This window comes from Idiotropiscis lumnitzeri, chromosome 2, assembly GCF_059441095.1.
Source record: "Idiotropiscis lumnitzeri isolate Australia: NSW breed Sydney's pygmy pipehorse chromosome 2, RoL_Ilum_1.0, whole genome shotgun sequence".
Lineage (NCBI taxonomy): Eukaryota > Metazoa > Chordata > Actinopteri > Syngnathiformes > Syngnathidae > Idiotropiscis > Idiotropiscis lumnitzeri.
The window spans coordinates 8,226,692-8,298,780 of NC_142392.1; the positions used below are offsets into that span (position 1 = coordinate 8,226,692).

A 72,089-nucleotide genomic window follows, 5' to 3' on the forward strand; every position below is an offset into this window, starting at 1 on the left:
TATCTACAGGTGCCACCACCTGCAGAAGGTTTAGAAAGACCCACAGAATCCTAAAATGTCAGATTTGCCTGAGGACAGGATGGAAATGACACCTCCATTCATCTACTGTGGCGTAGACTGTTTCGGCCCTTTCTATGTAAAGGAAGCCAGGAGGGAACTCAAGAAGTATGGACTTGTTTTCACCTGCATGTGCTCCAGAGCGATACACATAGAAATGCTCGATGATCTCACCACAGACGCTTTCATCAACGCCTTGCGTGCATTCATAGCAATCCGTGGCAATGTACGACAGTTAAGATGTGACCAAGGAACGAACTTTGTAGGTGCAAAAAGGGAGTTCCTGAATGCTATGAAAGGCCTCGATCAAGAAGAGATGAAAAAATATGGATGCGAGTTCTTGATGAATACCCCATCTTCAAGCCACATGGGTGGGGTATGGGAGAGACAAATTAGGACGATCCGAAGTGTCCTAACGGCCATACTTGATCAGTCAGCAAAGAGGCTTGACAGTGCTTCTCTCAGAACATTTCTGTATGAAGTGATGGCAATCATAAATAGTAGACCCCTAACAACAGAACTTCTGAACGATCCAAATATAGAGCCTCTTACTCCGAACCATATTCTCATGATGAAGTCCAGCATAATCTATCCTCCACCTGGTGAATACGTGAGTCAAGACCTATACTTGCGCAAGAGATGGCGTCAGGTGCAATACCTAACGAATGAATTCTGGAGAAGCTGGAAGAAAGAGTATTTACTCAGTTTACAGCAAAGACAGGTATGGCAAAGGGATAGGAGAGATACAAAGGTTAATGACATTGTCATCCTATGTGAGGAAAGTTCTCTGAGGAATCAATGGAAGATTGCCAGAGTAGCAGATATTTATCCAAGTTCAGATGGAAGAGTCAGAAAGGTAAAACTTTAACTCAGTGACTCCTCATTAGACAGCCAAGGCAAACGCATTAAGAAGCCAATCTATCTAGATAGGCCTGTACAGAAGACAGTACTTTTGCTTGAGGCAGAATAGTAGTTATTAGTTATTTCATAAAACACTCTGTTAAGTGTTGAAAGAAAAGGAAATCACATAGCAGTTGTGATTTGGTGGGAGTTTAACTGCCAAAATATTTTAATTTATTATAATTTTATTATTCATCAAACAATTTGCAAGTTGACCTTATTGATAACCTGTGCATAGTTGTCATGCAAGTTTTCTTTTCCTATTTGTGAATCGTTTGTACATGGAACAATAGGAAAGTAATTATATTGTTTGTTGCTCCGGGGACGTATTTTAGAGTTGCACTGTTCATACTCATGCGCTCTTTACGTGGCAAGGCAAGTGCCGTCGGACATTATTGACAAGCTGAGTTTTGTTTGTCGGCTGAAAAAGAAGGTAAACTTTCCCCAGTAAGAATTAAAGGTTATTATCTTGCTAATTTTTGTGACTATAGAGTTGTGGCAATAGTTAATATTTTCCGTTCTAATTGTCAGTTTCTGAAGTGACTTTTCTGCCAACATTTGAAGCTCATTCCCCTCAGGATTATTGTGCAGTCATCGAGGTATGTTTTGCTGCTAACAAATATGTTTACACTTGATAGTGTTGTTGTGCTTTTCTTTTCATTATTTTTGTAAATATTGTATATTGCAGTTGTATATTTATATTTTTGTATGTTTTATAGTTTGACGGTGACAAATTAATAATTGTCAGCTGTGTAAGAAGATTCGAGACTGTGATGATTATCTGACGGGAGTGATAATCTTTAATTCTTTTAGGTATCCAGATTATAATGGAAGCAAAAAGTTGACTGGGATTGTAGTCATGGTGTTTACTGATGCATTCATATGCTAAATTGATATGACTTAGTTTAAATGTAAGACCTCAAACTTGCACACATAGTATTTTCATGACCCACACTCTCATTCAGAACAAACAGATTCAGTCGGCTCAGGTCAAACTGATGACAAACCAGATAGCACTTCATGGACAAATACGACGAAACACATTCTCCAAATAGGCCATGGAAGATACAAACATATCTGGGGAGGACGTCACAGGGACGCAATCAAGAACACCCAAAAACATAACAATTTGATCTGTGAAAACTTACACCACACAATCTGTACACTGACAAGATTACAGGGGAATGTGAGCAGGAGAGACGGAGAGACTGCCGCCTGCCTGAGAAGGTCAGCCTTGGACGTGGACCGGGGGAAGGAGCAAGGACGACCGATTCAACCTACATGACCCTTGACATGGGAAACCTCCTATAAAATGTCAGGCTGGGCTGAGATAAGCGCAACATTTTTCGATTGTGCTTGTCCGAGTACAGTTTCTCGTCAGATTAAGAAAAAGCCGCCCAGATACTATTTCCTGAACTCCAGAAATCGAAGAAACTAAAATATCGCAACCCTAATTAGCTGTTGTTGAGTCTTGATTTGACCCTTTTCTTCTTGAGTACAAAAAATGAACACGCATTGGAGTAAGTTTGGCTTTTCAAGTTCATTTACGAAATATTTCTCGTTTTCTCGGTGGCTCAACTCCAACAGTTTTGGTGACCCGACGTGATTTTCTCAAGGAGGGAGTCCTTGCGGCTTGTTGTTCACACTCTACAATATTCCAAGCCTGGACAATCAGAACAAAGGTAGGTGAGAGCCTGTTTATTCAAAGTCTCCTGATTTGTTATATTGTAGAGTGGAAAGACGTGGCCGATTATTAGACCGTTAAATTTTGTCAGTGTTTCTGGATATATTGTTTCTGGACTTCAGGAATGCTTTGTATAGAATGTAGATTGCGCATGGATTACTAGTAATATTGGAAGCGTACACAGGTGAAATAAGTAGGGGGCTGTTATGACTATGCGACACCAGCCCTGACATGACTACTTTTAAGGGACAAAACAGCATTCCATAAATACCAGACTGCTAACATCCGCATCCATGAGCTGTTTGACGTCACAGGTGCAGGTTCGTCAGCTACGTCCAGGAGGAACAGGAGAAACGATTTCACGGGGACTGAATGGGAAAATTCACAAACGCACAATGGTAAACTTTGGCATACGCTGGCTAAATTGAGGCAAAATTAAGGTTCTGCCAGCACAAATCTCAGTGTAATCAAGGCGGACGCGCCGAGGGAGGGGTCTCTGTGTGGAATTGGAAAGTATCTTTTTGGTGAATGAAAGTGTGACAGAAAAAGTGTTTGTATGTATGTGGTATGAGTGAATGTTTAAGGGACGGGCCACAGGAAAGAAACCTGATTGAGGGCACCGGTAAGCCCTAACAGCACGTAGGATGCAATGGGCGGACAGGTCTGATCCACCTGAATCCCTATTGCACTCCCAAGTACTGATTTTCAAATTGTTATTGGAGAAAGATTGGAGTAATCAAATTCAAGCATCAAGTGAATGATTGATTGACGTTATTACACAAAATTAATGCAAAACTGAAAAGTTTCAGAAGTGAGGTAAGTGCCACTCCTCCAGTTCTCTCCACAGGTTTGAGGTGACATGTGACCTGTGTGACCAGAAGGCCGGAGAACGCTTCAAATAGCGCCTCATCACGCCCTCAACAAGGAGGGAGATATAGGATATTCTAAGTTAGGGTCCATGAAAACAGATTAAGATATAGTTGTTGCTTTAGCCTGCTCATGTGCTCCGCAGTTTTAATATTCAGATTGGGTGCACGAATAGATAACACACACCCAGTCCAGGATAGAGCAGAATTTTGTTGTATTGTTAAGACTTTTCCATAATATACGGCACCACAGCGGTGATACTTGAGGTTAATTTCAGTTAAGTTGGCGGTGGCGCTGTTTTTATGAAAATTACTCACTTAACGCAAGGGTAGGTTCTTCGTAGAGGGGATTACAGAGTTACATGCGGGACAAAATTTACTTGTCAGGAACTGTCCTTACTTGAGGCCGAGGCCAGACCTACAGACCAGCATGACGGTCACCGGCTGAATGGGGACACCTCAGGTGAGATTGGCCGTGCCGTGCATCAGAGTATTTCTGGCCCCGTTGAGTCCGATGTTGCTGTGTCTTTCAGGTGGGGAGCGGAGGAGACAGGCCTGGTCTATGTGGCCAGGGCGAGACGTGAATGGATTGAGACTTCCGGCAGTGACCCATCCAATAATGTCGTCATTCCGCAGCTGTTCCAGTTGGCCGTCCTCAAGGGCGTGTCCTTCCGGTTACGGACATCATGGGAAACAGTCCATCAATGATGCAAAAATGCTAATCAGTCTCAGGAGAACTCATTTTTTTTTACATCATTTTGCACGACATCAGAAAAGGAAAATGTGGGATTGGATTAAGGAGCGTTACTAAAAATTGTTGTACTTGCAGGTTCAGGTGGCCAAGAGGGCTAAAAATTATAAAATAAAAAAAAAGAAAAAAAAAAGGGGTGGGGCAGCTAATGCATGCAGCTCCCATTGCACCTGCGCCTTCCGCTTCTGCTGCTCCTAGGCAAGGTTCGGGTGACGCGGCACCACAGCAGACTGGCTGTCCGTACCCGGCCGGTCAACGAGGTCGGGATTGCAGTAACAGAGGTAGGGGTGGTTATAGACGGGGGTTGTGAGTGGAGTGTGCTCTTGCTGCGGGGTCACTGGGTGATGAGCTGTCCATACCGAGCCACTTCCTGGAATATGCCATCCTCTGGTCCGGTGCCATACCTGTCGCCCAGAGCTCCACCAGCGCAGGGGGCACCACCGTTACCCACTCCCAACGCACTCTTGACACCAACCCGCTGGTACCCCATTCCATGACAGGGGGCCGCGGAGCTTTAGCGTTCGAGGACTGGCAGGTCCCTGCATTCAGGGGACGGTGGATGGACAAGTTTTCGATGGTGCTTGATACTGGGGTGAAATATTCCACGCGCTGTGAGCTCTTTCCGCATCTCCCAGTGAGTAACAACACGATCCTCCTTGTGGACTCTCGAGATTGCCTGAGTCACTGCCATTGACTGAACGAACACTGGAATTCGAGTGGCATTTCCGGATGGGACTGAACTTGACTGTGCACATCCGTTGGGGGGCGCATATGTGGTGCTCTCCTCCATTCCACTGGCTGAACTCAAACATCTGAGGGCAGCTCTGAAACCTGGTTCTCCATCCTCCCGCGGTGGGTATGCCCTGTTCCTGATCCAACCTCCACCCATTCACCAATTGACCCAGTACCTTGTACACTGTACATATGATTTGGTTTATCAAAATGCATTCATCCAAATTTAGTCAGGAGTTCATCTTGCATTAGGATTATATATGTGTTATGTCTACCGGCGTTGCCTCGCATGCGTGCCTTGTCCCTGAGCAGCAGAAATGGTATGAATTGTTTACTTTCGCTGAGCCACAAATCACATTGACTATTGATGCGCGTCTTCATACTAAAGATCTAGGCCCCATGGTAAAGCGGTGTGTAGAGGCGGTTGGCTGGGTTCAAACGTCTATTACGAATGTTGAATACGCTGCGTCACTAACAGGGTATCATACTTCAGCACCTACTACAAATTCTTCGGTTTTGGGAACGTGACTAAATTTAAAAATTTCACGAGACGGGTCACTCGGGAGAGGTAGCTCTGTGTGCGTCTCTGCCGGATGGGTTGTGGACACGGGGCCCGACTGATTTTGGGCTCTGCTCCACAGCTCCCCCAATTGTTTTACTGTCTCTACACCCTCCCCCAGTTGACAGAATCAGAGTTGGCACAGCCTGGAGGTGGAGGGAGGCATTCGGGAGACAATAGGAGGTGAAGACTGCAGCGTTCTTGGAGCTGTCTACATCTTGGAGAGCACCTATTCTTCCTGTAAAAATGGTTTAATTTGGTATCTGCGTAATTCTAGTTTGGGGATTTTTATTTATTTATTTTTTATTTTTATCATAAATGGTTACTATTTCATTTGGTTTGCTTTAAAGATTTGCCAAAAAACGGTCAAAATTGGAGCGTTAGCTCAGGGCTTAATTTATAATCTCTAAACAGTTAGATATTTGAACTCAGTGAACTAAATTTTCTTTAATTCAGGAATAATTTGCCCATCTTGCAAAGCCAAATTCTAACATTGTGCCATATTAGTTGGATATAGTTCGGACATTATTGCGAACCAACACTGCTGGATTCTGGTGATTATCGGCAAAACTAAATGTATACGTTGGAAAATTGTTTCTGGGGGCAATGCCTGTGAGGATGCCACTGTCTAGATTATATTCCAAGAAAGCTTTTACGACAGTCTGGGAATTGAAATAGATATAGATATAAAATTTGGTGGGTGTACGTTAATTACAATATCTTATTCAAGTGCCTGATACAAGCTTCACAAACAAGTTTAAAAAGGTGATTGAGTGCAATTAATGGTTACCAGACGAACAAGTGTGTATGCACATAGATGAGAATGCAAGTCAGTAAATAAAGACACACAAGCTTGCAGCATCACATTACCTGCGTGACTTCTTAGAAGACAGAACGTTACATGGTACCAGGTCGCGGGTCAAGAAAAGGACTGACGCGAGATGGACTCCGTAAGGCCACCAGAAGCGCTGAAAATGACCGTAAATGTGGACGCGAGTTCAAGCAACAATTCCTGCTCTACCTTGCCGACGTGGGAGTCGGAAACAGAGCGGACGAAAGAAAAATAGCCCTTTTGCGAACCAATGCCGGAGCCGAGGCCATCGAGGTATTCAACACCTTTGTTTATGATGAACCCGAAGATAAAGACAAGTTTGAAAAGGTCCTGTGAATTTAATTGCAGATACACTTGCAAGGACATTTTCAAGTCGGACATTTCAAGAGAAGCTATATCGTCCAACACTCACTCAGTGGTGCGTAAGTGTGTTTCTGGATATTATTTGTCCAGCCGTGGTGTCATAAATGATGGTATTTTGATGTGGATTCATTCAAGTAGGACAAAGTAGGACTTCACTGAAGGCACCTTAAATTACTTCCATACCCTGGAAGGTCACTGACCTGGCGAGAGAATTGCCCCCACCATAAACAATGCTCAGGCCTATTTTCTCTCAGGGCAGTATCTGGTTACATCGGAACTTCAGAACCAAGACTGGTCACTTCTGTGAGCTCCAGTCCCTTCATAGTTTCATAAAGAGAATTACTCCCCATGTCGATATTAGGCCATTTAAAAATCGACGACTTTTTTTCATTTATTTCAATGTATATTTAAGCTTTCTTATGTAATAATACAACATTTATTCAATTATTTTAGTGTGTAAAATTCTCAACAATTTAAACCTTTTTATTTCACACTTGAATATTTCTTAACATATTTGTTCTTTTGAATATGTGTGCAATTTAAATTATTCCATCCATCCAGCCATTTTCTGCCGCTCATCCAGGGTCGGGTTATTGAATTATTTTTTTAGTATTTTTTATAATTCAATATTTATTTCAAGATCAGGACTCTTCTCAATTAGTTCAATATTTATAAAATGTTTCTATTATTATTAATTGAAGTAAGGCTGTATGTGGTTTCCAATTTTAAATTTTAATATTTTCCTATTTCAATATATAAATAATCCAATGTATAAAAAATACAATATAGCATGAAAAAAATACTTGGTATATTTGACAAAATGATAGTTTTTCCAAAGTGAGATTCTGCTTAGCAACAAACCCCAAACGCTTGATAGAGCTCAACCTAGAAAGTGTATTTAGCCAGTCAGAAATTTATTCATAAAGCGAAATATTAAATGTATGTGAGGGGATATTTGAAGAGTTTGAGTTATGTTCAATGAACCATACATATACAAGCCAGCCAAACACAGCGAGAAAACCAGCGCTGACTCCAGTCGCCATCAAGTTGCCAACTCCTGACATACCAAAACCTTTGAGAGAAACTGAGAGTATTTGCGTTTCTCTTTCTGGTTCTTTTTATAGTTCAACTTCAAGTTCTGTTTTTCACTTTTTCACAGCGTACTGAAGGCCAGTTGAGCAAGTGGAACAAGTGTTTTTATTGATGATTGTGGAAGGCAGCAATTTCATAAGCACAGTTTCTTCACACACCTTTTCCATTAGGTACGATTAAAAAGACGTATAACGTGAACAAATGTTGTTCCAGGCAAAGGCAATTAATTTTATTTACATGTTTGATGTAAACACACAAAAAAAAATCATCACTCAGACACATTGGTTATTCTGGCGCTGATCCCATTGGCTTAATGTCGATAAATGAGCTTTGCAAAAGTAAATTTTTCATATTTTATTCAAAATCACATTTACATCTTACCACAAAGAGTCAGTTCCTTCAGTTTTTTTGTTTTCTTTTTTTTAAGCTTCAAGGATCGCTGCAATTCTCACCAGCACAATCGTGTCTCTCAGCAATACGTTGAGTGAAGAATTTTTTAGCACAAACGCTGCAACTGAATGGCTTTTCTCCATTGTGCGTTCTTGTGTGGCTTCGTAAATGCGACTTTAGAGAGAAACTCCTGGCACAAACTGAGCAGGAAAAAGGTTTTTCTCCACTGTGCGTTCTTGTGTGGAGTGTTAAATCAAACTTTTGAGAGAAGCTTTTGCCACAAACTGAGCAAGAAAAAGGTTTTTCTCCAGTGTGTGTTCTTGTGTGGCAAGTTAAATATGACTTTACAGAGAAGCGTCTACCACAAACAGAGCAGGAAAAAGGTTTTTCTCCAATGTGTGTTCTTGTGTGTTTTGTTAAACTTGACTTTTGAGAGAAGCATTTTCCACAAACTGAGCAAGAAAAATGTTTTTCTCCACTGTGTGTTCTTGTGTGTTCTGTTAAACTTGACTTTTGAGAGAAGCATTTTCCACAAACTGAGCAAGAAAAATGTTTTTCTCCACTGTGTGTTCTTGTGTGTGCTGTTAAATTTCCCTTTTCAGAGAATCCTTTGCCACAAACTGAGCATGAAAAAGGCTTCTCTCCACTGTGTGTTCTTGCGTGCCTTGTTAATTGTGCCTTTTGAGAGAAGCTTTTGCCACAAACTGAGCAAGAAAAAGGTTTTTCTCCACTGTGCATTCTTGCGTGCCTTGTTAATTGTCCCTTTCGAGAGAAGCTTTTGCCACAAAGTGAGCAAGAAAAAGGTTTTTCTCCCCTGTGCATTCTTGTGTGGATTGTTAAATCAAACTTTTGATAGAAGCTTTTGCCACAAACTGAGAAAGAAAAAGGTTTTTCTCCACTGTGCATTCTTGTGTGGATTGTTAAATCAAACTTTTGATAGAAGCTTTTGCCACAAACTGAGCAAGAAAAAGGTTTTTCTCCACTGTGCGTTCTTGTGTGCCTTACTAAATGAGACTTTCGAGAGAGGTTTTTGCCACAAACCGAGCAGGAAAAAGGTTTTTCACCACTGTGTGTTTTTCTGCGACTTTTTAAAGACAGCTTTGAAGTGAATGAGTCAGTGTGACATGCCCTTTCACCTTTGGCTTGCCCATCATCACCATCATCATCGTCATGAGCGTCTGATAATGTGTCCTCATTATGTACTTGTGATGGTCCCCAGTGGTCTTCATCACCTTCTGTTGTCACGTAATGACTTGAGCTGCTGCGTGTAGGCTCCGCCCCTCTGTTGTCCTCACTCTCATCCTTGTTTTCATCTTCAGTCTTTATAGGGAGAACGTTCACTGGTGACTTGTTGATCTCCTCCTCCTCCTCCTCCTTTTTCATGTGAGTCAAGTCTGGCTCCTCTTTTACATAAAGGAGATCGTTTTCACTGACGTCTGGAGGACACAGAAAGACAAATTTGGTTTGGTCAAGTCAAACCTCAGGCGGCGACTTTGTCTTATTTTCTACCGTGCTACCTTGACTTGTGCCTGCCGCATACAGAGCAATGCGTGGACCCCAACTTGGACCTGACCATGGGGGCATTTCACAAAATTCCGTCCTACGATGTAAACCTCCCTTTAGCAGCACAACTGTGATAAACGAGCATTTAAAAAGGAAGCATGTTGCGGCTGATGCCTGATTTAATTCCTGACATAGTCACAGACGTTTTTGGAATATGTATTCAAATTCAACTAAGATACACCATAATATTTTAAGAGTTCACTGAATTATTTTGGAACTGCAATGATGCTTAACAGCTATAGGGTGTCAGTAATGAGTAACAAAGTAACACAAGACCTCCCACTGATACATCATCATTGTCATTTGGATAAATTACCAGGAACTATGAGTTGTGGGGGTGATGCAAACCACCTGGGCCACAGGAACTTTATTACCAGGAACTAAATGTTCCTGGACTTGTAGGTAGAAAAGGGGGTTGTGACGTTCAGCCTTTTTAAGCCCATAGTAAGACAAAGATGCAGATGCATTCCTTGCAGCATGCGCTTGTTCACTGATGAGATCCGTGCAACCCTGGATGGATGCATTCAATGTATTTTAAATGTTTGGATGGGGTGAAACGATGCACACGTGCACAAAACAGTGCAGGGCCACCCGAGGTTCATTGACTCTCACCCGACCAAGCCAGTAAAAAGTTCATAAATCAATAAGACCAATCCGTACTTGATTTAAAAAAAAATATATATATATTTTGTGTTTTATTCACTAAAATTGATCAACCGCCATTGACGTTTTCGCGGCAGTGTGCACATTTTTAGAGTCAGGCGGAATTCCTTCCGTAAGGAATTGCTTGAACACAATATAAAAACCAGAAAATGTTATTTTGTTATTTTAAATGTAAATTTTATACTGGGAAAAACATGGAGTTCACCCCCCACTATTGGTTATTCTTTGGCATATATTTTCTGCACTTATTACATTTGACATAAACAATTGTTCAGCAGACCTGCAAGTAAAAGGCAATATTTAAAAATAAAACGGCAATAACCTTGAACGATTTCCCCAAACAACTTAATGTTGTGATGCATATTTCTAATGAAAGAAAGTCGTTCTCTACAAAGCAAATGAGAGTTAGACGTGTACAAACCTGCTTTGAGTGGCACAACACGAGGCTGGTTGCAAACTTCGTCCAGCAGTTGATGATGTTGCTCGTTCTCTTCTTTTATTCCACAAAGTTCCTCTTTGTACTTGTGTGTCGTTCTTTCACACATATTCAAATGATAATTCCAAAAAATCCGCACTTGATCTCTGCTTGGCGATGAGTCATGTGCCTCTTTTCGTTAGCGGCTAGCTAGCTAGCAAGCTAAGCTAACTACGCCGAAAAGCATCAACGCGCGAAGATGAGGTTATCGGGACACAAAGACTTAATGAATTATGTCGTAGTCCTTTAGAGTAGCACTGGACATCCTTTGAGAAAATTACAGTCAGTACCACACTAAATCAGAAGAATTTAGCGGTGGACTGCTTTTGTTCCGGTGTGGACGGGTCGGTGGATGTGGTCGAGGTCCTTCGGAAGCTGCGCGCTTGCTTATGACGTCATGCTTTAAGCGCGTATTTTCCAAATATATTTATTTGCCTCAGTGTTTTTTTTTTTACACCTGGCTGTTCTATTTGAATATTTATTTTATATAATATTTTAATTCGGTTGATTAAAAAACTTAACAAAATAACTAAATTAACGCCACATTGGCGAGTCATCTCTCGCGTCACTTCCGCCTATGCCCGGAGAAGCCGCTGCTGGAACAGCAGTGGGACGTTTAAGTTTCTCCGACCGAACTTGCAACAATGCTGTGGTTCACTCGGGCTGCAAGATTGTATGAATATAATGTCGGCATATACTCGCAGTGCCTCTCAATTATTTTACGCCCGCCCCTACCAAGAAGAAAAAGATTCGCGCCCCCCCACCACCAATTGTTTTTCTGTCTTTGTAGATTGATATTAGATTGTCAATAAAATATCCCTTAACTAACCTAAATTGATAAGAAATATAATTTTGAGAACTATTATAGTGAGGATCTCGAAACTCAGTACTCTGTTGTGCAAATATTGATGAGATGACAAATATTTGTCATGTCATGTCATTATCCACACGGCTTATCCTGAACAGGGTCGCGGGAGAGTGCTGGAGCCAATTCCAGCTGACTACGAGCGAAATGAGCACTACACCCTGAACTGGTCGCCAGCCAGTCACAGGGCAGACATAGACACCGTCACTGAGAGGGAACTGAACCCACGTTGCCTGCACACAACTCAGGCGAGTGTACCACTCCACCATAATAATAATAATGCCTTTATTAGTCCCACAATGGGGAAATTCGAGATTCGAACCCAGGCCTCCTGGGGAGACTGGGTCCTGAACGCGGCGCCTTAGACCACTCCGCCATCCTGGCAGCCACGAGATTCGAACCCAGGCCTCCTGGGGAGACTGGGTCCGGAACGCGGCGCCTTAGACCACTCGGCCATCCTGGCAGCCTCAGTGACATGATAAATATTTACGAATACGTTTTTTGTCAAAAACTTTATTAACATTAACAAACAGTTATTAATACGTACATAATATCGAAAAGACAAAAAGAAGAGCTAGGGGGATTTTAAACAAAAATTCTAAATTCTATTGGAGTAGAGTCACCGTGGAAATGAGAAGTATTTAGTAAATCAACTTTTAAAAGCCAAACTTACGCCAATGCGTGTTCGTTTTTTGTACTCAAGAAGAAAAGGGTCAAATAAAGACTCAACAACTGATTAGAGTTCCGATATTTAGTTTCTTCCATTTCTGGAGTTCAGGAAATAGTACAAAGACAGATATCTGGGCGGCTTTTTCTTAATCTCACGAGAAACTGCACTCGGGCGAGCACAGTTGAAAAATGTGCGCCATCTTTCAGCCCAGCTTCAGTTTTTATAGGAGTTTTTTTATGTCAAGGGTAATGTAGGTTGAATCGGTTGAATCGGTCGTCCTCGCTCGCTCCCACGGCACGGGTCCACGTCCAAGGGAAGGTCCTCCCCAGGTTAGTCATCGTGTGGATAGTTGATTCCCGTCTGGTCCCCAAGACTGGCACGCCAAGGCTGGCCTTCTCCGGCGGGCAGTCTCTCCGTCTCTCTCCCCGCTGGCATTCCTCTGTAATCTTGGGGGCGGGGGCGGGGGCGGGGGCGAGGGCGGGGGCGGGGGCGGGGGCGGGGGCGAGGGCGAGGGCGAGGGCGAGGGCGAGGGCGAGGGCGAGGGCGAGGGCGAGGGCGAGGGCGAGGGCGAGGGCGAGGGCGAGGGCGAGATCAGAGAGCGATCGTGACAGTCCGTAACGGAGCAATGCACCGCCAATGAGTTGTCGGAGTGAGGTGTTCATATAGTCCAGTAATTAGGGGAGCAGATGGGCATCAGGTGTGTGAGGGTAACGGGGAACAGGTGCGTGGCTGGTGGGGAACGAGTGCTGGAGGGAACGCCCCACTCAGCTGACTAAATAAACAGAATGAGCACATGGCAGGAAGGTGAAGAAAATAATAACAAAAACACTGACATGACCGACACGGGTTATGACAGCAGTATTTTTTTTATCATTGCAGTATTTTATTAATTTTCCCTCTGTACCATAGACAGACAGACATTCAGAGTGTTTCCTTACACTTGTAAATGTTGTGGGATGTAAGTGTGTATATACACATGGGGATTTGTGTGTTTACGTATATACTGTGTATATTCGCATAGGTTTGCTTTTTCTGAATATCTGCTGCTAATGTTATACATTAACGGCCACATTGCACCACCGCCTCTGTGTGATCTATATCTTTGCTGCTGTAACACTGCCAATTTCCCCATTGTGGGACTATTAAAGGACATCTTTATCGTTATCTTTAAAAACCTTGTGTTGGTGCTTGCAAAATAATTTTCCATAAGATTAAGATTGAACAAAATGGTGAAACAAAAATTTAAAAAGTAAATACTGTAACTATTAAACATTGAATACTAAATTATTCCTAAAACAGATCAATGAATCTTGAAATTAATAGTGAATTATTGTAGTTTAATAAATACTGAAACGAATAATGAAATATTACAGTACTTTAAATAAATACCGAAATCATTTTCAAACACAATAACAGTTAAGTAATAAAAGAGTGACATATTTTAATTTAAAATTCGCAAGCACATCACAACCTGGTGAAAAACCCTGTAAAAAGGCAAATATGTTGACATAAAGTATCACTTTATCATGTCAACTGTTAATAATAGGGAAATACATTTGGAATACTATCCAACCAACAACATGGTGTCAGATGTATAAATAAAACCAGCAACAAAAGTAAAATTCAATACATCTCTCAAGTTCATATTTGGGAACTAAAATGTTTCTTCATGTGCATCTTGGGTTTTTCTCTATGTTTAGAAGAAGATAACGATGATTTGCATCGCAAATGGCGACATCTGTCGGTGAGTTGGTGACAGTGCTCCACAAAGCCAGCAGCCAATCAAATCACAGCGGGGTGTGTCCTGTTCTTCCGTTTTCGTGCGGAACAGACTGCCATTTTCTCGGAGGAAATCCTTTCAGTGCGACTCTGAAAAAACGACGCCATCTTTCATTCGTCTCGTCGAACAAAGAGAAGCACACGAGTTATCGCCAAGCAGAGATCAAGTGCGGATTTGTTGAGATTGGCGTTTGAAAATGTGTGAAAGAACGACACCCAAGTACAAAGAGGAACTTTGTGGAATAAAAGAAGAGAACGAGCAACATCTTCAACTGCTGGACGAAGTTTACAACCAGCCTCGTGTTGTGCCACTCAAAGCAGGTTTGTACACGTCTTACTCTCATTTGCTTTGTAAAGAACGACTTTCTATCGTTAAAAATATGCATCACAACATTAAGTTGTTTGGGGAAATCGTTCAAGGTTATTGCCGTTTTATTTTTAAATATTGCCTTTTACTTGCCGGTTTGCTGAACATTTGTTTATGCCAAATGAAATCAGTGCAGAAAATGGATGCCAAAGAATAACCATTAGTGGGGGGTAAACTCCGTGTTTTTTTTCCCAGTTTAAAATTTGAACTGATTATTTAACATTTTACATATTCCGGTTTTTAAATGGTGTGAAACAAATTAAGTTTGTCCACTGTTGGAGTTGAGCCACCGAGAAAATGAGAAACATTTAGTAAATGAATCTTCAAAGCCAAACTTACTCCAATGCGTGTTCGTTTTTTGTACTCAAGAAGAAAAGGGTCAAATAAAGACTCGACAACAACTGATTACAGTTGCGATATTCTAGTTTCTTCGATTTCTGGCGTTCAGGAAATAGTACAAATACAGATATCTGGGTGGCTTTTTCTTAATCTCAGGAGAAACTATAATCAGACGAGCACAATCGAAAAATGGCGCGCTGATCTCAGCCCAGCCTCACATTTTATAGGTTTTCTTTGTCAAGGGTCATGTAGGTTGAATCTGTCGTCCTTGCTCCTTCCCACGTTCCACGTCCAAGGCTGACCTTCTCAGGCAGGCGGCAGTCTCTCGGTCTCTCCTGCTCACATTCCCCTGTAATCTCGTCAGTGTACAGATTGTGTGGTGTATTTTTTCCCAGATCAAATTGTTATGTTTTTGGTGTGACGTCCTTCAACTTGATATGTTTGAATCTTCGATGGCCTATGTGGAGAATGTGTTTTGTCGTATTTGTCCATGAAGTGCTATCTGGTTTGTCATCAGTTTGACCCGAGCAGACTGAATCTGTTTATTCTGAATGAGAGTGTGGGTCATGAAAATACCGTGTGTGCAATTTTGAGGTCTTACATTTAAACTAAGTCATATAAATTTAGCATATGAATGCATCAGTTAACACCATGACTACAATCCCAGTCAATCTTACCGATGCACTGTTCTTCTACTTTCCTTTGATAAATGCTTTTTGTTTAATCAATGTTTAACATATTCAGTAAATATGAACCTGCTAAATTAAATAATTGACCTTCTGTCCCGTAAGTGTTTAAAATAATGCCAGCAATCGTAATACAATGCTTCAATATTCATGTCCGGTGTGGCCATTCCCTATAAGAAGGGAAGGCCGGAGAAAGGGTACACCTTTCCCTTTTTTCTTTTTGGGGAGACTTCTTTTGACATCAGCATGTGACGAGAATAAAATCTCTTTCTCGCCAAAATGGCTGTGTCAGAGAATTTTTTTCCATCACCAATTCTGCCATGCTCGGCAACCTGTCCGGAGGGAAGCTGAGCCAGACCCACACATCAACAAAATATACCACATTTTTGGCATTTTGCTCCATTGAGGGCCTCAGGGTGCTGGGGCGCAGGCGTTCAACAGCCGACCGGCTGAACTTTAGGTGAGATGCTTTTACTCACAATGGGTGTTGTGCGCCTGTGTCCAAGCGGTCGGGGCTTTTGGGGTCGTTAAAGAGAGCTTGTGCGTGTGGGTCTGCTGGCTGGTTGGTCATGGAAAATGTCCCTGTGTTAGTTTCAATTATTGTTTAAACAAGAGGCCTCTATAAATGATTAAAAAAATTATGATGGGAACTAAGTAAATGGGACTAGTGCGGGAGAAATGTGCAGAAGATAAAGAAAAGAAAGGTCTTGTGGTTAAAGAGATGAGAAATAAGAAGTGTAAAACTATAGCTATAGACAACATAGTCGTGAATAAGCTCAGTTTGAGCACAGACCCTGGCCAGGGTGTAAATTTTAGCAGGAAAATTATGAGCTGAAAATAGAAATAATGAAGAGAAGCGTGCTTCCACGTATCGTATTGGGCACTTTGTGGCATGGAACACAGTAAGGATCGAGACGTACCGTTGTGTGGAGAGCCTGGGGCTGAGCCGACGGTTTTGCTGGTACGTAGCAATAGTAATGCATTAAGTCTGGGCCGGTTCGACTCCGCTCTTCAGATACGTACCCTGTGATTAATCGTGTTCTGGTCAAGGCTGCGCAAAATCAAAAACCTGGCTGCGGTCCGCCCTGTATTGGCACAGGATGTACGCAGGGGTTTGTGAAGAGATGAGATGAAAGTACGTGGAAGTTCGGCCTAATTAGGGGGGTTGCTGCTTCGTTTGTTTTTATTGTTATTTGTGTTGACACATGTGGGCCATGTGTCAAAGGGGGGAGATGGATGCAGTATTTTGTTTTCATAATTGTTTTTTGCATGTAAGGATTTTTAATAGGACATGTCAACAATGATCATGCAGAGATGAAAGAGTTGAAGATTGGGCCCAGCAGGAAGAATGCAAGCAGAGCGCTGTGGTCTCACTTCCATCTACTGTGGGACCAGGAAGTCAGGCAGCCCCCACGCAGGAGATAAGGGGTGATAGTTATAAACCAGTGCCAGTCCCTCCTTTGTAGAAAGAATTGCCCCTTCTAAAACCCAAATGTTATTGCATTAATATTCCGTTTTATCAGTTCAACTAACGCGTTTTCGTCCTAGTATGCATTGAAAGATGCAGCATAAAAAATTTTCAAAATTTTGGATAATAACTAAAGCAAAATTAGAATGAGAAAGATAATTGGCTACATAATCATTGGGGTGAAATTAATCTTCACTGCAAGAAGCGGTGATTTAAATAGAGAAATCTAAGATCATAAAAGGATGAATGCATGTTCCATGGAATCTGATTTGTCAACACGGAAAAGCCCTGAGTGATGAAAACGTGAACATATGGTTAAGGAACAGGTCTCTTTGACGGCAAAAGTCTGACTATGGTAAACAATTGATAATTAGACCTCAATGAAGTGATTGTGCAGTTGAAAAAGTTCATATATTGACTGTGAAAAGCTAAAGTGAGAAACGAGGATTAACTATTTGGCAAACACGAGAACGTATTCAGTCTCGAGGAAGACTGAACGCAGTAAAATTGCAATAAGAAGAACAATAAACCAGCCCAGAGTGTTACAATGTCCTGGAAACAAAAGTTTGGGATTGCCCCTGACGGTGAAATTCCTCTCTGAACTCCTCCTTTGTGCCCCCGGCAGCAACTCATGAAACAGGGAAACTGATAAGAGATACAATTTTGTTGAAACAGAACATGAAAGGTTAAAGGTTATGTAAAACGAAAAAAAAATAATAATGTTCCATACTTCAGTTTGGCGACGGATGTACGACGGTAATTCAATTAATGGAACGACATTTTGAGAAGGAAATGACAGGGATATGATGAATTATCATGTTGTGATGGATTAAATTAGATTATGAATTAAATTACAAATTTTTAGTCTGTGGATAATCCACTTCAAATTATACTGACTCATTGGTTGAGGAAAACGGGGTTATATTAGTTCAGTGGTTCTCAATTATTTCCTGTCACGCCCCCTCTACCAAGAAGAAAATAAATTAGCTCCCCCCACCACAATATTTTTACATTTCGTACTCATGTACATGTTCTTTGTATATTAATGTTGGATTGTCAATAAAATATCCCTTAACAAAGATAAATTGATTAAAAAAATATCATTTTGAGAACGACTATTGTGAGGATCTCGAAACTCAGCACTCTGTGGTGCGAATATTGACTGGATGATAAATATTTACTATACGTTTTTGTTTAGTTTTTCTGAACTTTATTAACATGAACAAACCAAACAGTTATTAATACGTACATAATATAGAAAAGACAAAAAGAGCCAGGGGGATTTCAAACAAAAATTCTATATAAATAACATAAAGCACATGTTTGAATATGTTGACTAGACATTTTTTTTTATGTTTACAATCTGACGTCAAACCGCTTCGTTTTGATGACGTCACAGCCATTTCCTCACGTAGCCATCGTCTTATTTTGTTTGGATACGTAATGGTTGCAATACAACATTTCTGTTCATAGCTGCTGGCTCTCCGCCCGAACGCAGTTCAAGTCAGACTTCTTTTAAAAGTCGAGCGTCCATCGAAGCAATTCATTTTAGCGATTAGCGCGCTTAGCGCCTCCTTGCTCGCTCTGCTGCTGCGCAAGATAGCTTGGCGCGGGGCATTTAAGGAGCGGCGAAAGAAATCACTTCCGGGTCAACGAGCGACGGGGCGACGCTTTTTGTTTTTGTTAATCAGTACTGCGTGACAGGGCGACACGTTTTTTTTTTTTTAAAACCAGTACTGCGTGAACTCGGGGCACAAACAGCTTTGACGAGCTCAAACTCGCATTGCCTGAGATCGCCTTTTTCGGTCCCAAAACCATGCAAAAAAGCATGTTCGCCAGGGTCCCACACGCCCCCCTCAGCATCGCACCGCGCGCTACTATTTGAGAATCACTGGTGCAGCACAACACGAGGCTGCTTGCAAATTTCGCCCAGCAGTTGAAGATGTTGCTCGTTCTCTTCTTTTATTCCACAAAGTTCCTCTTTGTCCATCTGCGCCCCCTGGTCAGCTCCTTAATGGACCCACTCCAGTTCGCATACCAGCCTGGCATCAGTGTGGATGATGCCATCATCTACCTGCTCCACACTTCATTCTCCCACCTGGAGAAGGCGGGGGGCACGGTGAGGATCATGTTCTTTGATTTCTCAAGTGCTTTCAACACCATCCAGCCCGCCTTATTGGGAGACAAGCTGGAGGAAGGGTCAGAGCAGACTCTTCCTACTCAGGAGGTTGAGGTCCTTTGGCGTTCGGGGAACACTCCTCAGGAACTTCTATGACTCGGTGGTTTCCTCAGTCATCTTCTATGGAGTGGTCTCCTGGGCAGGAGGCATCTCGGGCCGGGACAAAAAGAGACTGGACAAACTAGTGAGGAGGGCCAGCTCTGTCCTGGGCTGCTCCCTGGACTCTGTGGAGTCAGTGGGGGGCAGAAGGATGACGGCAAAACTGTCATCAATGCTGGATAACCCAGCCCACCCACTCAATGACACTCTGAGAACACTCCACAGCTCCTTCAGTGATAGACTTTTACACCCTCGCTGTACCAAAGAGAGATTTCGCCGCTCCTTCCTGCCGACTGCTGTCAGACTTTTTAACAAGAACATTGGGTCAGGCCTACAAACAGGAGGGCATTAGTGCAATTGTGCAGTCCTAGGATGCAATATAAACCGCTACTGCACTTTCACCCAAGGGGTACTTTAATATTGACCAATGATGTATTTTGTTTACCTTTACAGTATTCTTATTACTGTACTTCTATCTCTGCAGTATTTCTACCATTGCAGGATGTTCACTATTACAGTACTTTTATCATTGCAGTACTTTTATCATTGCAGTATTCCTATCATTGCGGTACTTTTTCTATCACAGTACTTTTATCACTTTTATCATTACAGTATTTTTCTATCATTGCAGTACTTTTACTATTACAGTACTTTTACCATTACAGTATACTTTATCATTGCAGTACTTTTACCATTACAGTATACTTTATCATTGCAGTACTTTTACCATTACAGTATACTTTATCATTGCAGTACTTTTACCATTACAGTACTTTTACTATTACAGTACTTTTACCATTGCAATATTTTTATCATTGCAGTATTTCCAATCATTCAGTAGTTTTTATCATTACAGTGTTTTCCCCCTCTGTATAATGGACAGACATTAGGAGTGTTTCCTTACACTAGATACGTTTATACTGTGTATATTTGCATGCTTATTATGAATGTCTGCTGCTAATGTTATACATTAACGGCTACATTACGCCGCCGACTCTGTGTGATCTATATCTTTACTCCTGTAACACCTCAAATTTCCCCATTGTGGGACTAATAAAGGACAACTTATCTTATCTTATCTTTGTACTTGGGTGTCGTTCTTTCACACATTTTCAAACGCCAATCTCAACAAATCCGCACTTGATCTCTGCTTAGCGATAACTCGTGTGCTTCTTTTTGTTAGACGAGAAGAATGAACGGCGTTGTCGTTTTTTAATGTCGTGCTGAATGGATTTCCTGGGTGAAAACTGCAGTCTGTTCAGCACAAAAGTGGAAAAATAGGACACGCCCCGCTGTGATATGATTAGCTACTGGCTGTGTGGAGCACTGTCATCAATTCATGCGCCCCCCTTCGCATCGCACCACGCCCCACTATTTGAGAATCACTGTCTTAGTTAGTTAAAAAAGAATAGCTAAATTATAGTTGACGTGTTCATGGGTGTTCTGAAGGTTCGCATGTTTATAGAATCATCCCTTTGAGTTGTGATTAAGAAGGGGATATTTTCCGAACTAATGTTAATTGTGATGGCTTTATGATATACACAGTTATATGGTTAATAATTGTGCATCGTTTGCTTATTTTGTCGGTCGCGGGATGTCTCGCGCAATCCCGATTGATGACGTGAGAGAGTGTGCACTTGAAGAAGGGAGATTGCGCACTTGACCAGAAGAGAAGGGGAGTGTGCGAGTCGCGGAAGGAGTCAGTTGGAAGGACAGTAAAAACCCGGTTATCGCGGTTAATGGGGACCGAGACCACCCGCGAAAACTGAAAATCCGCGAAGTAGCGGCACACCTTCAAAAATGCTTAAAAAAATATATATATACAGTGGAACCTCGGTTCTCGAACGACTCTGAGGTCGAACTAATCGGAGTTCGAACAAAAAAATGGAGAAATTCTTGCTTCGCAGTTCGAACAAACCTCGGAGTTCGAACGCCGGTATGACGCATGAGTGCGTATGCGAGGGTGGGATGCTGAGCGGCGTACGGGTGTAGATCGCTCTCTTGCTCTCTTCGTGACCAACTGTTGTCGCGTGCGGACGTGCTGCGTTTTGCTCTCGCGTTTTATAGAGGTGTACGAAGTGTTTTAGCCCCTAATCATGCCTCCGAAGAAAGTCAGTGCAAGCATCAAAGGAATGGTTTCGGTGTTCGAACAATTCGCTTTTCGAACAGGGTTCAGGAACGGATTATGGTCGAGAACCGAGGTTCCACTGTGTATGTATGTATATGTATATGTATATATATGTGTATATATATATATATTTATATATATATCTATATCTATATCTCTTTGGCTTACAATGGGCTTAAAAAGGGAGAACGTCACAACCCCCTTTTCTACCAACAAGCCCAGGAACATTTAGTTCTATCTCTAAATGCAAAAAGAAATACTTGGAAACATATTTCGCTTGAAGGATTTCTATTCTATCAATGACATTATGTTGCGATGGCCCCCAGTGGTCTGCATCAATATGTTGGGGTCCCACAACAGGTGTTCCATCAGACGCACACAATAGCCTGCGTGTGCTAACTTCAGCTCGCTTCCAGAAACGTCTGTGACCATGTCAGGAATGAAATTGGGCATCAAAAGGGAGGTTTACATCGTCGGACGTAATTTTGTGAAATGTCCCCATGGTCCGGTCCAAGTTGGGATCGCACGCATTGCTCCGTATGCGGCAGGCACAAGTCAAGGTAGCACGGTAGAAACAATATAAGACAAAGTTGCCGCCTGAGCTTTGACTTGACCAAACCAAATTTGTCTTTTTGTGTCCTGCAGACGTCAGTGAATACAATCTCCGTTCTGTGAAAGAGGAGCCAGACTGGACTCACATCAAAAAGGAGGAGGAGGAGATTAACAAGTCACCAGTGAACTTTGTCTCTATAAAGACTGAAGATGAAAACAAGGATGAGAGTGAGGACAAGAGAGGGGCGGAGCCTACAAGCATCAGCTCAAGTCATCACGTGACAACAGAAGGTGACGAAGACCACTGGGGGCCATCACAAGTACATAATGAGGACACATTATCAGACGCTCATGACAATGATGATGATACTAATGATGATGATGATGATGATGATGGGCAAGCCAAAGGTGAAAGGGCATGTCACACTGACTCATTAACTTCAAAGTTGTCTTTAAAAGGGCACAGAAAAACACACAGTGGTGAAAAACCTTTTTCTTGCTCGGTTTGTGGCAAAAGCTTCTCTCGAAAGTTTCATTTAACAATCCACACAAGAACACACACTGGAGAAAAACCTTTTTCCTGCTCAGTTTGTGGTAAAAGCTTCTCTCAAAATTCAAGTTTAACAATCCACACAAGAACGCACACTGGAGAAAAACCTTTTTCCTGCTCAGTTTGTGGAAAATGCTTCTCTCATAAGGCAAATTTAACAAGCCACACAAGAACACACACTGGAGAAAAAACATTTTCCTGCTTGGTTTGTGGAAAATGCTTCTCTCATAAGGCAAATTTAACAAGCCACACAAGAACACACACCGGAGAAAAAACATTTTCCTGCTTGGTTTGTGGTAAAAGCTTTTCTCTAAAATCAAGTTTAAAATACCACACAGGAATACACAGTGGAGAAAACCCTTTTTCCTGCTCAGTTTGTGGCAAAAGTTACTCTCGAAAGTCTCATTTAATAATTCACACAAGAACACACACTGGAGAAAAAACATTTTCCTGCTTGGTTTGTGGTAAAAGCTTCTCTCAAAAGTTTTATTTAACAATCCACACAAGAACACACAGTGGAGAAAAACCTTTTTCCTGCTTAGTTTGTGGCAAAAGTTTCTCTGATAAGTCAAATTTCACAAAACACACAAGAACACATAGTGGAGGAAAACCTTTTTCCTGCTCAGTTTGTGCCAAGAGGTTCTCTCAAAAGTCGTATTTACGAAACCACACAAGAACACACAGTGGAGACAAGCCATTCAGTTGCAGCGTTTGTGCTAAAAAATTCTCCACTAAACAGCATGCGGAGATTCACAATTGTGCTGGTGAGAAAAGCAGCGATCCTTGAAGCTTAAAAAAAAGAAAACAAAAAACTGAAGGAACTGACTCTTTGTGGTAAGATGTAAATTTTGATTTTGAATAAAATATGATAAATTCAATTTTGCAAAGCTTTTTTATTGACATTAAGCCAATGTGATCCGTGCCAGAAGAAGCAATGTGTCTGAGTGATGATGATTTTTTTTGTGTTTACATCAAACATGTAAATAAAATTAATTGCCTTTGCCTGGAACAACATTTGTTAACGTTATGCTTTTCAGTTGTCTTTTTAACCGTACTTAATGGAAAAGGTGTGAGAAGAAACGGTGCTTATGAAATCGGTGCCTTCCACAATCATCAATTAAATCACTCGTTCCACTTGCTCAACTGGCTTTCATTACGCTGTGTGAAAAGGTGAAAAACTGAACTAGAAGTTGAACTATAAAAAGAACAAGAAAGAGAAACGCAAATCATCTCAGTTTCTCTCAAAGGTTTTGGAATGTCAGGAGTTGACAACTTGATGGCGACTGGAGTCGGCGCTGGTTTTCTCGCTGTGTTTGGCTGGCTCGGGTATGAATGGTCCATTGAACAAAACTCAAACTCTTCAAATATTCCCTCACATACATTTAATATTTCGCTTTCTGAATAAATTTCTGACTGCCCAAATACACTTTCTAGGTTGAGCTCTATCAAGCGTTTGGGGTTTGTTGCTAAGCAGAATCTCACTTCGGGAAAACTCATTTTGTCAAATATAACCAAATATTTTTTTTCATGCTGTATTATATTTTTTATACATTGGATTATTTATATAGTGAAATGGGAAAATATTAAAATGTAAAATGGGGAATCACATACAGACTTAATTCAATTAATAACAAATATAGAAACATTTTATAAATATTGAACTATTTGAGAAGAGTCCTGATCTTGAAATAAATATTGAATTCTAAAAAATACTTAAAAAATTCATTCAATAACCCGACCCCGGATGAGCGGCAGAAAATGGCTGGATGGATGGAATAATTTAAATTGCACACATATTCAAAAGAACAAATATGTTAAGAAATATTCAAGTGTGAAAAAAAAAGGTTTAAATTAATATTGATATAATTTCACATATTAAAATAATTGAATAAATATTATATTATTACATATGCAAGCTTAAATATACATTGAAATAAAAAAAAGTGATGTATTTTTAAATGGCCTAATATAGATATGGGAAGTAATTCTCTTGATGAAACTATGAAGGGACTGGAGCTCACAGAAGTGACCAGTCTTGGTTCTGAAGTTCCGATGTAACCAGATACTGCCCTGAGAGAAAATAGGCCTGAGCATTGTTTATGGTGGGGGCAATTCTCTCGCCAGGTCAGTGACCTTCCAGGGTATGGAAGTAATTTAAGGTGCCTTCAGTGAAGTCCTACTTTGTCCTACTTGAATGAATCCACATCAAAATACCATCATTTATGACACCACGGCTGGACAAATAATATCCAGAAACACACTTACGCACCACTGAGTGAGTGTTGGACGATATAGCTTCTCTTGAAAGGTCCGACTTGAAAATGTCCTTGCAAGTGGATCTGAAATTAAATCCACACTTTTCCCTCCTTCGGCCATTGTGGTTTAAAAAAAGAAAGAATATGGCCGTGTCCAAATTAACAGGCTGCGACCTCCGAAGGCTGCTTTTTCGGCCGCATGACGTCACTTTCGGCGCGACACGACCGCGCGTGGTGTCCAAATTCACGCTGTCACGTGCGACCTTCGAATCCGGCCTTGGAATTGGTCTTCGTTTCCATGGAGCCAAGGCCGCTTGGCGCAACATTTACGTTACGCCCCCATATACTTTGCTCCTCTGTTCGACACAGGTGATACGTATTTGTGGTGGATTTATGAACGGCTTGGATAATCAATGGATAATCAGCGACGAGCGCCAGACCGAAGGCATCGGCTTAGCAAAACATTTGTATTATTTCATTTTAAACGATGGAACCCGAACTTTTCTTCATTTTATTTCACTTTTTAGTTTATTTCCATTTTGTTCTTGAGGAGAGGAGGATCACGCTTTCCCATCGCAGAGTTGTCCTTTATCGAAGGAATGAAGTAAGTTCTAAATCCGTCTATCAGCATTTTCACACTATTACCAACATTGACAGGTCAATAGGGTTATAACGTGATTGTTACAGATGAACTAAAAACATCAGTGGTGCAACTTCAGTAGTACATGTGTTCACTTCATAATAGAACAAATATCGAATGGAAATGATAGAATTATATACATTCTGAAAGAGTTTTTATGAATTTAGATACTTGTGACGGCTTTATTGTCCCCGTGATTAGTTTGTACATATGGCAAAACACCAGAATACCACTAGAGAGTTTAGGGCCAGAGTTATTAAAATTAAGTTGGTGATACTGTAGGAATGATGCAAGCAAACGAAACAAGTACAATAATAAATGTGTTCATGTTTTTTTTTTTATTCAAAACATTAACAGCCAAGAAGTCCATACTGCAGGATAAACCTGGGTGTGCCAGTGTTGGATCGTTTTTTCAATGGAGAGGATCTCCAAACTGACTTTCGCCTGAGCAAGGACTCATTCAGAGTGTTGCTGAACCTCCTGGACCAAGACCGACGACATGGATGGGGTGTCGAGATAGAGGTCCTTGTCTTTCTCTTCTGGCTGGCGAGTGGGGCATCATATCGGGTGGTGGCACGAGCATTTGGGATGCCGCGGTTCACTGCCCACTACATCATCCACCGGGTCACTGGGGAAGTGGTGGCTCTTCGCCACAGAGTCATCCACTTCCCCAACACTGCAGAAGACCTTCAGGCAGTGACCCAGGCATTTGCAGGGCTGGCGAGGCACCATGCATTTGCAAAAGTTGCTGGAGCAATAGATGGTTGTCATGTCCGAATCAAGCCTCCAAGTGACCTTGATGGTCACGACTAATAAGAACCGCGAGCTTTTCAGCAGCATAATTATGCAAGCTGTGTGTGACCATCAGGGTCGCTTTCTGGACATATTCTTGGGCTGGCCTGGATCAGTCCACGACTCCAGGGTCCTCCGGCACAGCCCTCTTTACCAAAGAGGGCTGTATCCTCCTCCAGGGCACTTCATATTGGCAGATGAAGGGTATCCGTGCCTCCAGCGACCACTCCCCCTCATCACTCCTTACAAGCGGCCGGTGCAGGGTGTGTGGGCCCGGCGCTTCAGAATGATGAAGGTGAGATTCCGGGCCATCTTTTTCCACACCCTGGAGGTGCAACACACCTTTGGCACAAAATAATCTTTAACTGAATCATCAAAGAGCACAGACACACAAACATGGCAAAATATGAGAAGATGGAAAAATAGATTAATATACAATGTAATGAATGGTTAATAAATCTATCCCATCTTTTGGAGTGACATGGCAGCCATCAATTGCCCCAACCATCCCTGCAAACCCCCACGTAATGGATGATGTAGTGGACACTGCAACCGGTATGATGCCCCACTTCAAGTCACGAGAGGAAGATCAGGACTCTTGCTCGTGCCCCATCCATGTCATGGGTCCTGGAAGAAAGGTTCCATCCATGCTCCAAATGAGTCCCTGCTCAGGCGAAAATTGGCAAAACAGCACTGACACACTCAGGTTTATCCTGCAACAGTTATGAACTGGGGAATGCTTTTTATTTACTGTGAATAGTTACTGTGAGTTATGATGTACTTAATTTATGCCTTGTTTGTCCACCAGTTTTTCAATGAATTAATAGTTTGTAAGCAAAACAGACATGGTGGAGTCTTCATATTATTGTAAAGGTTTTGGTCTTTCACAAACCTGGGCTTTTTCACTTTTGTCTGAAGAAGCTGATCTCAAGGTGTGACTGGGATACAAACTTGTTCATCTGTTTTGAAAGTACCCCGGTTTTTGTTTAATTTTAAATGAATGTTATCTAAATTTTAGTCTTGAACACCAAGCATTGATTTTTATTTTGATCAATCATTTTTTTCATTAAACTGAAAAACCTTCGTCTCCCTCCTCTCAGTTGCCCTTCCCTCCTCTGCCAACCTCTGTCTCTCCAATTCCTGTCTCCGCATTGCCAAGTCGAGTCTGTCTAGTTTGATCATTTCATCCTCTCTCCTTCGCTTTCTCCCTCTCGGTCGTTGGCCTCGCTCTTCTTCTTCTTCTACGACTTCTTCTTCTTCCTCCTCCTCCTCCTCCTCCTCTTGCGTCGCCCTGGCCCGACTTGGCCCTGGGAGTTCTTCAGGGATGGCCTGACTTGGCCCTGGTCTTTCCTCAGGGATGGAGGCAATTAGGACAGGGGGGGTGATGGACTCTGTCCGAGCACTCCATCCATAAGTTCGAACCAGGGCCAAGTATCGGCAGTAGCTCTCCCTGCCACCCTTCGCCAGTCCCTGGGTTTTTGCAATCCTTTATATGAAAAAAGATAAAACAATCATATCTTCATTTTCACACACAAGAAAAAAAAATGTGGACTTCCATACTTTATACTTCATTTAAAAAAAAAAATTTTTTTTGCCTGCAGGGGCGTCACTTTGCCCTGCAGCTCAAGTTTTTCCACGATGGTCCTGTATTAAATAAATAAAAATGCATGCAAAAATAAAGGATGAAAAAATGGGTAAAAAAGATGCAAACATTAGTCAGAAATCCTGGTGTTATGGGTAACATGCAGATTTATGCACTTCAGTACATTAGTTCATGACCTTTTCAGTGCGTTTTATCATGTTAATGTGGAGGGTGATTCATATATTATTCATTAATATCAGTAATTGGGGAGCACATTGCAGTGGGTACATGGAATTTATACAGGGCACATTCTGTGCTAGGATAAACAGTTAGCGCAAATCTAATTCAAACACAAATGGCTGATGAATGGAAACTAAAATTGCTATAGTGGGTCTCGCCATTCTTATGCGTTTTCCTTTTGATATTTTGAGTTTAAATGGATGGAAATAAGACAATAACCCGTCAAATATTTTTCCCGATAGAAATTGTATTTTTGCCTCCATGTTGTGGCTGCGGAGAACTTGGCCCCTGTAAAGAGGCTGTCGTACTCCCCGCGCAGCTTGATCAGCCGCGCGGTCATCTCCTTGCTCCCTAAAACATGAGGGAAAGATTAAATAAAATAATGCTAACATGCAGAAATAAGGCAATTCAAATGTTTCAGCCGTACCTCCTATGCAATAGTTCTTAGAGCTACATTAGTTATATTTGGCCGATATCGCAACTAATAAAATTATCTTAATCTGGAGCTAATTATCCAAACATTGCTGCCCAATATTTCTGATGAGTGCTGTCTTAATATTACATATAAATAACTTATACTTACATCTGAAAGTGCACTCGGATGAGGCGGAACACGTGGCTTTGGTAGTTTGCATCTTGCGAGTGTAGAACGGCGTAGAGGAAGAGCGAGGATTTCATAGGGGCAATTTAGAGTGTTCAATCGGCCTGCCATGCATGTTTTTGGAATGTGGGAGAAAACCGGAGTACCCGGAGGAAACCCACGCAGGCACGGGGAGGACATGCAAACTCCAAACCCACGCCCGATGATGTCTCTCACTGTGAGGCCATCGCGCTAACCAGTCGGCCACCGTGCCGCACTGTAGAAACAATATAAGACAAAGTCGCTGCATGAGCTTTGACATGATCAAACCAAATGTGTGTTTGTCTTTTTGTGTCCTGCAGACGTCAGTGAAAACGATCTCCGTTCTGTGAAAGAGGAGCCGGACTTGACTCACATCAAAAAGGAGGAGGAGGAGGAGATCAACAAGTCACCAGTGAACATTCTCCCTATAAAGACTGAAGATGAAAACAAGGATGAGAGTGAGGACAACAGAGGGGCGGAGCCTCCAAGCAGCAGCTCAAGTAGTCACGTGACAACAGAAGGTGATGAAGACCAATGGGGACCATCACAAGTACATACTGAGGACACATCAGACGCTCATGACAATGATGATGATACTAATGATGATGATGATGGGCAAGCTAAAGATGAAAGGGCATGTCACACTGACTCACTAACTTCAAAGTTGTCTTTAAAAGGGCACAAAAAAACACACAATGGAGAAAAACCTTTCTCTTGTTCAGTTTGTGGAAAATGCTTCTCTCAAAAGGGAAATTTAACAGAACACACAATGGAGAAAAACCTTTTTCCTGCTCAGTTTGTGCCAAGAGGTTCTCTCAAAAGTCGCATTTACGAAGCCACACAAGAACACACAGTGGAGAAAAGCCATTCAGTTGCAGCGTTTGTGCTAAAAAATTCTTTTCTAAAAAGGGTGCTGCGAGACACAATTGTGCTGTTGAGAATAGCAGCGATCCTTGAAGCTTAAAAAAAATAAAACAAAAAACTGAAGGAACTGACTCTTTGTGGTAAGATGTAAATGTGATTTTGAATAAAATATGATGAAATTGAATTTTGCAAAGCTTTTTTATTGACACAAAGCCAATGTGATCAGTGTCAGAAGAAGCAACGTGTCTGAGTGATGATCTTTTTTTTGTTTTCATATCAAACATTATTAATGAAATTAATTGTCTTTGCCTGGAACACCATTTGTTAACATTATGCTTTTCAGTTGTCTTTTTAATAGTACCTAATGGAAAAGGTGTGAGAAGAAACTGTGCTTATGAAATCGTTGCCTTCCACAATCATCAATAAAATCACTTGTTCCACTTGCTCAACTCGCCTTCATTACGCTGTGAAAAGGTGAAATACTGAACTAGAAGTTGAACTATAAAAAGAACAAGAAAGAGAAATGCAAATAGTATCAGTTTCTCTCAAAGGTTTTGGAATGTCAGGAGTTGGCAACTTGATGGCGACTGGAGTCAGCGCTGGTTTTCTCGCTGTGTTTGGCTGGCTCGTATATTTATGGTCCATTGAACAAAACTCAAACTCTTCAAATATCCCCTCACATACATTTAATTTTTCGCTTTCTGAATAAATTTCTGACTGGCTAAATACACTTTCTAGGTTGAGCTCTATCAAGCGTTTGGGGTGTGCTTCTAAGCAGAATCTCACTTTGGAAAAACGTATCCTTTTGTCAAATATACCAAATATTTTTTTTCCATGCGATATTATATTTTTTATACATTGGATTATTTATATAATGAAATAGGGAAATATTAAAATTGGCACTCACTTACAGACCTAATTTAATTAATAAGAAATATAAAACATTTTATAAATATTGAACTCATTGAGAAGAGTCCTGATCTTGAAATAAATATTGAATTGTAAAAAATACAAAAAAATTAATTCAATAACCCGACCCTGGATGAGCGGCAGAAAATGGCTGGATGGATGGAATAATTTAAATTGCATACATATTCAAATGAACAAATTTGTTCAGAAATATTCAAGAGTCAAATAAAAAGGTTTAAATTAATATTGATATAATTTAACATTAAAATAATTTAATAAATATTGTATTATTACATAAACAAGCTTAAATATAAATTCTAATCAATGAAAAAAAAAGTTGTGTATTTTTAAATGGCCTAATATAGATATGGGAAGTAATTCTCTTTATGAAACTATGAAGGGACTGGAGCTCACAGAAGTGACCAGTCTTGGTTCTGAAGTTCCGATGTAACCAGATACTGCCCTGAGAGAAAATAGGCCTGAGCATTGTTTATGGTGGGGGCAATTCTCTCGCCAGGTCAGTGACCTTCCAGGGTATGGAAGTAATTTAAGGTGGTCACGAGTAGACTGGTCGTATCAACGGGGAGACGCATCTGCTCTCCCTCTGGTGGACTTTTGGAGGGAAATCCCAAAGATTAGCGTGATGGGAATGCATATGTAACAAAGGAAAATTAGATATTCATGTCCTATTTGGGCATTCCTTGTAAGAAGGTAATGTCTGAGAGGGGGCTCACACGTGTGCGGAGCGCACACGCACACGTTTTTGGGGAGACTTCTTTTGACATCAGCATGTGACGAGAAAAAAATCTTTTTCGAACCAGTTCTTTTCCATCACCAATCCAGCCTTGCTCGGCTGCCTCTCCGGAAGGCAGCAAGGACCCACACTTCAAAGACAAAATATACGACATATTGAAAGAAAAATAATACTCAAATATTGAAATAAGTATAGAATTGAATGAATTAACAACAAAGAAATAAATACCTCCTGGAAAATATAATTATTTTCAACATTTGTCAAAGCACAACATTTCGATCAGATTGAGTTCTTGCTTGCACATTCTTAATCGTAATTTTTTTACTTTTAATTTTTAAGTTACCATATTTTCGCAGTCATAGGACGCGCTGCTTCAAAGGGCGCAACACCTGTTGAAGGTGCTATTTCTGTCTTTGAAACACACACTGGGCGCACCGCCTTACAAGGCGCTAGCTCAGCTGCTTTTAGCATAGCAATAGCTCGCACTGACTCAGCCCATGGCAATTCACCTTGCCTCAATACCATAAGCAATCGCCACATTTCAAAGAGAGTTGCCATGATACCATTGACAATCGCTATCATTAACAATGACTCTAACCAATAGTGATGGGTAGATGAGGCATCCTGTATCGTTTCGACACAGTGACACAATGTATTGACACTGTGTTGACACTGTGTTGCTGAATACTGACACCTGGTGGACTTGCAGGAAACATTTGACAGGGTCATCTGACACTGATCTGTCAAACTAATTTTATCCAATTCCATTGATTAGCGACGTGATCTGTTTTTATATATCCTATTTCGTATTACTTTCCATCACACTAATTATTCTCTCATTTATCTAATTTATATATTTAACTGAATTATTGTTGTATTGCACTGGAGAGGGGGAGCACTCTAATCTCGTTGCACACTTGAGTACAATGACAAAGGGATTTCTGATTCTGATTAGGCATTTGCTTTCACATTATTTTTACATACACGCAATTTCATAAAAAAAATCTTTGATATTCGAGACGCAGTTGATAAATTAAGAGAACATCTGTCTGAATGCCCAAGTAAAAGTGTTGTGAATGACAATGGACTCATTGTAATTAAAGATTTTTATTCCAAAAAATTAGTTTCTCCAGCGTTTTGTTATTCAGTCTATTTCTTTTTTTGAGGCAATTTCCCCCGCCTTTGAGAAGATCCTCTCACAAGGCACTGAAGAGGCCGGTGTGCACAACGCCTGTGTGGCTAATATAAATAGGTGAGGGAACGTTGCCTGCATGGACTTCCAGTATAAGAGCGGGTCTTCCGTACGTGCAACGTGTCCTGCTGACATATCGCGCTGCACCTCTGAGTGCGCATCAACAGTGACGCCTTCCATCTTGCGGATCTTTAACGCAAAGTAACGCGCCAATAACTCGATGCTTGTTTTGAGCGTCCATCCTGTTGACAGATGCGCTTCCTTATGAACACAGTTTGGCGCGCGACCGCTGTGTCGACACCATTCCGGCAGTGGTCACGTGACTTTCTTAAAGCGGTACGCGCACCGACACGGGGTTTGCCCTGGAAGCTCGGCGCGCGCATCGACTCCTCAGTGTCGCTGGACCAATCACTACCTAGGAGAAAAGAGATGTGAATTTGGTTTTCGTCACTCACTAAACGCACATATGTGACAGTTCCATAGCCTCCTTCGCTGGCGTCAGAAAAATGATGTAATTGTGCCTGCTTTACAGCTCCAAACCCAGCTGGTCTAATACACCGGTCAACTTTAAATGTAGCTAGCTGGCCCAAGTCCTCCAACCACCTTCTCCATCGCTTTAAAATGTCTTGTGGCAAAGGATCATCCTAACTGCAGCCCCTTCTACACAGCTCCTGTTGCATTATTTTGGCCTGAAGGGTCACTGGCGCCAGGAACCCCAGTGGGTCGTAAACATAACTGTTGACTGATAGCATCCCACGTCTGGTCAGAGCCCGATGCTTTATTTCCAATCCAAAGACAAAATCATCCGTCTCCACACACCACTGAAGACCAAGCGCTCTTTCTCCTAGAAGCTTGTCATTGTCCAAATCCAACATCTTCAGCTCTTTGGCTCTCCATTCTTCAGAGATGGCTTGCAAAACAACACGACTGTTGCAAATCCACTTTTCCAAAGCAAAGCCTCCTTGTTGACAGACAGCAATGTGGCCCTGTATCAGCTGGATAGCTTCTGTGACAGTGGCTGTGCTCTTCAGACAATCATCAACATAAAAGTTCTGTTGAACAGCTTCTATAACAACCGGTAGGAACTTAGACTGATTGTCTTGAGCCGTTCTTCTCAGAGCATAAGCTGCGCAACTTGGTGATGAGATGGCTCCAAATAAATGCACCATCATTCTGTAAGGGACTGGTTGTTGTGTTGTGTCTCCATTAGGCCACCACAAAAAACGTAGAAAGTCCCGATCCTCCTCTGGCACACGGACTTGATGGAACATAGCTTGAATGTCTCCCATGAAGGCTATTGGCTGTTGTCTAAACCTCATGAGGACGCCCATCAACGTGCTTGTGAGAAGGGGCCCTTGCAGCAGCTCTGTATTCACGGACAAGCCCTTAAACGGGGCACCGCAGTCAAACACGACACGCAGTGTTCCCTTTCTGGGATGATGGACACCATGATGGGGAATATACCAAACTCTTCCTGAATCAAGGTCTCTTTGATCGTCAGGTACTTGTTCTGCATAATTGCAAGTGATTATATTAGTCATGGACTTCACATATTCTTGATGGAGTTGCTGATCAAACTTAAATTTCTTCTTCAGACCTTGTAACCGTTGTTGGGCCACAGCAAAATTGTTTGGTAAGAAGACATCTTTCTTCTTAAAAGGTAAGTTTATAGTATACTTTCCATCCTGTAACTTGGCAGATGTTTCCATTATATTGAGAGACTGCTGGTCTTCTCTTGACATTTCCTGGCTTTCCATGAGCTTCTCGCAGAAATCATGATTATACTGGTTCATTAGCAGCTCCTCCAGCCTGCTGACACCAATTCTATTCACAGATACGACAGAAGCTTCCATCCTACTATTCCCATCCAGTGGGCCATTAACCACCCAGCCGAGCGCAGTTTTGACAGCATACGGACCATTATCTTGACTATTTATAACTTCCCATGGCTCCAATAGCTTGGGTGCATTGATCCCGATCAACAGGTCAACCTTGGCTTGAATGGACGGTACCTGTATACCTGACAAATACGGCCATTTAAGGAGGTCTTGAGATGTTACCATATCGTCTGTAGTGACTGGCATTTGCGCCTGTGTAAGCATTTCCGGCAGTGGATGGAACTGAGAGCTTTCCAGGCCGGCCACCTCGAGATTAAAAAGTGAAAAGGCATGACTCATCTTTGTTTGACCCATTGTTCGTATCAGGACTTGGGTTCTCTTTCCAGAGAGGTTCAAGCGATTCATCAGTTGTTCAGAACAAAATGTTCCGGTGCTGCCTGGATCCAAGAATGCATATGTTAAGATCACACAGTCACCTTTGGCAGCTTTTACTTTAACAGGCAGCACTGACAACATGGTGCGACAATTGCCGGCCCCTGTATGTCCACAAGTCGTGTGAGAAATGGGAATAAGCTCTGGTGTTTCCAACTCTTGTTGAGGAGCACTTGCCTGTCTATTTATGTGCAACACTGTTGGATGATTTTGCTTGCAAATGTCGCATTTCAATCTCATATCACAGTCACGGCTAATATGTCCATGACGAAGGCAGCCAAAACATAAACCTCTTCTCTTCAAAATAAACATCTTGTCCGTGTGCTTCTTTCTTCCAAACTGCTTACAATTTTCCGGCAAATGTTCCAGTGAGCAAAAAACACAACGGCCATTTTCATAGTCTTCGAAGGAGTGTGGCTGCTTAACCTTGGGAGGATCTGTCTCAGTCACGGTACTGGCCACCACGTTCCCCTTCACTCTACTGCCCGCATATGACCTGCCTTGACTTATTGATGTTGAGTTAGTGCTGTAATCATGCAGATCTCCAAAGAAGGGGTCCGAAAGAATTCTTACGTGCCGCTCTATGAACTGTACCAAGTCAACAAATCCAGCTCTGTATCCTGTTGATTCCATGATGTCATAGGCCTTGCCACGCCAATGTTCTCGTAATTTATAGGGCAACTTGGCCAAGATTGCCCTCAAGTTCGCAGGCATGTCCAGTTCCTGCACATACTCCAGCTCCTCCATGATGTTACAGCAGCCGCGTAGAAAAAAGGAGTAACTGTGCAGTGCCTTTGTGTCATCTGTTTTTATTGTTTGCCATGACAGAGCCTGACTAATGTATGCAGTGGCCGTTTTGTAAGGATTTCCAAAATGATCCTGGAGCAAAGCCTTGGCCACGGCATAACCACGATCTGAAGCCATGTGTTGACAACTTCGCACAAGTTCCTGAGGTTGCCCTCGGGTGTATTGCTCAAAATAATACAAACTGTCTGCTGCGGCTGCTTTACTTTCCACTCCTTGCTCAAATGCTTTAATGAAAGTTCTGTAGTGCAATGGATCACCATCAAATATTGGAATGTCTCTTGGTGGAAGTGTCATTGAACGCTGTTGGTTCATTAAAGCTGCTGTAATCTCAGTTTGTCTGCTCATAATGGTCAAAAGGTCTGCAGGAACCTGTGAAGTGGTTGATGAATGAGCTTGCGCATCACTTTGTGTTGACCGTACCTTTACTTCCATTGCTTTTCCATCTTGCTCCACCAAAGGGTGCTCCTGATTTGTGTTCCATTTCCTTTGTTCCAGGAGGTTATGCTGTTGCTTTATATTTGATGCAATCAATTTCTTTGGCCTCACATCCGTTGTTTTGTTTTCCATTTGTGGCATCCTGAATCTCTCCTTTTGTTGTGCTGTTTCCATATCATCATGATGAGGTTTAAACTCTTGGACTGTGGGGTTTAAACCTTGTCCATTCATTGCTCCATTTTTCTTTACAGTTGACTGCGCTTGAGACTGGCCCTCTTCAATGGCATTATAAATGTCCATCCGCGCTTCAAATGCCACCAGTTCCGCCTCCAAATCAAGCATCTCCATTCTTCTCCTTAGTTTTGCTTCTTCTTCTTCAATAGCATGTCGTTGTTCCAATATTTTCACACGAGCCAGCACTGCAGCTCTTTCCGCTGCTGCCTTTAGTTTAGCAGATGAAGCAGAGGACTTGGTACTTTTTTTGCTAACCCTGCTGCCCACGTTTGACACACTATCTTCAGGAGAGATTTCATCATTAGCATAACCTTTATCGGTTTCTTTTATTTGTGTTGAACCTTGAGAAAGCCATAGATTGACCCTTGAAAAACACTCATTGTTTGGGATCATTTTGACTTTAAACCATATTTCGTGCTTTTCACCCTCTTCAACAGACAACAAACCCATCATTGAATCATGTACATTTTTAGCATCAACACACAACCCTTTCAACTCATCAAGACCATTTATCACCTTGGTTTTATCACCACGAGACATGAATGCATTCAAATCGCTTCTAATTTTACTTACATTGTTAAGTTTACATTTCCTATTGTTTTGTAACCTTTCAAGTTTATCAACCAAACCCTTTTCTGTTAATTTAACAATACGTTTTTGAGTTCCCGAATCATTAAGTACTTCATTTTCATTATTTGTGTCCATGTCCGCTGCACAGGCTTCCATTGTACGTGCTGGCAGTAAACGCAACGCAAAGTTCAGCTCAGGTGATCACGCGAAGGTTGGTCAGTGAGTCACGTGATCCAGCGCAATTTGTAGAACCGCGACGTTCGAAGTAATTTTAACGCACGCAGCGTTACCAATGCATTGGATTTTTTATTTTTTTTAAGTGTGCACACAATTGGCCATCGACAGTGTAGCGCTACATATACCTCTCGTTGGGCGCCTTAGCTGTAAAAATCCACACGATGACGTCGGTGCTCCAATCCACTCGGTGGTCAGCAGCACTCCTCTGGATCAGCCATGATAGCAACCATCACGGCTGCCTGCGAAGTCGATCAACGCCAGCTGCTCCTCCACACACCGGCTTCCCTGATCGTCCCACGCCGTCTGCCGTGCTCCGTCGTTTCCTCCAACACAGTCTTTGTTTGGGCAGGTTTTTGACAGTATACTAGCCAGTATACTAGTAGGCTAGTGAGGTATTGACTGTCTGTTTGCTTAGATTGGCTTGGCTTGACGCGCTGGCGGCTTTGCTACCTGTGATTGCTTTGCGATGTTATTCACCAAAGAGTCCATGAGTATCTTGTTAAAAGGTTAGGTTTATTTATCAATCGTCAAAATTAAAATCAATCTAAAACACCATAAAGTTGCACACGCTCCGCCCAAGCGGTCAAAAACCTGTATGCCCTTTAAGTCCGTACCTGGGCATACCTTCTTCCTCTTCCCTTTTATATAATCAGTCAGAGCGCCACACAGTGCTCAACAAAAGTAATACACACACATTTGACCCCTATTTGGCGTCTACACTTATTATTTTTTTATTCCCCAGCCATTATTTTTGTATTTATTCAATTACTTCTTTTTGTATTTATTTAATTACTTCGACTTTTACCTGCTGGTACGCCGTCCGGTGTGCCCTGTGAATGTTATGATCCTCCAGCAGAACTGGAGGATTGAACAGGACTCTCCAAACGCAGACACGGGAAAAAAGGTGGTGATACAAAGATATTTATTATCACAATATAGTCAGTGTAATCAGCGCGTCTCTCGGCAGCTGACGGCATGGCGCGAGACGATCGCTGGAGGAACGCCCACACAGCTGAAAAAACAAAACACACGCGGCATGACCGCTTCAGCGCCCCCTTGTGCCGCTCGGCGAAACTACAATGCTCCCGAATATTTTTTAGACCCGCGAAGCACTGAACCCGCGAAAGGTGAACCGCGAAGTAGCGGGGGTTCACTGTAATCAGTCAGAGCGCCACACAGTGCTCAACAAAGGTCATACACACATACATTTGACCCCTATTTGGCGTCTACACTCACTCAGTGGTGCGTAAGTGTGTTTCTGGATATTATTTGTCCAGCCGTGGTGTCATAAATGATGGTGTTTTGATGGGAATTCATTCAAGAAGGAGAAAGTAGGACTTCAGTTTAATTTGAAGTTAAACTAGTGGCTGTGAATTTTGTTGTGGTACTAGACAACAGGCATCATTTTACATACTCTAAGGCTCAGGTGTGACATGCACTGAAGTAACTTAAAAATTAAAAGTAAAAAAATTTCGATTGTTGAAGAATGTGCAAGCAAGAACTCAATCTGATCGAAATGTTGTGCTTTGACAAATGTTGAAAATAATGATATTTTCCAGGAGGTATATATTTTTTGTTGCTTATTCATTCAATTCTAAACTTATTTCAATATTTGAGTATTATTTTTCTTTCAACATGTAGTATATTTTGTCTTTGAAGTGTGGGTCCTTGCTGCCTTCCGGAGAGGCAGCCGAGCAAGGCTGGATTGGTGATGGAAAAGAACTGGTTCGAAAAAGATTTTATTCTCGTCACATGCTGATGTCAAAAGAAGTCTCCCCAAAAACATGTGCGTGTGTGCGCTCCGCGCGTGTGCGAGCCCCCTCTCAGACATTCCCTTCTTATAGGGAATGCCCAAATAGGACATGAATATCTAATTTTCCCTTGTTGCTTATGCATTCCCATCCCGCTAGTCTTCGGGATTTCCCTCCAAAAGTCCCCCAGAGGGAGAGCAGATGCGTCTCCCCGTTGATACGACCAGTCTACTAGTGACCACCTTAAATTACTCTCATACCCTCAAAGGTCACTGACCTGGCGAGAGAATTGCCCCCACCATAAACAATGCTCAGGCCTATTTTCTCTCAGGGCAGTATCTGGTTACATCGGAACTTCAGAACCAAGACTGGTCACTTCTGTGAGCTCCAGTCCCTTCATAGTTTCATAAAGAGAATTACTTCCCATATCTATATTAGGCCATTTAAAAATACATGACTTATTTTTTTTTTATTTCAATGTATATTTAAGCTTGCTGATGTAATACTGCAATATTTATTCAAATATTTTAATATGCGAAATTATATCAATATGAATTTAAACCTTTTTATTTCACTCTTGAATATTTCTGAACAAATTTGTTCATTTGAATATGAATGCAATTTAAATTATTCCATCCATCCAGGCATTTTCTGCCGCTCATCCGGGGTCGGGTAATTGAATTAATTTAATATATAAGTATTTTTTATATTTCAATATTTATTTCAAGATTAGGACTCTTCTCAATTAGTTCAATATTTATAAAATGTTTCTATATTTCTTATTAATTGCATTAAGTCTGTATGTCGTTGCTAATTTTACATTTTAATATTTCTCGATTTCATTATATAAGCAATCCAAAGTATAAAAAATATAATATAGCATGAAAAAAAATATTTGGTATATTTGAGAAAATTATAGTTTTTCCAAAGTGAGATTCTGCTTTGCAACAAACCCCAAACACTTGATAGAGCTCAACCTAGAAAGTGTTTTTAGCAAGTCAGAAATTTATTCAGAAAGTGAAATATTAAATGTATGTGAGGGGATATTCGAAGAGTTTGAGTTATGTTCAATGGACCATACATGTACGAGCCAGCCAAACACAGCGAGAAAACCAGCGCTGACTCCAGTCGCCATCAAGTTGCCAACTCCTGACATACCAAAACCTTTGAGAGAAACTGAGCCGATTTGCGTTTCTCTTTAGTGTTCTTTTTATAGTTCAACTTCTAGTTCAGTTTTTCACCTTTTCACAGCGTAACGAAGGCCAGTTGTGATTTTATAAATGATTGTGGAAGGCACCGATTTCATAAGCACCGTTTCTTCTCACACCTTTTCCATTAGGTACGATTAAAAAGACAACTGAAAAGCATAACGTTAACAAATGTTGTTCCAGGCAAAGGCAATTAATTTCATTTACATGTTTGATGTAAACACACAAAAAAAAATCATCATCACTCAGACACAATGGTTCTTCTGGCACTGACCCCATTGGCTTAGTGTCAATAAAAGAGCTTTGCAAAATTCAATATTTCATATTTTATTCAAAATCACATTTACATCTTACCACAAAGAGTCAGTTCCTTCAGTTTTTTGTTTTCTTTTTTTAAGCTTCAAGGATCGCTGCAATTATCACCAGCACAATCGTGTCTCTCAGCACTACGTTTAGTGAAGAATGTTTTAGCACAAACACTGCAACTGAATGGCTTGTCTCCACTGTGTGTTCTTGTGTGGCTTCGTAAATGCGACTTTTGAGAGAAACTCTTGGCACAAACTGAGCAGGAAAAAGGTTTTTCTCCAGTGTGTGTTCTTGTGTGATCTGTTAAAATTGACTTTACATTAAAGCTTTTGCCACAAACTGAGCAGGAAAAAGATTTTTCTCCACTGTGTGTTCTTGTGTGTTCTGTTAAATATGTCTTTTTCGAGAAGCATTTTCCACAAACTGAGCAGGAAAAAGATTTTTCTCCACTGTGCGTTCTTGTGTGGATTGTTAAATTTGCGTTTTGAGAGAAACTCTTGCCACAAACTGAGCAGGAAAAAGGTTTTTCTCCACTGTGTGTTCTTGTATGTTCTGTTAAATTTTCCTTTCGAGAGAAGCATTTTCCACAAACTGAGCAGGAAAAAGGTTTATCTCCACTGTGTGTTCTTGTGTGGGTTTTTAAACTTGACTTTTGAGAGAAACTCTTGCCACAAACTGAGCAGGAAAATGGTTTTTCTCCACTATGTGTTGCTGTATGCTTTCTTAAATTAGACTTTCCAGAGAAGCGTTTGCCACAAACTGAGCAGGAAAAAGGTTTTTCTCCAGTGTGTGTTCTTGTGTGTTCTGTTAAATTTCCCTTTTGAGAGAAGCATTTTCCACAAACTGAGCATGAAAAAGGTTTTTCTCCACTATGTGTTCTTGTGTGCGGTTTTAAAGACAACTTTGAAGTTAATGAGTCAGTGTGACATGCCCTTTCACCTTTGGCTTGCCCATCATCATCATCATCATCATCGTCGTCATGAGAGTCTGATAATGTGTCCTCATGATGTGCTTGTGATGACCCCCAGTGGTCTTCGTCACCTTCTGTTGTCACGTGATGACTTGAACTGCTGCTTGTAGGCTCCGCCCATCTGTTGTCCTCACTCTCATCCTTGTTTTCATCTTCAGTCTTTATAGGAAGAACGTTCACTGGTGACTTGTTGATCTCCTCCTCCTCCTCCTCCTTTTTGATGTGAGTCAAGTCTGGCTCCTCTTTCACATAAAGGAGATCGTTTTCACTGACGTCTGCAGGACACAAAAAGACTAATTTGGTTTGGTCAAGTCAAACCTCAGGCGGCGACTTTGTCTTATTTTCTACCGTGCTACCTTGACTTGTGCCTGCCGCATACGGAGCAATGCGTGCGACCCCGATTTGGACCGGACCACGGGGACATTTCACAAAATTACGTCCTACGATGTAAACCTCCCTTTAGCAGCACAACTGTGATAAACGAGCATTTAAAAAGGAAGCACGTTGCGGCTGATGCCCAATTTCATTCCTGACATAGTCACAGATGTTTCTGGAATATGTATTCTAATTCAACTAAGATACACCATAATATTTTAAGAGTTCACTGAATTATTTTGTAACCGCAATGATGTATAACAGCCATAGGGTGTCAGTAATGAGTAACAAAGTAACACAAGACCTCCCACTGAGACATCATCATTGTTATTTGGATAAATTACCAGGAACTATGAGTTGTGGGGGTGATGCAAACCACCTGGGCCACAAGAACTTTATTACCAGGAACTAAATGTTCCTGGCCTTGTTGGTAGAAAAGGGGGTTGTGGCGTACTCCCTTTTAAGCCCATAGTAAGCCAAAGATGCAGATGCATTCCTTGCAGCATGCGCTTGTTCACTGATGAGAACCGTGCAACCCTGGGTGGATGCATTAAATGCATTTTAAATGTTTGGATGGGGTGAAACGATGCACACGTGCACAAAACAGTGCAGGGCCACCCGAGGTTCATTGACTCTCACCCGACGAAGCCAGTACAAAGTTAATAAATAAATAAGACCAATACGTGCTTGATTTTTTTAAAAAACTTAATATTTTGTGTTTTATCCACTAAAATTGATCAACCACCATTGATGTTTTCGCCCCAGTGTGCACATTTTTTAGAGTCAGGCAGAATTCCTTCCGGAAGGAATTGCTTGAACAAGATATAAATACCAGAAAATGTAAAATGTTAAATAATCAGTTCAAATTTTATAAAAAAAAACAAAACATGGCGTTCACCCCCCCCTATTGGTTATTCTTTGGCATATATTTTCTGCACTGATTTCATTTGGCAAAAACAAATGTTCAGCTGACCTGCAAGTAAAAGGCAATATTTAAAAATAAAGCGGCAATAACCTTGGACGCATTTCCCCAAACAACTTAATGTTGTGATGCATATTTTTAACGATAGAAAGTCGTTCTTGACAAAGCAAATGAGAGTAAAACGTGTACAAACCTGCTTTGAGTGGCACAACACGAGGCTGGTTGCAAACTTCGTCCAGCAGTTGAAGATGTTGCTCGTTCTCTTCTTTTATTCCACAAAGTTCCTCTTTGTACTTGGGTGTCGTTCTTGCACACATTTTCAAATGATAATTCCAAAAAATGCGCACTTGATCTCTGCTTGGCGATGAGTCATGTGCCTCTTTTCGTTAGCGGCTAGCTAGCTAACAAGCTAAGCTAACTACGCCGAAAAGCATCAACACGCGAAGATGAGGTTATCGGGACACAAAGACTTAATGAATTATGTAGTGGTACTTTAGAGTAGCACTGGACATCCTGTGAGAAAATGACAGTCAGTTCCACACTAAATCAGAAGAATTTAGCGGTGGGTGTTTTTGTTCCGGTGTGGACGGGTCGGTGGATGTGGTCGAGGTCCTTCGGAAGCTGCGCGCTTGCTTATGACGTCATGCTTTAAGCGCGTATTTTCCAAATATATTTCTTTGCCTCAGTGGGTTTTTTTACACCTGGCTGTTCTATTTTAATATATATTTTATATAATATTTTAATTCGGTTGATAAAAAAAATTAACAAAATATCTAAATTAACGCCACAGTAGCGCGTCATCTCACGCGTCACTTCCGCCTATGCCCCGAAAAGCCGCTGCTGGAACAGCAGTGGGACGTTTACGTTTCTCCGACCGAACTTGCAACAATGCTGTGGTTCACTCGGCCTGTATGATTGTATGAATATAATGTCGGCATATACTCGCATTGCCTCTCAATTATTTCACGCCCGCCCCTACCAAGAAGAAAGAGATTCGCGCCCCCCCACCACCAATTGTTTTTCTGTCTTTGTAGATTGATATTAGATTGTCAATAAAATATCCCTTAACTAAGCTAAATGGATAAGAAATATAATTTTGAGAACTATTATAGTGAGGATCTCGAAACTCAGTACTCTGTTGTGCAAATATTGATGAGATGACAAATATTTGTCATGTCATGTCATTATCCACACGGCTTATCCTGAACAGGGTCGCGGGAGGGTACTGGAGCCTATCCCAGCTGACTTCGGGCGAAAGGCGCACTACACCCTGAACTGGTCGCCAGCCAGTCACAGGGCAGACATAGACACCGTCACTGAGAGGGAACTGAACCCACGTTGCCTGCACACAACTCAGGCGAGTGTACCACACCACCATCAGTGACATGATAAATATTTACGAATACGTTTTTTGTCAAAAACTTTATTAACATTAACAAACAGTTATTAATACGTACATAATATAGAAAAGACAAAAAGAAGAGCTAGGGGGATTTAAAGTAAAAATTATATATGAATAACAAAGCAACAGCTTTAGCATTGTTGGAGTTGAGTCACCGTGGAAATGAGAAGTAGTTAGTAAATCAACTTTTAAAAGCCACACTTACGCCAATGCGTGTTCGGTTTTTGTACTCAAGAAGAAAAGGGTCAAATAAAGACTCAACAACTGATTAAAGTTCCGATATTTAGTTTCTTCCATTTCTGGAGTTCAGGAAATAGTACAAAGACAGATATCTGGGCAGCTTTTTCTTAATCTCACGAGAAAACTGCACTCGGGCGAGCACAGTCGAAAAATGCGCGCCATCTTTCAGCCCATCTTAAGTTTTTAGAGGAGTTTTTTTTATGTCAAGGGGAATGTAGGTTGAATCGGTTGAAGCGGTCGTCCCCGCTCCCTCCCACGGCACGGGTCCACGTCCAAGGGAAGGTCCTCCCCAGGTTAGTCATCGTCTGGATAGTTGATTCCTGTCTGGTCCCCAAGACTGGCACGCCAAGGCTGGCCTTCTCCGGCGGGCAGTCTCTCCGTCTCTCTCCCCGCTGGCATTCCTCTGTAATCTTGTCGGTGTGCATGTGTGCGTGTGTATGTGCACGTGTGTGTGCAGGTGTAAGGGTGTGTCTGTGTGTATGCATGCGTATGTGCATGTGCTCTGATCTCCAATTGTTCCGTCTTTCGGAATGTGTTTTTTTATAGCGTCTGTGTGAGTCCTCCAGTGCCCAATTTGGTATGTTTGCATCTCTACAGCCAATGTGGAGAATGTGCTTCGTCGTATTTGACCATGAAGTGCTGTGAATGTGAATGCAAGTCATGGAAATGCTCTGTGTGCAAATTTGTTCTCACTACCCAAAATTTCAATAAAGTTCACACATTTAAACTAAGTACTATAAATTTAGCATATGAGAAAAATATAATAAAATCAGAAAACATCAGGACTACAATCACAGTTATTCTTGTGACCCGTGCTTCTACTTTCATCTGATAAATGCTTTTTGTTTCATCAATGTTTAACATATTCCGTAAATATGAACCTGCTAAATTAAATAATTGACCTTCTGTCCCTTAAGTGTTTAAAATAATGCCAGCAATCATAATACAATCCTTCATTTACCATTGCAGTCGTCTTATCATTGCAGTTGTCAGGGTCGCCGGTCGGCGAGGAGGAGGTGGACCCAGAATGCGAGGAAGCTGGAGAAGGTGTAACTTAAGCAATTTATTAGGGGACCAAAATAATGACAGACAACGGGGCAGGGTGCAAAATAAGAAAGGCGAACTTAACGTGGCAAACTGGATCACAAGAGTGAGGAGCAAGGACAGGGACAAATGCTAGGGGGCGAGAGCGGGGGCGAGAGCGGGGGCGAGAGCGGGGGCGAGAGCGGGGGCGAGAGCGGGGGCGAGAGCGGGGGCGAGAGCGGGGGCGAGAGCGGGGGCGAGAGCGGGGGCGAGAGCGGGGGCGAGAGCGGGGGCGAGAGCGGGGAGCCGTCGTGACAGTCCGTAACGAAGGAATGCACCGCCAATGAGTTGTCGGAGTGAGGTGTTCAAATAGTCCAGTAATTAGGGGAGCAGATGGGCATCAGGTGTGTGAGGGTAACGGGGAACAGGTGCGTGGCTGGTGGGGAACGAGTGCTGGAGGGAACGTCCCACTCAGCTGACTAAATAAACAGAATGAGCACATGGCAGGAAGGTGAAGAAAATAATAACAAAAACACTGACATGACCGACACGGGTTATGACAGCAGTATTTTTTATCATTGCAGCATTTTATTAATTTTTCCCTCTGTACCATAGACAGACATTTGGAGTGTTTCCTTCCACTTGTATATGTTGTGGGATGTAAGTGTGTATAAACACCTGGGGATTTGTGTATTTACGTATATACTGTGTATATTTGCATGTTTTTTATGAATGTCTGCTGCTGTTATACATTAATGTCTACATTGCACCACCGCAGTTAAACATTGAATACTAAATTATTCCAAAAAACACTTCAATGAATCTTGAAATTAATAGTGAATTATTGTAGTTTAATAAATACTGAAACGAATAATGAAATATTACAGTACTTTAAATAAATACCGAAATCATTTTCAAACACAATAACAGTTAAGTAATAAAAGAGTGACATATTTTAATTTAAAATTCGCAATCACATCACAACCTGGTGAAAAACCCTGTAAAAAGGCAAATATGTTGACATAAAGTATCACTTTATCATGTCAACTGTTAATAATAGGGAAATACATTTGGAATACTATCCAACCAACATTATGGTGTCAGATGTATAAACAAAACCAGCAACAAAGGTAAAATTCAATACATCTCTCAAGTTCATATTTGGGAACTAAAATGTTAGTTCATGTGCATCTTAGGTTTTTCTCTGTTTAGAAGAAGATAACAATGATTTGCATCGCAAATGGCGACATCTGTCGGTGAGTTGGTGACAGTGCTCCACAAAGCCAGCAGCCAATCATATCACAGCGGGGTGTGTCCTGTTCTTCCGCCTTCGTGGCGAACAGACTGCCATTTTCTCGAAGGAAAAAAACGACGCCATCTTTCCTTCGTCTCGTCGAACAAAGAGAAGCTCGCGAGTTATCGCCAAGCAAAGACCAAGTGAGGATTTTTTGGAATTATCATTTGAAAATGTGTGCTAGAACGACACCCAAGTACAAAGAGGAACTTTGTGGAATAAAAGAAGAGAACGAGCAACATCTTCAACTGCTGGGCGAAGTTTGCAAGCAGCCTCGTGTTGTGCTACACGAAGCAAGTTTGTACACGTCTTACTCTCATTTGCTTTGTATAGAACGACTTTCTACCGTTAAAAATATGCATCACAACATTAAGTTGTTTGGGGAAATTGTCCAAGGTTATTGCCGTTTTATTTTTAAATATTGCTTGTCGGTTTGCTAAACATTTGTTTATTCCAAATAAAATCAGTGCAGAAAATAAATGCCAAAGAATAACGAATAGTGGGGGGTGAACTCCATGTTTTTCCCAGTATAAATTTTGAACTGTTAATTTAACATTTTAGATTTTCTGTTTTTTATATCTTGTTCAAGCAATTCCTTACGGAAGGAATTGAGAAACATTTAGTAAATGAATCTTAAAAGCCAAACTTACTCCAATGTGTGTTCGTTTTTTGTACTCAAGAAGAAAAGGGTCAAATAAAGACTCAACAACAACTGATTAGAGTTGAGATATTTTAGTTTCTTCGATTTCTGGAGTTCAGGAAATCGTACAAATACAGATATCTGGGCGGCTTTGTCTTAATCTGACGAGAAACTATAATCAGACGAGCACAATCGAAAAATGGCGCGCTGATCTCAGGCCAGCCTCACATTTTCTAGAAGGTTTTCAATGTCAAGGGTCATGTAGGTTGAATCGGTCGTCCTTGCTCCTTCCCACATTCCACGTCCAAGGCTGACCTTCTCAGGCAGGCGGCAGTCTCTCGGTCTCTCCGTCTCTCCTTCCCCTGTAATCTCGTCAGTGTACAGATTGTGTGGTGTATGTTTTCCCAGATCAAATTGTTATGTTTTTGGTGTGACGTCCTTCAACTTGATATGTTTGAATCTTCGATGGCCTATGTGGAGAATGTGTTTTGTCGTATTTGTCCATGAAGTGCTATCTGGTTTGTCATCAGTTTGACCTGAGCAGACTGAATCTGTTTGTTCTGAATGAGAGTGTGGGTCATAAAATTCTATGTGTGCAATTTTGAGGTCTTACATTTAAACTAAGTAAAAGAAATTTAGCATATGAATGCATCAGTAAACACCATGACTACAATCCCAGTCAATCTTATCGATGCACTGTACTTCTACTTTCATTTGATGAATGCTTTTTGTTTAATCAATGTTGAACATATTCAATAAATATGGAGCTGCTCAATTAAATAATTGACCTTCTGTCCCGTAAGTGTTTAAAATAATGCCAGCAATCGTAATACAATACCTTCAATATTCATGTCCGGTGTGGCCATTCCCTATAAGAAGGGAAGGCCAGAGAGAGGGGACACCTTTCCCTTTTTGCTTTTTGGGGAGACTTCTTTTGACATCAGCATGTGACGAGAATAAAATCTCTTTCTAACCAAAATGACTGTCAGAGAATTTTTTCCATCACCAATTCTGCCATGCTCGGCGACCTGTCCGGAGGGAAGCAGAGCCAGACCCACACATCAACAACAAAATATACCACATTTTTGGCGTCACAAAGAGGATTCTTGCTCCATTGAGGGTCTCAGGGTGCTGGGGCGCAGGCGTTCAACAGCCGGCCGGCTGAACTTTAGGTGAGATGCTTTTACTCACAATGGGTGTTGTGCGCCTGTGTCCAAGCGGTCGGGGCTTTTGGGGTCGTGAAAGAGAGCTTGTGCGTGTGGGTCTGCTGGCTGATTGGTCATGGAAAATGTCCCTGTGTTAGTTTCAATTATTGTTTAAACAAGAGGCCTCTATAAATGATTAAAAAAATTATGATGGGAACTAAGTAAATGGGACTAGTGCGGGAGAAATGTGCAGAAGATAAAGAAAAGAAAGGTCTTGTGGTTAAAGAGATGAGAAATAAGAAGTGTACAATTATAGCTATAGACAACATAGTCGTGAATAAGCTCAGTTTGAGCACAGACCCTGGCCAGGGTGTAAATTTAAGCAGGAAAATTATGAGCTGAAAATAGAAATAATGAAGAGAAGCGCGCTTCCACGTATCGTATTGGGCACTTTGTGGCATGGAACACAGTAAGGATCGAGGCGTACCGTTGTGTGGAGGGCCCGACGGTTTCGCTGGTACGTAGGAAGAGATACGCTGTTCAGATATGTACCCTGTGATTACTCGTGTTCTGGTAAAGGCCACACAAAATCAAAAACCTGGCTACCATCTACCAGGAAGTCAGGCAGCCCCCACGCAGGAGATAAGTGGTTATAGTTATAAACCAGTGCCAGTCCCTCCTTTGTAGAAAGAATTGCCCCTTCTAAAACCCAAATGTTATTGCATTAATATTCCGTTTTATCAGTTCAACTAACCTAGTGTGCATTGAAAGATGCAGCATAAAAAAATATATTTAAAAATTTGGATAATAACTAAAGCAAAATTAGAATGAGAAAGATAATTGGCTACATAATCATTGGGGTGAAATTAATCTTAATTGCAAAAAGGGGTAATTTAAATTGAGAAATCTAAGATCATAAAAGAATGAATGCATGTTCCGTGGAATGTGATTTGTCAACACGGAAAAGCCCTGAGTGATGAAAACGTGAACATATGGTTCAGGAACAGGTCTCTTTGACGGCAAAAGTCTGACTATGGTAAACAATTGATAATTAGACCTCAATGAAGTGATTGTGCAGTTGAAAAAGTTCATATCTTGACTGTGAAAAGCTAAAGTGAGAAACTAGGATTAACTATTTGGCAAACACTAGAACATATTCAGTCTCGAGGAAGACTGAATGTAGTAAAATTGCAATAAGGAGAACAACAAACCAGCCCAGTGTGTTACAATGTCCTGGAAACAAAAGTTTGGGATTGCCCCTGAGGGTGAAATTCCTCACTGAACTCCTCCTTTTTACCCCCGGCAGCAACTTGTGAAACAGGGATACTGATAAGAGATACAATTTTGTTGAAACAGAACATGCAAGGTTAAAGGTCATGCAAAACGAAAAAAAAAAAAAACATCTAATGTTCCATACTTCAGTTTGGGGACGGATGGACTACGGTAATTCAATTAATGGAACGACATTTTAAGATGGAAATGACAGGAATATGATGAATTATCATGTTGTGATGGATTAAATTAGATTATGAATTAAATTACAAATTTTTAGTCTGTGGATAATCCACTTGAAAGAATACTGACTCATTGGTTGAGGAAAACGGGGTTATATTAGTTCAGTGGTTCTCAATTATTTCCTGTCACGCCCCCCCTACCAAGAAGAAAATAAATTCCCGCCCCCCCACTCCAGTTTTTTTTTACATTTTGTACTAATGTACATGTTCTTTGTATATTAATGTTGGATTGTCAATAAAATATCCCTGAACAAAGATAAATTGATAAAAAAATATATCATTTTGAGAACGACTATTGTGAGGATCTCGAAACTCAGCACTCTGTGGTGCGAATATTGATGGGATGATAAATATTTACTATACGTTTTTGTTTAGTTTTTTTTTTTACTTTATTAACATGAACAAACCAAACGGTTATTAATGCGTACATAATATAGAAAAGACAAAAAGAGCCAGGGGGATTTCAAACAAAAATTCTATATAAATAACATAAAGCAACAGTTTTAATCTGTTGACTACACATTTTTTTTTTATGTTTACAATCTGATTGACGTCAAACCGCTTCGTTTTGATGACGTCAGCCATTTCCGTGTTCCAGCCTGAGAGCGTCTGCTAAATTGCTCACGTAGCCATCGTCTTATTTTGTTTGGATACGTAATGGTTGCAATACAACATTTCTGTTCATAGCTGCTGGCTCTCCGCCCAAACGCGGTTTGAGTCAGACTTCTTTTAAAAGTCGAGCGTCCATCGAAGCAATTCATTTTAGCGATTAGCGCGCTTAGCGCCTCCTTGCTCGCTCTGCTGCGGCGCAAGACAGCTTGGTGCGGGGCATTTAAGGAGCGGCGAAAGAAATAACTTCCGGGTCAACGAGCGGTGGGGAGACGCTTTTTTTTTTTTTTTTTTTTAATCAGTACTGTGTGACAGGGCAACACTTTTTTTTTTTAAACCAGTACTGCGTGAACCCGGGGCACAAACAACTTTGACGAGCTCAAACTTGTTGTCTGAGATCGCCTTTTTTGGTCCCAAAACCATGCAAATCATGTTCCCCAGGGTCCCACGTGCCCCCCTCAGCATCGCACCGCACCTCCCCAGGGGGGCGCACCCCACTATTTGAGAATCACTGTATTAGTTAGTTAAAAAAGAATAGCTAAATTATAGTTGACATGTTCATGGGGATTGAATATGAATCATAAACAGAAGACAAAACCAATTGGCATTGGCATTTGTAAAATATGATGAGGGATTAAGTTGGTGAGCTCTTATGGGAGACGGGGCGAGACACGAATGGATTGAAGCTTCCGCCAGTGACACGTCCAATAGTGTCACCACCACACAGCTGTGCCGGGTGGCCGTCCTCGAGGGCGTGCGCCTCCCAGTTACTGACATCATGCGAAACAGTCCGTCAATGAGAAACTGCTAATCAGTATGAGTAGAACCCCCGTTTTTGCATAGATGAAAGAAAATATTGGATTGGATGTAGAAAACGAATTGTTACACTCGCGGGTTCAGAGGGCCAAGAGTGCTAATTCACCAGGAAAGGAAAAAAGAATATGGGGGAAAAAAAATAAATAAAACCGGGGGGAAGCAGCTAATGCAGCAGCCGACGCATGCAGCTCCCATTGCGTCTGCTCTTTCCGTTTCCGCTGCTCCTGGGCCAGGTTCTGGTGACGCAGTGCCACAGCAGGATTGTTGTCCGCACCGGCCGGTCAACAAGGTCACGTAACAGAAGTAGGGGTGGTTATAGACATGGGTTGTGAGTGGGACGTGCTCTTGCTGTGGGATGTGGTGTCACTGGGTGATGAGCGGTCCAAACCGAGCCACTTCCTGAAATGTACCATCCTGTGGTCCAGCGCCATGCCTGTCACAAAGAGCTCCACTAGCACGGGGGCGCCACCGCTACCCCCTCCGGCCACGCTTCTTTGGCTTCCAAACACACACTTGATGCCTCAACCCGATTGGGACCACATTCCACGATAGGGGTGCCCGCGGAGCCTCAGCATTCAAGGACCGGCAAGTCTTAGCATTCCGATGACGTTTGATGGACAACAGTTTTAGATGGTGGAACAAGATATTCCACGCTTTGCAAGCTCCCTCTGCATATCCCAATGAGCAACAACACTGTCACGCTTGTAGGATTTTTGAGAGTCACTGCCATGGACCGAACCCGCACCTGTGAAACAAACACTGGAATTCGAGTGGGACTGAATTTCCAGAAGGGACTGAATATGACTGCACGTCCGCTGGGGGAAGCATATGTTGTCCTCCGTTCCAGTCGACTGGGCAGCTCTGAGACCAGGGTCTCCATCCTCCCGCGGGTGGTACGTCCTGTTCCTGCTCTGGTCTGCGTGGTGTAGCCGCCTCCACCCATTCAAACCACCAATTGGTCCTTTGCATTGAACATTCAGTTCTGATGATTTGGTTTTTCAGGATGCATTCACCCAAAATCGAGGGTCAGAAGTGCATCTTGCATTAGGATTATGTATTTGTGATGTCTACCGGTGCTGCCACGCATGTGTGCCTTGCCCCAGAGCAAAGGAAACGCTATGAATTGTCTCTGTTCGCTGAGCCACAAATCACATTAACTATCGGTGCGCATCATCATCCTCAAGATTTCGGCCCATTGGTGAAGACGGTTGGCAGAGTTAATTTCAGATGTTGAATACTCCATGTCACTAGCAGGGTGTGGTGTTTCAGCACCCATTCCGAATTCCTCTGTTATGAAACATTTTCCGAATTTCTTGACATTATGGTAGACAGTGAATGGGTCACTCTGAAGCGAAAGCTCTGTTTGCGTCTCTGCCGGAGGGGTCGTGGACCCGGGGTCTGACTGATGTTGTGCTCTGCTCCACAGCTTCTCCAATTTGTTTTTGCGATATCTGCGAAAGTTTTTATATTATTGTGAAAGAAATTAAGTTTGTCATGTCATCATGTTTCAAAACTATGCTTACAGGTTAATAGAAGGTCACAAAAACATGGACCTCTTAAACAGGAAAACGTTAGTTCAGTGGTAACAGGGTTGTGTCTATGCTGGCAGTTTAGCAAGAAGCCACAAAAACAGATGCACGTCTTGAACCGTGTTTGACAGAAAACTGTTTAGCTCGCATTTAAAAGAATTGTGACCCAAACATGTCTTGGAAGCTGAAACCGTTTGAACAACAGAAAGCGTATGGACGGGTGTGATAAAGTCAAAGTGTTCATGTTTTTCCATTCTTTATGAGTTTGCATATTCAAATTGCTTTGCTGTGCTTCAATAAAACGCTGCACAGGAGTGGGAAAGCTTTTCTCTTTGCCGGACTGCTCCTCGCAAGTGACAGACAATCTTGGCTGGGTGATTCATTTATGAAGGCTTGTCCCGTTTTTTACTATAACTTATCTGACATAACTAGTTCAAGCAATTCCTTATGGAATGATTCAACCTGAATCTAAAAACTGTGCACACTGCGGCAAAAATATCAATGGCGGTTGATGAATTTTAGTCGATAAAACACAAAGTTGTTTTTTTGTTTTTTTTTAAATCAAGTACGTATTGGTCTTATTTATTAACTTTGTACTGCCTCGGTCAATGAACCTCGGGTGGCCCTGCACAGTTTTGTGCACGTGCGTAGTTTCACCTCATCCAAACATTTAAAATACATTTAATGCATCCATCCAGGGTTGCACGGATCTCATCAGTGAACAAGCGCATGCTGCAAGGAATGCATCTGCATCTTTGGCTGACTATGGGTTTAAAAAGGGAGAACGTCACAACCCCCTTTTCTACCTACAAGTCCAGGAACATTTAGTTCCTGGTAATAAAGTTCCTGTGGCCCAGGTGGTTTGCATCTCATAGTTCCTGGTAATTTTTGCAAATGACAATGATGACGGAACAATGGGAGGTGTTACTTTGTTACTCATTACTGACACCCTTTGGCTGTTAAGCATCATTGCAGTTCCAAAATAATTCAGTGAACTCTTAAAATATTTTGGTGTATCTTCGTCAAATTTGAATACATATCGGATAACTTTAAAATATACAGTCATTATTCAAATATGTCAACATGAAAGTCAGAGTGAAAGTGTTGTTGCTTAATGCTTATGTGTAAGAACTTTTACTCTTCAAACGTAATTTTGTTTTAAAATTTATTTCAAAACAGAAATTTTATAGAAATAAAAAGGGTAATGTCGGAACTTACTCGCAGGATAAATATCATTTTGGGTAAAAAAAAACAAACGTAAATCATACAATAAATAGCGACTCTGATTCCAGGGCCCCTTTAATTCTTTTAGGGATCCAGATTATAATGGAAGCAAAAAGTACCCACGATGAAACTATCTATAAATGTAAAATGAAATACTTGAAAACATATTTCGCTTGAACGATTCCTATTTTATCAATGACATTATGTTGCGATGGCCCCCAGTGGCCCCCATCAATAAGTTAGGGTCCAGCAACAGGTGTTCCATCAGACGCACACAATAGCCTGTGTGTGCTAACTTCGCTTAGCTTCCAGAAACATCTGTGACTATGTCAGGAATGAAATCGGGCATCGGCCGCAACGTGCTTCCTTTTTAAATGCTCGTTTATCACAGTTATGCTGCTAAAGGGAGGTTTACATCGTAGGACGTAATTTTGTGAAATGCCCCCATGGTCCGGTCCAAGTTGGGGTCCACGCATTGCTCCGTATGCGGCAGGCACAAGTCAAGGTAGCACGGTAGAAACAATATAAGACAAAGTCGCCGCCTGAGCTTTGACTTGACCAAACCAAATTTGTCTTTTTGTGTCCTGCAGACGTCAGACAAAATGATCTCTGTTCTGTGAAAGAGGAGCCAGACTTGACTCACATCAAAAAGGAGGAGGAGGAGGAGGAGATCAACAAGTCACCAGTGAACTTTGTCCCTTTTAAGACTGAAGATGAAAACAAGGATGAGAGTCAGGACAACAGAGGGGCGGAGCCTGCAAGCAGCAGCTCAAGTCATCACATGACAACAGAAGGTGATGAAGACCACTGGGGGCCATCACAAGTACATAATGAGGACACATTATCAGACGCCCATGACAATGATGATGATACTAATGATGATTATGATGATGATGGGCAAGCCAAAGGTGAAAGGGCATGTCACACTGACTCATTCACTTCAAAGCTGTCTTTAAAACTGGGCACAAGAACACACAGTGGAGAAAAACCTTTTTCCTGCTCGGTTTGTGGCAAAAGCTTCTCTCGGAAGTCTCATTTAGTAAGGCACACAGGAACGCACAGTGGAGAAAAACCTTTTTCCTGCTCAGTTTGTGGCAAGAGTTTCTCTCAAAAGTTTCAATTAAAAATCCACACAAGAAGACACAGTGTTGAAAAATCTTTTTCCTGCTCAGTTTGTGGAAAATGCTTCTCTCAAAATTCAAGTTTAACAAGTCACACAAGAACACACACTGGAGAAAAACCTTTTTCATGCTCAGTTTGTGGAAAAAGCTTCTCTCAAAAGTCGCATTTAACAAGCCACGCAAGAAAGCACAGTGGAGAAAAACCTTTTTCCTGCTCAGTTTGTGGCAAAAGCTTTAATGTAAAGTCATTTTTAACAAATCACACAAGAACACACACTGGAGAAAAACCTTTTTCATGCTCAGTTTGTGGAAAAAGCTTCTCTCAAAAGACACATTTAACAAGCCACGCAAGAACACACAGTGGAGAAAAACCTTTTTCCTGCTCAGTTTGTGGCAAGAGTTTCTCTCGGTCTCATTTAATAATTCACTCAAGAACACACACTGGAGAAAACCCTTTTTCTTGCTCAGTTTGTGGCAAAAGCTTTTCTTTTAAGTGGAATTTAAAAACACATACTCGATTACACACTGGAGAAAACCCTTTTTCATGCTCAGTTTGTGGAAAATGCTTCTCTCGAAAGGCAAGTTTAACAGAACACACAAGAAATCACAGTGGAGAACACCCTTTTTCCTGCTCAGTTTGTGGCAAGAGTTGCTCTCGAAAGTCTGATTTAATAAATCACACAAGATCACACACTGGAGAAAAACCATTTTCTTGTTTGGTTTGTGGTAAAAGCTTTTCTCTAAAATCATATTTAACAAGTCACACAAGAACACACAGTGGTGAAAAACCTTTTTCCTGCTCAGTTTGTGGGAAATGCTTCTCTGAAAAGTCACATTTACGAAACCACACAAGAACGCACAGTGGAGACAAGCCATTCAGTTGCAGCGTTTGTGCTAAAAAATTCTTTTCTAAAACGGGTGCTGAGAGACACAATTGTGCTGGCGAGAATTGCAGCAATCCTTGGAGCTTAAAAAATGGACAAAAAAAAAACTGAAGGAACTGACTCTTTGTGGTAAGATGTAAATGTAATTTTGCAAAGCTCTTTTATTGACATTCAGCCAATGTAATCAGTGTCAGAAGAAGCAACGTGTCTGAGTGATGATGATTTTTTTTTGTGTTTACATAAAACATGTGAATAAAATTAATTGCCTTTGCCTGGAATAACATTTGTTAACATTATGCTTTTCAGTTGTCTTTTTAATCGTACCTAATGGAAAAGGTGTGAGAAGAAGCGGTGCTTATGAAATCAGTGCCTTCCACAATCATCAATAAAATCACTTGTTCAACTGGCCTTCATTACGCTGTGTGAAAAGGTGACAAACTGAACTAGAAGTTGAACTCTAAAAAGAACCAGAAAGAGAAACGCAAATAGTCTCAATTTCTCTCAAAGGTTTTGGTATGTCAGGAGTTGGCAACTTGATGGCGACTGGAGTCAGCGCTGGTTTTCTCGTTGTGTTTGGCTGGCTCGTATATGTATGGTCCATTGAAGAAAACTCAAACTCTTCAAATATCCCCTCACATACATTTAATATTACACTTTATGAATAAATTTCTGACTGGCTAAATACACTTTCTAGGTTGAGCTCTATCAAGCATTTGGGATTTGTTGCTAAGCAGAATCTCACTTTGGAAACATTTTGTCAAATATACCAAATGTTTTTTTTCATGCTTTATTATATTTTTTATACATTGGATTATTTATATAGTGAAATAGGAAAATATTAAAATGTAAAATTGGAAACCACATACAGACTTAATTCAATTAATAACAAATATAGAAACATTTTAGAAATATTGAACTCCTCATTGAGAAGAGTCCTGATCTTGAAATAAATTTTGAATTGTAAAAAATACTAAAAAAATTAATTCAATAACCCGACCCTGGATGAGCGGCAGAAAATGGCTGGATGGATGGAATAATTTAAATTGCATCCAAATTCAAATGAACAAATATGTTAAGAAATATTCAAGTGTGAAATAAAAAGGTTTAAATTGTTGATAATTTTACATGTTAAAATAATTTAATAAATATTGTATTATTACAGAAGCAAGCTTAAATATACATTGAAATAAATAAAAAAAAAAAGTCATGTATTTTTAAATGGCCTTATATAGATATGGGAAGTTCAAAGAAGTGACCAGTCTTGGTTCTGAAGTTCCGATGTAACCAGATACTGCCCTGAGAGAAAATAGGCCTGAGCATTGTTTATGGTGGGGGCAATTCTCTCGCCAGGTCAGTGACCTTTCCAGGGTATGGAAGTAATTTAAGGTGGTCACTAGTAGACTGGTCGTATCAAACGGGAGACGCATCTGCTCTCCCTCTGGGGGACTTTTGGAGGGAAATCCCGAAGACTAGCGGGATGGGAATGCATAAGCAACAAGGGAAAATTAGATATTCATGTCCTATTTGGGCATTCCCTATAAGAAGGGAATGTCTGAGAGGGGGCTCGCACACGCGCGGAGCGCACACACGCACATGTTTTTGGGGAGACTTCTTTTGACATCAGCATGTGACGAGAATAAAATCTTTCTTCTTTCTTTCGTTCTTTTCCATCACCAATCCAGCCTTGCTCGGCTGCATCTCCGGAAGGCAGCAAGGACGTACACTTCAAAGACAAAATATACTACATGTTGAAAGAAAAATAATACTCAAATGTTGAAATAAGTATAGAATTGAATGAATAAACAACAAAGAAATAAATACCTCCTGGAAAATATCCTTATTTTCAACATTTGTCAAAGCACAACATTTCGATCAGATTGAGTTCTTTCTTGCACATTCTTAAACAATCGTAAGTTTTTTACTTTTACTTTTTAAGTTACTTCAGTGCATTTCATACCTGTGCCTTCAGTGAAGTCCTTCTTTGTCCTACTTGAATAAATCCCCATTAAAATACCATCATTTATGACACCACGGCTGGACAAATAATATCCAGAAACACACTTACGCACCACTGAGTGAGTGTTAGACGATATAGCTTCTCTTGAAAGGTCCGACTTGAAAATGTCCTTGCAAGTGTATCTGCAATTAAATCCATGCTTTTCCCTCCTTCGGCCATTGTGGTTCAAAAAAAGCAAGAATATATTTTAGATTTTCGAACGGCCGCCAATTACGACTGTGTTACGAGTGTGTTGATTCGGCATCGCGCTGCCCCCTCACGAGTGAGTATCCAATCACAAAACGCGTTCATCACCCTCAGCAAAAGGCCAGCGAAAAGGCTCACTGTAACCAACTCGTGATCTGATTGGCTGTCGCAACCGTCTAACAAGGCAGTGAAATTGAAAACCTACAACAATCAGCCAATAAAAACAAAGGGATGTTGTAGGCTAAAAGTGACAGCAAAGGGAAGACAACACAAATTAACGTTCACAATTGTGCCAAGTGGACTGGAGTCAATCCTTGGAGACAGGACATCTGAAGATCTTGGATTGGTAAAAAGAATTTACCAAATCAACAGCAAGGATGTCAATAAGAACAACAAAGTGTTGCAGAGTGAAGGTAGTAAGAGTATAGTGAACAAATACTTTTCTGTCTTCAAAGGAGAAGGTACGCTACCTTACACTTATAAAATACAGCTCAAGGAAGATGCTAAACCTGTAGTTCATGCCCCGAGAAGAGTTCCAGCCCCTCTCAAAGATAGATTAAAAAAGGAACTGAGCAGAATGACACCAATACGAGTCATAGAGAAAGTGGAAGAACCCAGCGACTGGGTAAATTCCATCACGTGTGTTTAAAAGAGAAACTCCCCAGAGTTACGTGTTTGCCTCGACCCCAAAGATCTGAATGAGAACATTAAAAACGAACATTATCAGATTCCCAAGCGTGAAGAAATCCTGAGTGACATGGCAGGTGCTAAATTCTTCAGCAAATTAGATGCATCGCATAGATTTTGGCAGCTGAAGCTGGACACCGAAAGCAGCAGGTACACCACCTTCAACACACCATTTGGGCGTTTCTGTTTTCTGAGACTGCCATTTGGCATAAAGTCTGTGCCTGAGATCTTTCACAGAGCTATGGAGTCAATCATAGAAGGTCTGGAAGGAACCCGTGTGTACATTGATGATTTGGTTGTTTGGGGAAACACGGAACAAGAACACAATGAAAGACTTGAGGAACTGCTACAAAGAGTTCAAATGAATGGACTTAAACTAAAACGAGAGAAATGTCTGTTTGGAGTTACAGAATTGACATTCTTGGGAGACAAGCTCACAGCAGATGGAGTGGTGCCTGACAGGACCAAAGTGCAAGCAATACCGGACATGCCAGTTCCAACTGAGAAAAAAGGACTTCTGCGAGCAATGGGGATGATAAACTTCCGGGGCAAGTTCATTCCAAACCTCTCTTCAAGAACAAAGTTCCTAAGTTTGCTGCTGCATCACAACGTAGTCTTTGAGTGGACAACAAAACATGACGAAGAATGGCAAGATCTAAAGAGAACTGTGACAGCTGAGCCAGTCCTTGCCTACTTTGATCCATCAAAACCAACCAAAATTTCCACTGAAGCGTCGAAAGATGGGCTAGGTGCCGTACTGCTGCAAAAGGCGAGAGACACATGGCAACCTGTAGCCGATGCATCCAGGTCAATGTCAGAGACTGAAAAACGCTCTGCTCAGATCGAAAAGGAGTCACTGGGTTTAGTGTTTGGATGTGGCAAATTTCACACGTATGTTTATGGACTGCCCACGTTCATAGCAGAGACTGATCATAAGCCACTGATTTCAATTAAGAAGAAAAATCTCAATGACATGACGCCCAGAATTCAACGCATGATGATGACATTGCAGCGCTATGATTTTGAGCTAATATACACGCCTGGAAAATACATAGTGCTTGCTGATGCGTTATCCCGAGCGCCGCACCCTAACAGTGACATCAAGGACTGCGTTACGGCGGAGGAGGCTGAGGCTCACATCATCACTTCAAGCCCTTTATACCCGCAGGCAAATGGCCAGGCTGAGAAGGGAGTGCAAATCATCAAGAGACTGCTAAGGAAGGCCAAGGATGATGCATCTGATCCTTACCTTGCCCTATTGAGTGACAGAGCTGCACCTCTGGAGTGGGGAGCTTCGCCTGCTGACCTACTCATGTGCCGTAAGCTTCGCACCACAAATACCACAAGGACATGACAACAACATTTGGATTGAAAAGAAGAGAATGCTCAAACTCAAACAGAAAATTGCATATGACAGAGCTACAAAACATCTGGAACGTCTTTCTGAGAAAGACACTGTAAGGATCGAGGGACCTAATTGTTGGGACAGAAAAGTGACTGTCCTTATCGAAGCCGGACCGAGATCTTACATTGTGGAAACAAAGCATGGACAAAGAGTGAGGAGGAACAGGAGGAGTCTTCTGAAGGTTCCCGGGAACTGTAAGAAATCTTCTGATGCGGCTGAGGCTGCAAAGCAGGCGGATACATCGAAGGAGCACAGACCTCAGCCACCAGCAATTTCTGGGAGTACTGAACCTCTTCGAAGATCAACAAGAGTTAGACGACAACCGGACAGGCTGATTGAAAATGTTTAATGTTGTGTTATTGTTGCTAAAATTGTTGTAGAGCTGCTCGTTGTCAGAAAAAAAAATGGGTAGATATTGAAAAGAAGTGAAAATAATTGCGAACAAAACAAAATTATTATAATAATAATTATAAAATAAAAAAGCTTTATTAAAAAAAAGGCATAGGCATTGATTAACGTTTGAAAGGGAGATGTAATGATAGCCGTTATATCATTAGTCACTAGTTGGCAGTATTGCCTGATGTGTGTTTGGTTACCAGACGAACTCGTGTGTCTGCACAAAGACGAGAATGCAAGTCAATAAATAAAGAGACACAAGCTTGCAGCATCACGTTACCTGCGTGACTTCTTAAGATAGAAGACGGAACATTACAGTAACCATTAAAAAAAACGTATAGTAACCATAAAATTATTTTTAAAAAAACGTATCGTAAACATACTAAAGCTGTTGCTTTATGTTATTTACAAAGAATTTTTGTTTAAAATCCCCCTGGCTCTTCTTTTTGTCTTTTCTATATTATGTACGTATTAATAACTGTGTTTGGTTTGCAAATGTCAATAAAGTTGATACAAAAACTATGAGTAAATATTTATCATCTCATCAATATTTGCAAAACAGAGTACCGACTTTCGAGATCCTCACAATAATAGTTCTCAAAATTATATTTCTTATCAATTTAGCTTAGTTTATGGATATTTTATTGACAATCTAACATCAATATACAAAGACAGAAAAAAATTGGTGGTGGTGGGGCGCGAATCTTTTTCTTCTTGGAAGGGGCGGGCGTGAAATAACTGAGAGGCACTGCTAGTATATGCAGACATCATATTCATACAATCTTGCAGCCTGAGTGAACCACAGCATTGTTGCTTCGTTCGGTAGGAGAAACGTAAACGTCCCACTGCTGTTGCAGCAGCGGCTTCTCGAGGCATCGGCGGAAGTGACGTAGGAGCCGACTCGCCAATGTGGCGTTAATTTAGTTTTTTTTTTTTTTTTTTTTATCAACCGATTTAAAATATTATATAAATTATATATTGAAATAGAACAGCCAGGGGTAAAAACAAACACAGAGGCAAAGAAATATATTTGAAAAATACGTGCTTAAAGCATGACGTCATTAGCAAGCGCGCAGCTTCCGAAGGACCTCGACCACATCCACCGACCCGTCCACACCGGAACAAAAACACCCACCGCTAAATTCTTCTGATTTAGTGTGGAACTGACTGTAATTTTCTCACAGAATGTCCAGTGCTACTCTAAAGTACCACGACATAATTCATTAAGTCTTTGTGTGCCGATAACCTCATCTTCGCGCGTTGATGCTTTTCGGCGTAGTTAGCTTAGCTTGTTAGCTAGCTAGCCGCTAACGAAAAGAGGCACATGACTCATCGCCAAGCAGAGATCAAGGGCGGATTTTTTGGAATTATCATTTGAAAATGTGTGAAAGAACAACACCCAAGAACAAAGAGGAACTTTGTGGAATAAAAGAAGAGAACGAGCAACATCTTTTCCTTCTGGGCGAAGGTTGCGAGCAGCCTCGTGTTGTGCTACACAAAGCAGGTTTGTACACGTTTTACTCTCATTTGCTTTGTAAAGAATGACTTTCTATCGTTAAAAATATGCATCACAACATTAAGTTGTTTGGGGAAAGTCAGAGGGAAAGTGTTGTTGCTTAATTTATGTGTAGGGATTTTGATTCTTCACACGTAATTTTGTTTTAAAATTTATTTAGAAACAAAAATTTTATAAAAAAAAAAAGGGGGAATGTTGGAACGTACTAGCAGGCTAAATGTCAGTTTGGGAAAAAAAACAAACAAAAAACAAACATAAATCATGCAATAAATAGCGACTATGATGCCAGGGCCTAGGGCTGGGCGATAAACCGAAAATTTACCGTTACCGAAATGTATGACTATGACCGAAATAATTTTGCCCATGTCGGGAAATTCGGTGTTTAAAAAAAAGAAAAGCCTTTTCTGTCTGCGGCATTGTTCATGCCCCTTTAAAACCGCTACAGCGCCTCTAGTCACGTGACTCCACCCGCCTGATCGAGAAAGAAAACAGACGTCGCTGTCGAAGCTGGCGAATCACATCCAGAAGCTTTTTCACCACCCACAACACAACCATGCTGTGCTGAAAGTTCAAAGTGAGAAGCAAGGTTCGACAAGTGACAACAGCCCGTTAACGGAGGCAACACCATACGAGAGAATGTCTCAGAGGAGGACGCGATAGCCTAGCACATAGCTAAAGATCAAGCTCCTCTAGTTCCAGTGGCGCGCACAGGATTTAAACGCTCCATGGAAGCCATATTTCCCGATATGGACAACATCGGGCCGGAAGCTTAGACATGTCAAGCATTTTGCATCTACATCCGACTTGTGGTCGGGTCGCAACATGGATCCCTGATTGAGCCTAACTGTGCATTACATAGATGACAAGTGGCGACTGCGCACCAGAGTACTCGAGACGGCACATTTTCCCCGATGATGCACACTTGTTTATTTGTCTTGCATTGACATTTTCTTTCATTTTATTTACCATTTTTTTGTTTGGCATTATTTGCACCATGACAGCATCTTGGCGCAAGCTAATTGCAGAAAAAGATTTTGCAAGAGGTACCCTTTTTCTTTGTGACATTGTTCAAGTCATGCAAAGCAAGCTATTTCGAATGTTTATACAAAGGATTTTTGGACATTTATTTTTCATTGAAAGTAATGTGTACCAGTTGGTCAATAAAAAAAACAGTCAGTACGCATTTCCTGCATTTATTTTGATTTTAGTCCACGGGGAATTTATCGTGCATTTATCGTTATCGAGGTAAAATTGCTCAATTAATCGCGATATTGATTTTAGGTCATATCGTCCAGCCCTACCAGGGCCCCTTTAATTCTTTTAGGCATACAGATTAGAATGGAAGCAAAAAGTACCCACGATGAAACTATCTCTAAATGCAAAATGAAAAACTTGTAAACATATTTCACTTGAAGGATTCCTATTCTATCAATGACATTATGTTGCGATGGCCCCCAGTGGTCTGCATCAATATGTTGGGGTCCCACAACAGGTGTTCCATCAGACGCACACAATAGCCTGTGTGTGCTTACTTCAGCTCGCTTCCAGAAACGTCTGTGAGTATGTCAGGAATTAAATCGGCATCAGCCGCAACGTGCTTCCTTTTTAATTGCTCGTTTATCACTGTTGTTGTGCTGCTAAAGGGAGGTTTACATCGTAGGACGTAACTTTGTGAAATGCCCCCATGGTCCGGTCCAAATCGGGGTCGCACGCATTGCTCCGTGTGCGGCAGGCACAAGTCAAGGTAGCACGGTAGAAACAATATAAGACAAAGTCGCCGCCTGACCTTTGACTTGACCAAATTAAATGTGTGTTTGTCTTTTTGTGTCCTGCAGACGTCAGTGAAAACGATCTCCGTTCTGTGAAAGAGGAGCCAGACTTGACTCACATCAAAAAGGAGGAGGAGGAGGAGGAGATCAACAAGTCATCAGTGAACGTTCTCCCGATAAAGACTGAAGATGAAAACAAGGATGAGAGTGAGGACAAGAGAGGGGCGGAGCCTCCAAGCAGCAGTTCAAGTCATCACGTGAAAACAAAAGGTGATGAAGACCACTGGGGGCCATCACAAGCACACAGTGAGGACACATTATCAGACGCTCATGACAATGATGATGATAATGGGCAAGAAAACCCTTTTTCTTGCTCAGTTTGTGGTAAAAGCTTGTCTCAAAATTCAAGTTTTACAATCCACACAAGAATGCACATTGGAATGCATCTGCATCTTTGGCTTACTATGGGCTTAAAAAGGGAGACCGTCACAACCCCCTTTTCTACAAACAAGTCCAGGAACATTTAGTTCCTGGTAATAAAGTTCCTGTGGCCCAGGTGGTTTGCATCTCCCCGCAACTCAAAGTTCTTGATAATTTATGCAAATGACAATGATGATGTATCAGTGGGAGGTCTTGTGTTACTTTGTTACTCATTACTGACACCCTATGGCTGTTAAGCATCATTGCAGTTCCAAAATAATTCAGTGAACTCTAAAAAAATATTTTGGTGTATCTTAGTTGAATTAGAATACATATTCCAGAAACGTCTGTGACTATGTCAGGAATGAAATCGGGCATCAGCCGCAGCGTGCTTCCTTTTTAAATGCTCGTTTATCACTGTTGTGCTGCTAAAAGGAGGTTTACATCGTAGGACGTAATTTTGTGAAATGCCCCCATGGTCGGGTCCAAGTTGAGGTCGCACGCATTGCTCCGTATGCGGCAGGCACAAGTCAAGATAGCACGGTAGAAAATAAGACAAAGTCGCCGCCTGAGGTTTGACTTGACCAAACCAAATTTGTCTTTCTCCAGACGTCAGTGAAAACGGTCTCCGTTCTGTGAAAGAGGAGCCAGACTTGACTCACATCAAAAAGGAGGAGGAGGGGGAGCAGATCAACAAGTCACCAGTGAACGTTCTCCCTATAAAGACTGACGATGAAAACAAGGATGAGAGTGAGGACAATAGAGGGGCGGAGCCTACAAGCAGCAGATCAAGTCATCACGTGACAACAGAAGGTGATGAAGACCACTGGGGGCCATCACAAGCACAGAATGAGGACACATTATCAGACGCTCATGACCATGATGATACTAATGATGATGATGATGATGGGCAAGCCAAAGGTGAAAGGGCATGTCACACTGACTCATTCACTTCAAAGCTGTCTTTAAAAGGGCACAGAAAAACACACAGTGGTGAAAAACCTTTTTCCTGCTCAGTTTGTGGCAAAAGCTTCTCTCGAAAGTTTTATTTAACAATCCACACAAGAACGCACAGTGGAGAAAAACCTTTTTCTTGCTCAGTTTATGGCAAAAGCTTCTCTTTTAAGTCAAATTTAACAAGTCACACAAGAATACATAGTGGCGAAAACCCTTTTTCCTGCTCAGTTTGTGGAAAATGCTTCTCTCAAAAGGCAAATTTAATAGAGCACGCAAGAACACACACTGAAGAAAAACCTTTTACTTGCTCAGTTTGTGGTAAAAGCTTCTCTCAAAATTCAAGTTTAAAAATCCACACAAGAAAGCACAGTGGAGAAAAACCTTTTTCCTGCTCAGTTTGTGGTAGACGCTTCTCTGAAAAGTCAAATTTAACTTGTCACACAAGAACACACACTGGAGAAAACCCTTTTTCTTGCTCAGTTTGTGGTAAAAGCTTCTCTCAAAATTCAAGTTTAACAATCCACACAAGAATGCACAGTGGGGAAAAACCTTTTTCCTGCTCAGTTTGTGGAAGACGCTTCTCTGTAAAGTCAAATTTAACTTGTCACACAAGAACACACACTGGAGAAAAACCTTTTTCTTGCTCGGTTTGTGGCAAGAGTTTCTCACAAAATTCCCATTTAACAATCCACACAACAACACACACTGGAGAAAACCCTTTTTCCTGCTCAGTTTGTGGCAAAAGCTTCTCTGGAAAGTCTAATTTAAGAAAACACACAGCAACACATAGTGGAGAAAAACCTTTTTCTTGCTCAGTTTGTGGCAAAAACTTCTCTTTTAAGTCAAATTTAACAAGTCACACAAGAATACATAGTGGAGAAAAACCTTTTTCTTGCTCAGTTTGTGGAAAATGCTTCTCTCAAAAGGCAAATTTAACAGAACACGCAAGAACACACACTGGAGAAAAACCTTTTACTTGCTCAGTTTGTGGTAAAAGCTTCTCTCAAAATTCAAGTTTAACAATCCACACAAGAACGCACAGTGGAGAAAAACCTTTTTCCTGCTCAGTTTGTGGTAGACGCTTCTCTGAAAAGTCAAATTTAACTTGTCACACAAGAACACACACTGGAGAAAACCCTTTTTCTTGCTCAGTTTGTGGTAAAAGCTTCTCTAAAAATTCAAGTTTAACAATCCACACAAGAACGCACAGTGGAGAAAAACCTTTTACCTGCTCAGTTTGTGGAAGACGCTTCTCTGTAAAGTCAAATTTAACTTGTCACACAAGAACACACACTGGAGAAAAACCTTTTTCTTGCTCAGTTTGTGGCAAGAGTTTCTCCCAAAATTATCATTTAACAATCCACACAACAACACACACTGGAGAAAACCCTTTTTCCTGCTCAGTTTGTGGCAAAAGCTTCTCTGGAAAGTCTAATTTAAGAAAACACACAGCAACACATAGTGGAGAAAAACCTTTTTCTTGCTCAGTTTGTGGCAAAATCTTCTCTTTTAAGTCAACTTTAACAAGTCACACAAGAATACATAGTGGAGAAAACCCTTTTTCTTGCTCAGTTTGTGGAAAATGCTTCTCTCAAAAGTCAAATTTAACAGAACACGCAAGAACACACACTGGAGAAAAACCTTTTACTTGCTCAGTTTGTGGTAAAAGCTTCTCTCAAAATTCAAGTTTAACAATCCACACAAGAACGCACAGTGGAGAAAAACCTTTTTCCTGCTCAGTTTGTGGTAGACGCTTCTCTGAAAAGTCAAATTTAACTTGTCACACAAGAACACACAGTGGAGAAAACCCTTTTTCTTGCTCAGTTTGTGGTAAAAGCTTCTCTAAAAATTCAAGTTTAACAATCCACACAAGAACGCACAGTGGAGAAAAACCTTTTTCCTGCTCAGTTTGTGGAAGACGCTTCTCTGTAAAGTCAAATTTAACTTGTCACACAAGAACACACACTGGAGAAAAACCTTTTTCTTGCTCAGTTTGTGGCAAAGGCTTCTCTGTGAGGTCAAGTTTACGAAGCCACACAAGAACACACAATGGAGACAAGCCATTCAGTTGCAGCGTTTGTTCTAAAAAATTTGCCACGAAACCGGAAGCTGAGAGACACGATTGTGCTGGCGAGAATTGATGCGATCCGTGAAGCTTAAAAAAAGACAAAAAAAACTGAAGGAACTGACTCTTTGTGGTAAGATGTAAATTTTGATTTTGAATAAAATATGAAAAATTTAATTTTTCAAAGCTCTTTTATTGACTTAAAGCCAATGTGATCAGTGCCAGAAGAACCATTGTGTCTGAGTGATGATGATCGTTTTTTTTGTTTTCATATCAAACATTATAAATGAAATTAATTTCCTTTGCCTAGAACAACATTTGTTAACATTATGCTTTTCAGTTGTCTTTTTAATCGTACTTAATGGAAAAGGTGTGAGAAGAAACTGTGCTTATGAAATCATTGCCTTCCACAATCATCAATAAAATCACGTGTTCCACTTGCTCAACTGGCCTTCATTACGTTGTGTGAAAAGGTGAAAAACAGATCTCGAAGTTGGAACTAAAAAAAGAACCAGAAAGAGAAACGCAAATAGTCTCAGTTTCTCTTCAAGGTTTTGGTATGTCAGGAGTTGGCAATCTGATGGCAACTGGAGTCAGCGCTGGTTTTCTCGTTGTGTTTGGCTGGCTTGTATATGTATGGTCCATTGAACAAAACTCAAACTCTTCAAATATCCCCTCACATAAATGTAATATTTCGCTTTCTGAATAAATTTCTGACTTGCTAAAACCTCTTTCTAGGTTGAGCTCTATCAAGTGTTTGGGGTGAATTGCTAAGCAGAATCTCACTTCGGAAAAACTATAATTTTGTAAAATATACCAAATATTTTTGTTCATGCTCTATTATATTTTTTATACTTTGGATTGCTTATATAATGAAATCGGGAAATATTAAAATGTAAAATTGGCAACGGCATACAGACTTAATGCAATTAATAAATATAGAAACATTTTATAAATATTGAACTAATTGAGAAGAGTCCTTGAAATAAATATTGAATTATAAAAAATACTTACGTATTAAATTAATTCAACTACCCGACCCCAGATGAGCGGCAGAAAATGGCTGGATGGATGGAATAATTTAAATTGCATACATATTCAAATGAACAAATTTGTTCAGAAATATTCAAGAGTGAAATAAAAAGGTTTAAATTAATATTTATATAATTTCACATTAAAATAATTGAATAAATATTGTAGTATTGTATAAGCAAGCTTAAATCTACATTGAAATACATTTTTAAAAAGTTGTGTATTTTAAAATGGCCTAATCTACATATGGGAAGTATTCTCTTTATGAAACTATGAAGGGACTGGAGCTCACAGAAGTGACCAGTCTTGGTTCTGAAGTTCCGATGTAACCAGATACTGCCCTGAGAGAGAAAATAGGCCTGAGCATTGTTTATGGTGGGGGCAATTCTCTCGCCAGGTCAGTGACCTTCCAGGGTATGGAAGTAATTTAAGGTGGTCACGAGTAGACTGGTCGTATCAAAGGGGAGACGCATCTGCTCTCCCTCTGGGGGACTTTTGGAGGGAAATCCCGAAGACTAGCGTGATGGGAATGCATATGCAATAAGGGAAAATTAGATATTCATGTCCTATTTGGGCATTCCCTGTAAGAAGGGAATGTCTGAGAGGGGGCTCGCACGTTTTTGGGGAGACTTCTTTTGACATCAGCATGTGACGAGAATAAAATCTTTTTCGAACCAGTTCTTTTCCATCACCAATCCAGCCTTGCTTGGCTGCCTCTCCTGAAGGCAGCAAGGACCCACACTTCAAAGACAAAATATACTACATATTGAAAGAAAAATAATACTCAAATATTGAAATAAGTATAGAATTGAAAGAATAAACAACAAAGAAATAAATACCTCCTGGAAAATATCATTATTTTCAACATTTGTCAAAGCACAAAATTTCGATCAGATTGAGTTCTTTCTTGCACATTCTTAAACAATCATAATTTTTTTACTTTTACTTTTTAAGTTACTTCAGTGCATTTCACACCTGAGCCTTCAGGGAATTCCTACTTCGTCCTACTTGAATGAATCCACATCAAAATATCATCATTTATGACACCACGGCTGGACAAATAATATCCAGAAACACACTCCCGCACCACTGAGTGAGTGTTGGACGATATAGCTTCTCTTGAAAGGTCCGACTTGAAAATGTCCTTGCAAGTGGATCTGAAATTAAATCCACACTTTTCCCTCCTTCGGCCATTGTGGTTTAAAAAAATCAAGAATATAGTGTATTAGTCACGGTCAATTGTAAGCATGGACAACTCACTCTTTGCCCAGCAGGATGTGCTAACATGCACTCGCAACAGCCCGTTGATGACAAGAGCTGATGGTCGTGAGTGATACTTTGTCCATTTAATGAGCGTATCGCCTGACAAGGCGCTTTGTTTGTTTCGGAAAAAAATTGCGACTTTAAAGTGCGCTTTATGACTGCGAAAATACGGTCATTTTAGTTGTCCAACTTGTAAAATGGAAAAGAAAATTATGCACAAAAAGCATGAACGTGTTGAGCAGAAGGAAGAAAAAAAAGTGTCAGGTTTCGCCGTTCGGCGAAGAGGTGGGTGGACCCAAAGAGCGAGGAAGCAGGAGAAGGGTAAACTAAGGGAGTTTATTAAATAAATCTAACGAGGACAAACAACGGGGCGTGGACAAACAAACGTGGCAGGATGAAAAATAACAAGGACGCAACCAAAACGTGACTAACAGAAAAGGAAGACGAGGAACATAAGCCGGGGGCAAAACGCTGAGGGGCGTGACGGGAACGAGGACGTGAACAAGAGCATGAACTTGACAGGAACAAACGTGGTCGTGGAAGTCCGGAAAGTGCGGCAGCAATTGCATAGGGCAGGCGTAGCAGGGGCAATGTTCCGACACTGAGTTGTTGGGATGAGGTGTTTATATAGTCCAGTCATTAGGAGTGCGGATGGGCATCAGGTGTGTGAGCTGACGGGGAACAGGTGCGTGGCTGGTGAGGGCGAGGTGCTGAGGGGAAACGCCCCTACTCAGCAGATCAAAACAATAACAAGTGCACATGGCCGGGAGGTGAAGAAAACAATAACAAAACCGCATGAACATGAAAACAATAACAAAACCCCGGTCATGTCCGACGCGGATCATGACAAAAAGGGAGAAAGCAGTAAGTCTTGTTACAAACATTACTTTTTCAGGACGAGTTGTGGTAGCAACGGAGGATCACGTGACGTAAAAAACAAACATAAAAAGTGTGTGTAGAAGGAGTTCTACATCAACATGCGTTTTACTTATTAGTCCGCGATACACTGACACAATTGGACCTTTAATACAGAATCAAAAAGCAAGGGCGAATTCAAACAGACATCAAAACTTTAAAAGGGCGCATTGTTAGTGATAAGCAAAAAGAAAAAAACATTACCAGAGCCTTAAAGCCAATAACAGAGAAGTTAATGATGTTTTTATAGAAGTGTGTAATTCTTTTTGTAGCATTAATTGCAAATTACTCAGAAATCACACGACCATTGCTGGACATCGTTTATGACCAGGCAATGACATTTGCGGAAGAGAAAAATTGTTTGAACACTTAAGGCTGACAAAGCTTTTGAACTTGTCAAGCATGAACTCATTGATTACGATGTGTTAGCACTACCAACTTGATATTTAACTGCTAAATTGAGTCATGGAAATTCCCATGTCTCAACAGGGGGGATTGATATCCATCGTCCAGCTAGGACAACAAACCTTTTTAAAAAATGTTGTAGGTCATGTGTAGTGTGTAGTAAACATAATGTCCAAGGGAACATGAGACCAAAAAGGAGATTGTATGGACAAAGCATCTTAACGCACTACCAAATTACTATGAGCATTGAGCAAACAGTGACTGCAAAAAAATGGCTTCATGGACTTGTGTTGCTGCAGAAACACAGGAAAGTGAATCCATTTGCATATTAGTCACAATAATTTGATCCCGTGGTAAGAGCCACATCAGAGTGTGTTCAAGCAGTCTTGACTGCTGCTTCAGGAATTAAAAAATTACATTCTTGTCCACCACATTCACATTGCACGGCGACCTAATTGTCACAGGGACACATTACACTGATAAGGTGCGGTGCGTTTCAGCCAAGCGTCACTTTTCCCGCACCAGTAGAAGACGCCACACGACTGTGGAAGCCGCTCCAAATTATCACCAAACCGCGACTTGACCTTATGGACATTTTTTTTTAGGACAATTTTCTCCCGACTGGAGGAACATTTTTTGTTTTGGGGATTGCAAATGGAAATTTAGTTTCAAGGGATACTAAATTCTGTATGTTCAGGACAAGCAGCATGATGTTTTGCACTGATTCAGGCGTGTAAGAAAAAAAAAAACAGGTGCACATTCCAGACTGACAAGAAAGAAATGAGGTGCACATTCCGAACTGATGAGGAGTAGAAGCGTTTGAGAACCAAGGTCACAAAACAGATCATTTGTAAGAGATAAATTTTTAGAATGAGCAGGAAGAGCGTAGCAGGTGTGAGCTAATTAAAATTTAGGGTTTCCCATCTTGCATGGGTTGTATGGTTACAATGTGAACTGACAGTCAAGATAAATGTTCATGTGTTCTGTCGACATTGGGCAGACAAGGGCTTTAAAACCACAACAGGAAAAGAAAAGTTGTGCATAAAAGCACGTCAAAATAGTTATGTAAAA

The 72,089-nt window shown here is 41.2% G+C and overlaps 2 protein-coding genes across 2 annotated transcripts; both read left to right on the forward strand.

Annotated features, from left to right (window-relative positions):
* The first annotated feature begins 35,263 nt into the window (after window positions 1-35,263).
* Window positions 35,264-56,189, forward strand: LOC148341596 (uncharacterized). Its single transcript, XM_088282871.1, has 3 exons — window positions 35,264-35,344; window positions 35,406-35,506; window positions 54,950-56,189. Exons 1-3 carry the CDS (start codon window positions 35,264-35,266, stop codon window positions 56,094-56,096), a joined length of 1,329 nt encoding a protein of 442 aa, XP_088138997.1. The 3' UTR covers window positions 56,097-56,189.
* Window positions 56,190-62,056: 5,867 nt separating this feature from the next.
* Window positions 62,057-67,479, forward strand: LOC148341597 (uncharacterized). The gene is made up of 4 exons (XM_088282886.1): window positions 62,057-62,180; window positions 64,028-64,267; window positions 64,991-65,181; window positions 65,509-67,479. The coding sequence occupies exons 1-4, from the start codon at window positions 62,057-62,059 to the stop codon at window positions 67,477-67,479; spliced, it is 2,526 nt and encodes an 841-aa protein (XP_088139012.1).
* The last annotated feature ends 4,610 nt before the right edge of the window (window positions 67,480-72,089 follow it).

Excerpts from the sequence above, each read along its gene's own strand:
- LOC148341597 (XM_088282886.1), top strand. The coding sequence starts at position 62,057 with ATGTGTGAAAGAACAACACCCAAGAACAAAGAGGAACTTTGTGGAATA. Across the intron at positions 64,268-64,990 it reads GGGGCCATCACAAGCACACA|ACGTCAGTGAAAACGGTCTC; the intron begins GTGAGGACACAT and ends GTCTTTCTCCAG. Across the intron at positions 65,182-65,508 it reads GCAGCAGATCAAGTCATCAC|TCAAATTTAACAAGTCACAC; the intron begins GTGACAACAGAA and ends TTCTCTTTTAAG.
- LOC148341596 (XM_088282871.1), top strand. The coding sequence starts at position 35,264 with ATGCAGATCTCCAAAGAAGGGGTCCGAAAGAATTCTTACGTGCCGCTC. Across the intron at positions 35,345-35,405 it reads AAGTCAACAAATCCAGCTCT|GGCAACTTGGCCAAGATTGC; the intron begins GTATCCTGTTGA and ends CGTAATTTATAG. Across the intron at positions 35,507-54,949 it reads CAGCCGCGTAGAAAAAAGGA|AACACACAGTGGAGAAAAAC; the intron begins GTAACTGTGCAG and ends ACTGGGCACAAG.